Source organism: Styela clava, chromosome 11 (genome assembly GCF_964204865.1).
Source record: "Styela clava chromosome 11, kaStyClav1.hap1.2, whole genome shotgun sequence".
Taxonomy (NCBI): Eukaryota; Metazoa; Chordata; class Ascidiacea; order Stolidobranchia; family Styelidae; genus Styela; species Styela clava.
This window is the reverse complement of record NC_135260.1, coordinates 20,440,467-20,505,030: the sequence shown is the minus strand read 5'-3', so window position 1 is coordinate 20,505,030 and position 64,564 is coordinate 20,440,467. Positions and strand designations below refer to the sequence as shown.

The window sequence follows — 64,564 nt, the reverse complement described above, 5'->3', positions numbered from 1 at the left end:
ACTAAATGGTTTTAATGAATGATTAATTTTTGTTTTAAATTACTTTTATTGTTTTCACTGCCACCGATTTTATCTTAACCTGTAACATGATTTTCGTTGAAGCTGCCATGTAGTGAAGATGCTCAGCTCAATACATTGCTTATGAAAAATTAATTTGTCAAATATGAATACGACTAGCAAAATAATTATAGTTTGTCGGAATTTGCCCCCACTGATGGACTCAGAAAATCTTGCTATAAATATTGCGATTCCTATTTTGATTAATGGGTGCTCCCGTAGTATGTGAACCAAGATGGTGGACATCAGAACGTAGTATGTGTACCAGGTTAGGGTTAGACCAAAAATCTCGGGTACAAATACTACAGGAGTCACTTGTCTAGTCCCGAACTCGTGAAAGAAATAAAATAAGGAAAATCTGGAGAAAATTATGGCCTAACCTGGTACACATAATACGTTCCGGTGTCCGTCATCTTGGTTCGCATACTACAGTACTGATTAATGTATAGAAATACATACTGTGAGTAGTATTAGTATGAGTTTATTCAGATCCCATCTAGTCAGCAAGGTAATTGATAATAACTGAGAACTGTGATTAGAGAATCGGGTGGCCGGTTGCTGTGATATTACAACAGATTTCATTAAAGATTTATCAAGACTGACTAGAAACGCAATCATACCATATAAATTGTCCAATAAGATTGCTCTCGTCACAATCTCTGGAAAACGGAAAAAAGTAGATATGATTGGTCCAAAACTAGATATGTATCGGCCAATTTTTCGGCATTGGTAATGTACCGGTATCGGCTTGCGCGCGTAACTCAATGTAGGCGCGACAGTGTGGCTCATCGTGCTAAGCGTTAGGAATACGCTCGCCACCGCACCTCTAATTACTCTGCGTGGGTTCGCAGGTTCGAATCCTATGCGGAGTGGTTATGTGCGAGAGGATTGCTGGACTCCTCGCCGCCGTTGGGTGGTAGTCCATGCTTCGGAAAAACAAATCCTAACTAATCCCATACCCGACATGGAATGGTAACTGAACGAGAGGACGTGGTTCGCCATAGGGTTAAGCCGTCAAATCGGCTTTCCTCTCCCCCGGGATAAATATGTAAATCGTTCATTATCAATTTGATAGGATAAGTAGGCTAAACATTCATTTATTTCACAACCCTGGTAGCAAAACCTATGAGCAGGGATGGCCACACCCATCGACTATTTCGAATACATTTAAAAAAAATTTTCGGTACAAATCCCCCACATAAATACTGTCTACTTTCCTAAAATTCAGGAACATATAAATTAGGCTTTGATAATGTTATCATTGTAAAGCAGTCATAAGGCATGTGTGATATAAATGAGATTGCTCTAAGAAAGTAGACTTAATAAGCATTACGGTATTTATACTTATAAATTGTCGTGGTAACAAGCACAAAAATAAGAGCAACTAGGCTCCCAGTTTTAAATCATAGTGTAATAAACGTCTTTATTAACAGCATACGCACTTTTTGGCACGGTTATAAATTCTGACTGTTTATCGTTAAGCGCTAGTGTCAGTAATCAGTAATCAGTAGTTTATTTTCTCACCATACTAAATGCACACTTGATATATAAATTGCAATAAATAAATAAAAAGGCATTTCAGGGTGAGGGGAGCCGCGAGAAACCAAATTTGGTTATCGAGCAGCGGCACCCATAAGCAAGTCTAACAAGGAAATAATAACAAAAAAAAAAGTCGAACTGTGTATATACAGTATCATATATACGTTAATTTGAAAATAAATATAAATACGTCAAGGCATTCCAACCAGGTATGCCCAGTAATCTCGCGTTTCAACAACAACAAAACCAGAAACGACTCCGTGCACCAATTATCTAAGTAGCCATGACGATAGCTGCAAAGTAACAATGGTACCATTGTGAAGTGACTGTGGTCGTATGTAGAACATTGTATGGTGCAGGGCTACAGTTGTTTAGGTATCAATGGTAAAAATGAAGTTTCACGAACAGGAAGCCTACCAGTAGTATGGTATGCATGCAACTGTAGTACCGGTAGTCATAAATAATTTTACCTTTTATGGTAAGAAAATTGAACTTCAGTGTGTAACTGGAAGGCACATTATCAATGAATAAATGGTATTCTACAAGATCAAGGTAGGATTAAATTACATGTGGAACTAACCACTTCATACAGAACATGGAAAAAGCAAAGGTAGGTAGATTGATAAAAATCTAATGTCAGTCAGTTTATGACATAACGATGCCAAATGTACAAAGATAAAAAAAAAAAAAAATTACAATCGAATATGGTTGTAGATTATAAGCGACTTAACACTTATGATGAGGCTCTACAAGAAGCCTATAACATGTTGGGCGGTGACACTTCGCGCTATTAACTTCCCCTGATGTATATAACCTGCCAGGTTTCTCGATAATTAACAACTCCACAACTTTGAATATGAACGAAATGTAATGCAGTCGATAAAATACCAGTCTACATGCACAAGTACGATATAGACGAATAAATAAACGACGAAATTGTGTGATGATAAGAACAAATAATTCCAGTATTGTAGAGACACAAACGATCACAGTATTGTAGAATGTAGACGTCCAAATAAAGTTATGTTGAGGTTGAGGTTGAGGTTGAGGGTTGCTAAAGTTTACGACCAACCCAACAGGCAGGTTAATAACATACTTAATTCTAAAGATGCAAACAATAGCAACATTACAATATGAAAACAAATCAAACCCTATTATTTAACTTAAAGACAAGCGAATAAATCCGCTCATTACGGCATATGAATTAGCATTACTAACAGACTAACCGGCAAACTCTTAGCACAAATAAATTGTAAACAGCCGACTGGCAATGATTTGAAATAATAAACAAACACAAAAACGAGAGAAAAGAAAAATCGATAAAAGACTTTGTTCCCGCCGACAGGCCTATTCCTACCCACGAACAGATGGTGCAATCGCCTTGAAGGGAGTAGTTTATTAGCGGTCATTCGACAAAAGTGCAATGACCGATTTCTCTCGAAATAACCCCGGGTCAAATATATGCCAAATAAAACAAAGAAACTTTGTCTGTAACATTCCCGGCCTCAAAATAACGAATTGAACAAAAGTTATTTTCAAACATTTAAACAAATACAGACAAGTTTCTTTCCCATCACTAGTTAACATTTGGTGCAATTCGAAACGAAATGTGTAAATCAAAATATGTACAAATCAAGGGGATTCTAAGTAACATAGCTTCCTTATGTCCCGAATGTAAGTCGACTTTGCTGTTCTAACGCGAACTCGACGAACATTTCCATATTTATCTGGATAGACCTCTTCCACAAGAGCTTTAGGCCAAGACCCACGAGGAGAGTTCTCGTCCATAACCAGCACTAAATCTCCAACAGCAAAATTCCTCTTTTGTTGTTGCCATTTTTGACGAGTCTGTAGTATTTGCAAATACTCCTTCACCCAACGATTCCAAAATTGATCTGCCATCCACTGAACCATCTTCCATGATTTTCTGTATCCATCAGCCTTGAGAAATATATCAGATGGATATGAAGGATCTAGACGTCCAGTCAGTAACATTCCAGGTGTTAACGCTTTCAAATCCTTAGGGTCATCTCCAACGGCTGTGATTGGTCGGTTATTCAGTATCCTTTCTACTTGTGTCAGGAATGTGTAGAAAGATGCCTCCGTCAGCTGCCGTTCCCCAACAAGAGCAGTTAACACCTTTCTGACAGAGCGTATCATGCGTTCCCAACAACCGCCCCAATGACTGGCAGCAGGAGGGTTAAAATTCCACTTTATTTCCTTTCGGCTGAGACTCTGATGAACGGACTTGTTCCATCTTTCCACACCCTCCTTCAAATATTTGTTAGAGGCAGTGAAGTTTGTACCATTGTCAGAGAACACTTCCAGAGGTAAACCCCGTCTTGCAGTAAAACGATCAAAGGCCTCAAGAAATGCTGATGCGTCCAAAGAATTGACAACTTCAATATGGAGAGCTCTAGTAGCCATGCAGGTGAATATAGCAGCCCATCTTTTGACTTCACTCCGGCCAGACTTGATCAATACCGGTCCCATCAAATCTACTCCTGTACTTGCAAAAGGAGAATTTCCTGGTGTTACTCTAACTTCTGGTAATGGTGCCATAATTTGTGTTCCAGACTTAGAATGCATCATTTTACACTTTAGACATCTTCGTATTCGATTTCTGATTGCAGAATGCCCTTTGATTATCCAAAACTTTTCCCTGATCACAGACAAAATGTGCAATACACCACTGTGTCCTTCTTGATGATGATAATGGTCGATTATCAAGTCTGTAACATGATGATGATATGGTAAAATCAGTTGATGCTTCGATTCTCGAGATAAACTTGAGCGCTGAAGTCTTCCACCAACGCAAATTACTCCATCGATCAAGCATGGTGTCAAACTCTTCAAACTTGATGATTTAGTCAGTTTCACATCTTCACTAGAAAATGCTTCATCTTGTACAAGTCGAATGACATTAGTTGATGCCATCTTGAGTTCATCAACACTCAATCCAATTTGATGAAATTTAGGTTTATCCTTCTTACCATACTTCCACAGAAAACATTTCTTGAAGCGACACAACCAGGCAACACTTCTACATAGCTTCGTCCATGATGAATATCTTTCCAAGATTTTGAATAGAGCTGGCTTCGATTTTCCAGTTGTTGCACACACTTGACGTGTCGATTTTGTTTCTGGATCATTATCTGAAACCTGTGATAATATCTTTGGTCTTTCAGGCCAGTTTTCCTCCGAATCACAAAGAAAGTTTGGTCCCCGAAACCACATGTTGCACTTGTTCAATTTGCTAGGCATTACTCCCCTCGAAGCAACGTCAGCTGGATTATCCTTCGTTCCCACATGACGCCACTGCGATGGCTCTGAAAGTTCATGAATGGTTGCAATTCGATTTGCAACAAAAACTTTAAATCGGGTTGACACATTATTGATGTACTGTAAAACAGACATTGAATCTGTCCAGTAGACGATCCTTTCAAATTTATATTCCAATTCCGATTGAATCATAGCACTTAGTTTTGCTGCAACCACCGCTGCGCACAGTTCTAATCGAGGAATTGATACCGCCTTTAAAGGAGTTACTCTAGATTTTCCTGCGACAAATTCACATTGAACTGCTCCAGAAGTGCAGACAACTCTTACGTATGAAACTGCTCCAAGACCAGATTCACTGGCATCACAAAAGGTATGCAACTGCATCTTGCATGATTCATACCTAGTTCCATGCAGCCATCTTGGTACCCTCACTTTTGCCAATTCAGATAATTGTCCAATCCAATTCTCCCATAGTTTAATTGCATCCATAGGAAGGTCATCATCCCAGCCGAGATCCTGGGCACACAAACGTTGCAATAACTTCTTCATTGGCAACAGGAATGGGCCCAGCATACCCAACGGATCAAAGACTTGACTCAGCATTGAGAGCAATCCCCTCCGAGTATGTGGTTTCTGCTGAATATCGACTTCAAATACAAAGGAATCTAGTGGAATATTCCACGACAGTCCGAGTACTTTCTGCGATGACACTTTGTCAAGATTTAAATTCACTGATGAAACAGCTCTGTCAACTTCAGGTATAGAATTCATAACTTCAATGCTATTGCTAGAAAACTTCGAAAGATGGAAACCCCCATTTTCTAATAGACCGCAAACTTCTTTGATTCGTTTCAATGCAAGAGGAACAGTCGGCTCAGATCGTTCTAAGTCATCGACATAAAAACTCTTTCTAATAGCATTCAAGGTTTCTTCATCTTCATGGTTCGCATTATCTTCAGCTACTCGTCTTAAAGCGTAGCATGCAACACTTGGCGACCAATTTCCACCAAAAAGATGAACGTTCATTTGATACTCCGCTACTGGTTGTTTGAGATCACCACCTGGCCACCATAAAAATCTCAAAGCTTCGCGATCTTCAGGTGTAACCAGAACCTGGTGATACATACTTTTGATATCAGCAACCACAGCAATCTTCTCTTGTCGAAATCTTGACAGGACACCAATTAGCGAATTAGTTTGAGAAGGTCCACATAGAATATTGTCATTAAGAGACGTGTCTTGGTATCTAGCAGAAGCATCAAAAACAATCCGAAACTTTCCTCCTGTGCAGTGATGAGGAAGATACCACGTCTTTTTGGTGTGTTCCAGCTTGTTATCCGAAATTCTGCTTGCATGACCATTCGATATGTATTCTTCCATTTTCTTCTTATATTTATCATGCAATTCTGGATCACGAAGCAATCTTTTCTTCAAATTGTTGAGACGTGACTCAGCAATTTTTATGTTATTCGGCAATTCTGCGTCTTTACTTTTCCACGGAATGCTCACTTGATAATGACCATCCACTTTACAGATGGTATTTGCCATAATTGATAATGCAGCCTTATCTTCTATTGAAGGAGCAGTATCGTATGCATTGAAACCTGAAAACTCCGTTTCAAACGCTTTCTCCATTTGCTCATGTAGCCTCTCATTGTTCAAAGAAATCCATGAAACGTTGTCAACATGAGATTCATCACACTGATTGTAAGTATCATCAGGACCGAACAACGCCCAGCCTAGAGCCGTTCTTGCGGCATATGGTTGACCCTTTTTCCCGCGTCTCATTCCAGAAATTACATGCGCCTCTGGAGCATCCACGCCTACCAAAATCTCAACTTTGGCATTTTCCAGCGTTGGAAAATTCAAGTCCTGGATGTGATTGCATCTTAACGAATCAGCATTCGAAGGAATGTTAATCTCCAGATCGGATGGAAGTCTATCCAGAACTCTGACGCCTTTGATGTGAATTGAATGCACTTCACGCAATCCACGGATATTCAATGATACTCGAGCACTGTCAGTCTTAACGACACCACCCAAGGTTTTCAAAACAATTTCATCTTTGATACCTTTTATGCCAAGCCTCTTCATCAAATCATTTGTACATAGCGATACATCAGAACCATCATCTAGAAAGGCATACGTGTCGCAAGATCGGCCATCCGATCCCCAACATCTAACTGGTACTACCTTCCTACGAATATGTGATGCTGTCTCCCTTGATGAACAAAATGATGATGAAACATGAGCCCCAGTCTCTTCAGCTGGTTCAGACCCGGCCTCCTTCGATGATGAATAACTACTGACTTCATGTTTCTCAGACTGAGTGTCGTCAGTTGAGTTACGCAAGTCAACTTTAGAGTTTGTTTGTCCATTTTTTGAATGCTTAAAGTGTAACAGTGTATGATGTTTTAGATCACAGCCTTCCACTCTACAGTGAATTTTCGATTGACACCGGCTTGTCCAGTGACCAGGAATCAAACAATTAAAACAGATATTCTTCTGTCGCACAAACCTGTGTCTGAATGAAACTTCTTTTTCTTTGAATTTTGCACAATTCCACAATCGATGACTACCGTCACACATCATGCACTTCAACTCATGACTTTTACGTTTTGGAATGTCCTTACTAGAGTTTTCTTCGGATATGAGAAAGGATGACACCTTGCGATTACTACGAGTACCTCCCAAGTCGTCAACTCTCTTCTTCCTTTGTGATTCACGAGCAAGTTTGCCAAATCCTGATCGATTGACATTTGACACAGATTCCATAAATGATAACAGTGTATCGAAGTTTACCAAATCTCCAGCATTATAACGATCGTTGGCCAAATTTGCAAATTTCCACAATTGCTGAGATGGAAACCTTTTGACAATTTTCCTTAGTACAGTTAAGTCATCCAAATTGGATCTAATACCGAATTGTGAAAATGTTATAAATGTACTTCTTGCTTGAGTAAGCAATTTATCCCAAGCTTCAATGTCATTAACTTTTATTGCGGGTCCCTCACACAACAAATTAAGATGTGTGTCAATAATTAAATGAGTTTGACCATAATTTTTATGAAGAATATTACGAGCCAAATTGTATCCCTCTTCTGATGGTAAATTTCCACATGATTTTATAGCTTCCTTTGCTTCACCAGTGCAATGAGATATTAGATAATTTAATTTTGTAGCAGTGTCCAGTTTGCATGATCCAATATAGTTATTGAATTCACGAACGAATTCAGGATATTTTAGTACGTTCCCGTCAAATACAGAAAGCTTAATCTGAGGTAATGTGAATCCCTGCTTGATTATATTTGCCACATCAGTCATGCCCGCCATCATCGCCCTGGTCAATTGCGCTACAGCATTCAGTGTCATGTTAGGCATTTCAGTAGCAAAAGGCTTGGCCACATCTGGCGCCCTCATGCCTGCCCTAACATCATCATACACGATATCATGCTTGGCAGATTTGAAATCAGGCTTAATCTCTGGCTTGACGTAATTAGGCAACAATAATTGCTCCACACTAATCTGTGGATCTAGTGGTTGCTCGCAATTATCAGGTAAAATAGGACTCACCAATATCTTCTGAGTCACAGGCACCTCATGCTCCGGGCTTGAGTAATGGATAGGTATGCCTGGATCCAACATGCAAATAGGCCGCTGTACAATTTCTTCCGCAGTAGAATGTTTATCCTGATCCGTATTTACAATTTTGAAAATACTCCTGTTACAATCCTCATTAAAATCTAATATTTCCGATTTATCATCATGTTTATTTATTATTTGTGCATCATGACTTGGCACAGAAAACAGTCCCTTCCCCCCTGGTGTCTTCACGTATTCCATCAATCTCTTCGGTGATAAGGTAGTAAAGGATTCCACATCTTCTTCTTCATCATCCGGCGTTGAGCCTTTGCTTGATCTTGCCGCGACGCTTTCCAATTCTATCTTCGCTTGTTCTGCTTCCGTTTCGGCATCCAATATACTTCGTTTGATTTGAAGTCTATGTTGGACACGTTTGCGCTCAAGTTCAAGTTCATGTTCGACACGTTCGCTCTCAAGCGCAGCTTCCTTCTTCGCCCGCTCCAACTTTAATTGCACTAAACGTAGATTACGCTCGGACATGGTTTGATCAGACTTCAACGACGATGTTCTAGATGTCCGAGACGACGACATTTCGATAAATGCAGAGACGCTTAAATTTCCTTTCAATCGAAGATAGAGTTCACAGGATCGAAGTATCCACGAACGGCGAGTGTCACGAAGCCAATATTTTAGCAACAAATGTAGATTATAAGCGACTTAACACTTATGATGAGGCTCTACAAGAAGCCTATAACATGTTGGGCGGTGACACTTCGCGCTATTAACTTCCCCTGATGTATATAACCTGCCAGGTTTCTCGATAATTAACAACTCCACAACTTTGAATATGAACGAAATGTAATGCAGTCGATAAAATACCAGTCTACATGCACAAGTACGATATAGACGAATAAATAAACGACGAAATTGTGTGATGATAAGAACAAATAATTCCAGTATTGTAGAGACACAAACGATCACAGTATTGTAGAATGTAGACGTCCAAATAAAGTTATGTTGAGGTTGAGGTTGAGGGTTGCTAAAGTTTACGACCAACCCAACAGGCAGGTTAATAACATACTTAATTCTAAAGATGCAAACAATAGCAACATTACAATATGAAAACAAATCAAACCCTATTATTTAACTTAAAGACAAGCGAATAAATCCGCTCATTACGGCATATGAATTAGCATTACTAACAGACTAACCGGCAAACTCTTAGCACAAATAAATTGTAAACAGCCGACTGGCAATGATTTGAAATAATAAACAAACACAAAAACGAGAGAAAAGAAAAATCGATAAAAGACTTTGTTCCCGCCGACAGGCCTATTCCTACCCACGAACAGATGGTGCAATCGCCTTGAAGGGAGTAGTTTATTAGCGGTCATTCGACAAAAGTGCAATGACCGATTTCTCTCGAAATAACCCCGGGTCAAATATATGCCAAATAAAACAAAGAAACTTTGTCTGTAACAATGGTTTAACATTAAAATGATGTTATTAAGGGTGCCAGTGACCAAGATCTTAGTAACTTAGATCAGGCTCAAATATTACCAATATATAACTGACTATTTTACATGACATCACAGTGCATGAACTATGCATGGTTTCTTCTTACATGATATCCTCTCATTCACACAGTGGGTCAATCAGAGATGAATCAAATATGTAAAAAGAAACAATTCATAGTAGTAAATAGGTAATAAAGAAGTCATGGTCAGAAAAGACAATATGAGCTTTGCATTGGAAGCATGACTGATTGTAAATGCATATAGCAGGACAATTGTCATTTAATAAGAGAATGATACCTAAAATTTTTGATTTAGGTCAATATTTTAGCAAAAGCTCGCCCTTTGATATATTGGGTGAAATTAAAAATACAGTAAATACTTTTTGTAAGGCTGGGTCCATGTAAGATGTCCATGTCATTTAGTCCATCGACATCTTTAAGCTAAACTTCGACTCCATTATCTCTCTACACAGGTTTAAATATTGGGATTCCATTAATTTTAATTTTGTATAACCATACAATTTCGTCATATATTTATTGCCGTGGCCGCTCAGACAATCTCGAAATATACGATAATATCTGCGATATATTATGAAATAATAAAATCAGAAACATCCTCGACGTGTTATAGGTATTTCTCGCCAGCGTTGATTGAAATCCCCTCATGTCGACTGTAATATATTGTCGCGACGCACGATTACGATAAAACAAAACATATGTGAAATGTTTTCAAGTAAAACTTGGACGGCGGCGCTACAATGTGTGGGCGATATTCGATATTCTTATAATACGATGCGAATGCGAAGGTCGCGTTATTAATAATAAATTCGAATTGGACATCCCTGCCTATAAGTTTTCTAATTTCATATGATGTGATAATTATATCCCTTCAATCTGAAATAATGTGTAGTATGAATAATGCTCAAAGACAAGTGTTTTAACCCGTCTGCCCTGCACACGTGAGGTAATATTTACATAGTATCGGAATATCGGCGATATAGACATTTTGGAATATCGGCTTATCGGTATCGGCGTTTTTAGTTGGTATGCGCATCGGTATCGGCCACAAAAGTGGTATCGGTACATCTCTATCCAAAACTAGTCTTCCGCTTGCAAAATCTTCACCAGCGACGAATTGTCTCTTCAATTAGCTTATTTTATTTTATAACTAAGCTTGCGCCTAGTTTTTATCATTGTTCTTATCCCATGTCTCGTATTGAGCAGTGCCTGCTGATTGCTCTATTGCTGGGATGCGATAGCGCCCTTTGGCGCGTCAGTAATAGCTCTCTTTTATTATTATATTTTCAAGCGGAAATGAGTCTTGCTGTAAGAAAACTTGTATAATGAGGTTTGTCGTTTGTTCAATTTTCGTTTGAATTTGTCGGTATTGCCTAAGGCTAAGCCCCAACAAAGTCATGGCAAGGTTTGTCTATTCTCTCAGTTAAACGGTAAAGATTAAAGGCATGAACATCTGAAGGATTTTTTCAAATCTGGGCACCTCTTGATGATGCCGACATTGTCCATCCCAGAATTCAAATGTTTTACATTGAAATGTTGATGGTATAATTTAGCTTCTCGCCGTTACGAGGTCTGTTAGTGTGGCATACATCAGCAACCACAGGTGTATTGAAAATATGCACCCTACATGTCTCGCACTTCCCAGTTGTATGATTCTCACTCAGTATGACTATGAATGGTCTTATCTTTTGATAAAGTATTATATCTATCCTGACCCAGAATATAGCATAAATTCCACTTCATATATTCACTTTAAACCATTTTTCTACAATGTATATATAGTGGTACACGTCGCCGTTAGTCTACGACCTAATGGTCAAAGTCAAGAGGTCAAATTGGTTGGATGTTGTTATACCATGACCACACAATATTTTCGAGTTTCTCCGACCGCTTAGTTGACATCCTCCCTAATAAATCAGAAGAAAAAAAATTTTGCTTTTGTTCCAGTATATCCTTACCAAAAATAAAAGTTCCGGAAGGTATACAGAACATATTCTGTACGGCTGTGAGGTATTCAGCGCGGGAAATCCATTTATAATTGTACCACGAACTATACCACATTTACTTAACAGGAATATAGCGATTAGCTTCAATTTTTTGTCTTGTCACGTTGAATCGCTGCTCGTATTTATTCTATCACCCTCGGCTCCTCCAGTTCTAAATCACAACCGTGAAATAATAGAGATTTATCTAATATATTCCAGGACGTTAATGATTGCACTATATTCATTTATGTTAAATTCAAATAAAGTGAGGAAATATAAAAACAAATAAATACACGATAGTGTAATAAAGAAAGAGTATTGGAAGCGCAATTTGTAAACCATAATATTGGTAAAAATAAGTAGTGAAAACCTTCAGAAAATTGCATGTTCGAGCATGCTCGAGCTAAAATATGCGATTTTTATATGGCGTTTACAGCAGTGCGTGTGGGGCATTAAAGCATAAAACCTGCCCAACTGCAAGTTCTGTCAGAATGACCGCTTACGGTATCGTACCTTGTCATGAGTCATATTGATGGTGCCACGCATCATCAAAAACTGATACCCACAACTTTATCAAAGCGACGGTTTACACCAAAAGATAATTCGGGATGGAATGAAATATCTGCAATTCGGTGTCTTTGGTACCGCTGGGATCCAGGCTTCAACATCTCAAAAGGAACCCAGCCATTTTTAGCTTCAGGGGAATTGTTTAGATTGCAGACATGATGCTAAATAGCTGTTTCTAAAATAACCTGGGTTGAGGTGTTACTGGCACCACAATGAGTACAACAGTTAGGATGCTCCGCTGACGAGTCATGAAACTTCTGTCGTTCACCTCTTATCTCGGTATCTGACAGAGGTTTAAGAACGTCCACACCATCGAGAGTGACTCCAGGAAGTGTAGGCGACGCTTGCTGTCGGCGATTTGCACCGGGATTTGAATACAGTTTGGAAATGAAACTTTGCACCACATTTTCGTCTAGAGAATTTCTACGCGAACCATGAAGTAACTGTTGTTCAAGACCTTTCGCCCTCCCTCGGCAACCAAACCAAGACCCGATGAGAAATATTCCGAGAGCAAGCATGAAAACACCCATGGCCATAGGAGCTGCGCTAAGTTGTTGCAGTTTTTCTCGATCTTTGCCGTTGTTAGTGGTTGCACTGACTCCAATACATATGAACACTAAGCCCCCAAAAACCATTAAAGGAGCGAATCCACTCGATAGTTTTGAACATCGTCTTGCTCGTTCTGATTCCTGTTCTGTAATACACAAAATGAACGAAATATTACTTCGCAACTTAAATATAATTTGTATATATATATATATGAAAAAATTTAAGTTTTACATCACTCCACAGGTTCTGTTTGATCAATTTTAGACAAGCGATTTTTACGTAGGAAGGTACTTTTGACCAGTTGACGTAGGTCGTAGTTAGGCTATTGTTCATACCATGAAGTTGGTGACAAAAAATGTAAAAAACATAACATGTTTCAGCTGTTTTAACTTTTGCTGTCTTTTTTGGTTTCATTTAAGCAAGTTCGACAGGCCTCGAGTAACAAGAAAAAAAGACTACTCAAAAAGCTCGATTTCGATTTCAGATGCATTGTGGGCAAGTGGCGCAGCATCCACCCCCATTGGGGGGGTTCTGTAGCACAGCGAAAAGGGGCCCCAAGCGGTTAAAATTCAGAAATTTAAGCCGCAAACCAAAAGCTGCATTGCAAAAGCAGTAATGCACATCTTATAATGTTGATGTTAGTTCTGCTCAAATCGTTTTGTTATGTAACAATACCGGAGTCGTCGATTTTCGGTGTCGTGTGGTTTGATCCCACCGGCCACCGGCACAATTACGAAGGCTGTCAGATTGATGTCGAAAGCAAAACCTCTTAGTGGCGCACAAAAACGAAGAATGAAGGGCAGAAGAGGAAGAACGTATGAAAAAAATTAAAGTAACCAAGATAAACGAAATATTTAAACCAAAATTGAAACAATTAGACTTGGGAATACCGAACGTAACTGAGGAGGAATTATGCCTAGCACCGGTGGTATCGGTAGAAAACCAGATGCGTGTTCAATCTCCAAAAGTGATGGCGCCGGCGCGACTGAATTTTCTTCCAATACTTACACGACAATTATCACAGGTAAGTTACTGATTTTTGAAGCAAATTGAAAAAATTGATATGACGAAGATGGTGGATGAGTTTAGGGTAATCATAGCCTTTTTATAGCGACATGTTATGATTTTTGACGAAATGAAAAAAAACTTTGTTTTAGCTTATGTCCGAGAGTTTTTAGGGTCATTTCCACAAAATATTTTTGCGGGGGGCCCACGAGAGTCTTGCTACGCCACTGTTGTGGGCTATAGATAAGTCCTATCTTCACGACATATTGGATAAACATTTATCTTGTCGAATTCACCTGGTATCCATGGCAAGAAATATATTATTCAAAAGCAACCCCTGAGTTTCGCAATTCCATTTATCGTCGTATATTCACGCCAATGGGCCGCAGACGTGACAAAATTTACAGATTTTATTATCTTTCTTTTGTGAAAAATTATCAGCTTGAAGTTTTCAATTATTAGGTATTTTATCCTTCTGCGAATATTTAAATATTTTGGTATGGCTTGGAGCATTTTTTTTAATATTGGGAAAAATCACGGTTAGGCGATCGATAAGACAAAGAGACAAAATTGATTATGACGTCATGCAAAAGCACCGAATGTACGTAACCACACTTTAGGCAGGAAGTTCAATATATCCGCTCTGCTTTACTGACTGGGATTATCAAAAGTTTGGGTACTCCCGTAGTATGTGTTTCCAGGTTAAGGTTAGGGCGTTAGGCCATAATTTTATTCCTATTTTCAATATTTTAGTTCTATTACAAGTTCGGGGACTGTCTGTGTAAGCCAAGTAAATATACCCCCTGCCCATAGTAATCAGTTCATGTACACTACTTGATGTAAAGTAGGCGAACAAAATTAGTTACCTCCATATTGGTTCACACACTTCTGGAGCGCCAAAGTTTGTTTGTTGTTTGAAAGTTGACTACAGATTGGGAACATTATACTTTTATGTAATAATATCAGTCATAATTATCCTCACCAAGCGTGTCGTTAATGATTTCTAGTCAGGCTGGTTTTTCATATATATATGTCTGGGTCTTTAGTATCGATTTTCGAAACACGGAACCGAACAGAGTTTTCGGTCTCTTGGAAATTGATAGTACTGTATTTTTATATTTACTCATTATGCTCAGTTGTCACGTTTTATGACGACGCAAACATTTTCAGAATAATTTATTCGTATTGACAGAATTCGGAGTCGTCATGATGTCTAATTGATCGCAGAAAATATTTTTACCTCTCTCAAAATTAATATTCCGATAATTTCCTGGACATTTTTCGAATGCAAATTTTTTAATTTAAAAATTTTTTTTTATCAAAATTTGGGTTAGAGAAAAATAACCAAGATTGGGACAGTGCCCTGACAATAGGAGAGCTAAATTTGAATTATATTATGTTATATTATGATTATAATTCAAATTTAGCTCTCCTATTGTTCTGGCACTGTCCCAATCTTAGTTATTTTTCTCTAACCCAAATTTTGATACCATTATTTATGTGCATGCAATTGCATTTCTTGTCATAGTTGTAAAATGCTTGTCTGAAGAAGTCTGACCTTGGTCAGACGAAACGTTACAGAAATATATTTGTGTAAGTGTGCAGCAAGACTCTTGAATTGAATAGAAATGTAATTTTGTTGATGTTATTTCCATATCTTTCACTATTATTTGTAACATTCTTTTCACATAATCGAAACATTTCACCTTACAAATATAACTTACTAAAAAGGAATTATACTCTTTCATTCTCTGAATTTGCGTTCGCGGCTTTGCGCGACCATGTGCATGTATTTTGAATAGGGAATTATTGCTTTCATAGCTCAGTTTCAGCTTGGCTGATCATTAATTTAAAAATTTGGGAATTTTGCCCAATTGTCGACTTCGTGACTTGTTTCATGCCAATTATACTATAGAAAAATGTCACTATATTTGTTGACACATCAGGTATAAAACGTTTGACCGAAAATAAGTTTCCAGATCTATTCATCAAAAATTTTGACGAATGTAACATTTTACAGATATCCACACGTATATAATTAATATGCGTCAGCGACGTACAGGCCCGACAAAAATAACTTTCAGTTTTGCTACTTTTTTTTATATAAGTATTCGATTAGCTAGCACACGCCTTGTATGTATAGGATACCACTGCGCGCGTATCCAAACGCCCAATTCCCACGTACATCTGTGATGTAAATTGTCTGCATTTCCTAATTTCTCTAATGTGTAGGCGAGAAATGAGGTAATAACGAAACAATTAAATATCAATATCTAACACTCACCAAGATCTCTAACTTTTTCCCAGTGGCTACGTGTCCATTCACGACCAAAACTTCTCCGGGTAGAAGATCTGCTTACAATGGCTCCTGGTCTGATTTCACTTAAAATAGATGCAGTACGAAATATTCCCGACGATCCTGCGTCACTCATAGATGTATTGCGAACATGGTGGTGATGAGAATCTAGACGCACCGAAGTTGCAGTCTGGTATCGTCTATCATCTAATAAAATTATATAAGGAACAATCACAGATAAATAGATATATGTAGGTCACAATAACCTTCGGATACAAACGCAGATATCACCTTCGATTTGAGTCTGAATCGAGAACGTGGAAGTAAAGCCAAACAAATTGTTGGCTACGAATATTTATCGTAATTTACAAGGCTTATTAGCCAAATAAAGAAAATCGCGATTTTCGTAGATCAAAAAAATATAATTATGTATGATGGACAAAGCTTGAGCTTGTTCAAGCAAATATATTCAAAAGGACAACATTCATAAACAACTATAAGTGTGAAAAATATTATTTGATTTCTTGCAAAATCTAGCTAAATCCGCGAAAGGTTTTTTAGTTAATGTGTGCTACAAAAAATACACGGCTGAGTTCTAGTTTTACCAACCTGGTAAACTGCTTTCTGTAGGACTCCTTGTGGTGTTTTGCATAATAACCGACGATGATTTTGGAGGTCCGATGTCAGTAATATGTTTCCTATCGCGCTGCCAACGAGTATTTATTCCGACACCTTCAGAAACACTGCGAACAAGTTGAGGTGAAGAATTTGGAACTGGACTTGCTGATCGAGCATATATTCTTGGAGAATGAAATCGCCTTATTCCAGGTATCAAGTTTGTTACTGGTGAAGAAAAAAACCATTGCTCGACATCAGGATTGTGTGGTCGTTCGTGCACCCCGTTCGACACTAATCGTGTTCTATCTGTGGGGGAATTTGAATGACTGCTATCACTTCCTGGTGGGGACGTAGGAACAATATCATAATCTGCACTTGTTGCCATTGAATTCGTGAAGCCTTTTTATAGGATCTTAACACCTAATAATGAGCATATTTAAATACAGCTTTCTGTGACGTAAAATAACAATATGTTAACTTATGCTAATTTAGGTAAATGGCCATTTGCACGCGGAAAGCAATTGGAATAAAAATTCAAAAGTCTTGATGACAATATCTCACTGAAATTATTTTTTCTCTAAATCGTATACTTTATTGCAGTATATCTTCAATAAAATGCAAATACGATTGCAAACATTACATTGCTCACTTAGGAAATGTATAGCCATATGTGCACGTCAATTTTACCTATTATGTTTAACCTACCCGGCACTTAGATACATTTATAAATATATCATTGAATCACGTTTTATTTTATTGACTGTTCAAATTTCTATTTGTCTAAAGAGGTAGTTGTCAATATTCGGAGACGATATTTCCATACTTGGGTTAACATACCTATTGGAGGTGTTTAGAATTCAAAAGTGTTTCACTAAATTAAACTTTTTTCCCCTTCTTTTAACAATTCACTTTTCTAGAATTTCGAAATTTTTACAAAGTTCAATTTTCTAATACTGAATACTTGAACATATTGAAATGAAATTGTTTTGCATCAACAAAATATTTTCTTGCTTTTTAAAATCGAATATTAACGTAGAGGCACAACGAAACATATTTCAGAGGCAATGTTACAGTTCAGTTACAGTTGAACCACATGACCTTCCACGCATAAAGTCTTACTTCGAAAGGGAAATATCACGATGTATGGCATGTTCATGGTTGACGTCAAAAAGCTAAAGATCAATATAAAAATAGTATATATTGGCAAAAAGGAAAAAGAATTCGTCGGCGCGATGGACCGATCTCTTAGTTCCCGATGCTTGTGTTCATCGATATGCCCTGAACACGTTCACATGTATATATTGTCACTATATTATTTACAATTATATGATTTGCCCTATAGTGAACAACTCTCCGCTCGTAACTACTCACAATTTTAACTGCGTACCCGTAATATCATTATTGTCTGTGATATGTGTAGTTTTTGCGAAATAAAATACGCGTTTCCGCCTCATCCGATCATGTTAGATAATTTGTGTTTAAGAACAATAATCTGCTGCTGTAAAGGTAAAAGATTTCAATACTTTTCAAACTTCACTATTCTAGAAAGCGCAATAATTTATTCTGTGTTGTTGAGCTTGAAGTTATTTACTGCATTGCATTTGTAAATTGAATGCGCAATCGTACATGAACAATTTAACACCGTCTTTGCCTAAAAAATGACTGGTCCTGATAAACTTCTTCTGAACTTCCTGGCGTTTTGGCGATTTGTCAACTTCCGTCTGCGTTATCTTTTCCGAAAGTTTTAATATTTTAGATCCAATAAATTGATTGATTTTTTTTCACAGAGCTCCGTTTGAAGTCAAGTAGTGAAAACGCCTCATAAAAACATAATATTTGATGAGTATAACTGATCATGTGCACGATATTCAATAGTGTGAAACTATCCGACGGGGCCCGAAGATGTGCCCGATATTACTTTGTAATGAACATATTATATTAACGATGAAATGCATTCAACACTCAAAAAATGCAGCCCTCTTGCTAACAAATCATTACTACCGCTGGCTCATACCTTGATGCTCAAACTTAAAGAGTTTAAGTAAGACGCTAACAATCGCAATCCGTTATCTTACATCACTTAGTAATGCTTTTTTTAATCGATGTTCTGCTCGTGTAAGATGCAGTATGTTTAATAACGTACTGCATCGTCACACTAAAATATATCACGATGACACACACATGATTTGTTAGACTGAACTTTTGCATGTAGCAAAACCATGATATCATACAAGTTTTTGTATTAAATTGTAAAACATGTAGTTTAAAACTGAGTTTTAAAATTGATCAAGTCTAAACGTGCTGGAAGGCTGGACAAGTAGATTCATGAAAATAGATCATTTGATATTTTTGGGTATCAAGAATAAAGAATTGATTTATGATACATATACTTTTACATAGACTAAATATTTTACAATATTCTATTCTATCAGCCAACAAGAGTCGTTTCCCAAAAGACACACTCTGTCAGAAACATGTACTCCGCTACCAATTTCGTTTTTTGTTTCATTGATAGTTAAAAACTAAATCATTAAGTAAATAACAATAATCTAAGTTGTACATACCCTCACCTTCTACTGACTGATTCATGTTAAATTACAATGGACCTTAATTTAGCAAAAGTTTAGTTTGCTCGAGACAGTATGATATGGTATACAGTTCGTCGGCATATGCTGTTAGATTGTTTTCCATCATGTATAAGTGTCTCTATCGTGGAACTGTGTGGACTCGGAGTTAGTTTATTGTAAATAATCGAACTTTGAAAAATTTACTTTGAAAATCGCGTGAAAACCAAATACCAACATTACAATTTTTTTGCCTGCATGCTAACTTTTGAGTACTGCACTGGGTATTTACTCTTTTGCGTGTTTATAGAGAAAATGTAATACTTTTTGAATAATAAACATTATTCATTCCTGCACCCCCTGCAAACATATGAGAAAAATAGATCACCAGTCACCTATATTTCATGCGCCAATGATCATATTCCCTCAATTAGATATGATTAAGAGCAAATTTGCGAATTCTGAATAAATGCAGGTATGATGTACAATATGACACATAACGAATGACACTGTAATTTACCAATTGCATATAATAAAGGAATTATCAGCGGAGGTGCCACACTCTCTTACATTTACGATTTTCATTTCAAGATTTATTGCACCAAGAATTGAAACTTTCGTGGTAAGATTTATGCATATTTTCCACAATTTTTCTCATTATGAAAAAAGCTTTATTATGATATTCTCTCCCCGCTTAAGGAAAAGTCTGTTTGGGTATTTCGAATTGAATATTCGAATCGAATAGCAAATTATTTGAATCCTTTCAAATTTAAAATCGCCATCGTCTTGTTTATTTTTTGTCTGCCAGAAGTCGATGTGAATCCTTCAATTTTTAGAATGCAATTTTGACTCCTTTCTTCATAGTGAATTGTTGATGAAACATGTTTCTCATTGGATGTGACAACTCAGTGAACTGACTGAGTAATGAACTCCATGTTTTTAGCAATTAATTTGTCAGGAGGGCTTATTACAATGAAAAAAGTCACATACAACTACTTAGTTGTTGATAATTTATATATCTTCCGATATATAAATGTATTCAAGTATTCGATTTGAAAAAATATTCGATTCGATTCTGAAATTATCAGGTATTCTGACATACCCCGTCCTAATAATGAGTAGAGCATCAAATATTTGCAATAATAATAAAGTTCAACTCAAGTATTTAGTAGTGCATCCTATAGTCAATTTTTATTTACAATAGCTGAAGTTGGACTGCTAAATTGACACGTACCATTTCAACCAAATTGACCTTTTGATTATACATATTAAATACGCGTCACGTACTAGCAATAAGCAAGCGAATGGCAGAGTATCAACATATGTCACTAAAATAATTCGTCAGAGTTCCTGTGACAGCTTCTATATTTGAGTGTTGCACAATGTAATCAGTTGACAGAATGATTCCGCATTTGTGTTAATAACAGATAGGCGCGATAACTGATATTCTGTTTGTCTTATTATTATGTATAATCGATTGCACCAGTTCCGTGTTAGGTCAGAGAGACGTCACTCCAACTTGTATCCTCACAAATTGACCCGTGAAATGAATCAAGGTGACTCATACAGAATACAAAGGGTATATTGAGCGATTTGGTCCGATAATCATCGTGTATGGTATACCCTTGTGCTCATTTATGAAGGTTTTCTGCTTGAAATATGATTATGAATATGCAGAAGTATACAACAATCTTACAAAATACTCCTACTTAATGTGATACCATTACTGCGAGAACCTCGTGCACGAATCACCAATGTTGCCATCAATTCGACTTCATATGCTGATATGACCATTAATTTGTCTGGAGATTTATCCTAACCCATGCTTTAAATCAGCTGCTCTTGCACTGATTCTGTATACAACATACTGTCTTTACCTTTAGCGTTTCTGAGATATGTGTAGCAGTGCACCCGTCGTTCCATCTTTCTCAGATCAGTCGCGAACCTGGTTTAGATCTCCAATATCATTTTAGATTTCGATCACCAATATATAATATTAATCTTACAAGAGAGTATACTAACAATGTACTTACAGGTAATAATTTCGGCAATAAATGGTAGGTATGTAAGTCGCATTTTGGTTGGGGTCGTATAAAAAATACATCGAATCAACAACGCGCAAGAGATTTTCTATACCCGCAATGGTCATAAATATTTCTCGTATCTTGAGTTGATACTAAACCTCCCACTCAGAAATCAGACTTTGGACGTCACATTTCTTCACTATTTGAACGAATTCGTTGGTTGTTCTGCTCGTTGGAACAACGCCAGGATAATAACTCTCAAATTTATATAATTGCCTCATTGTCATTTTGAATCCCGTGAACATTTCTGAAGCTACAGCAAGCTACAAATGTACTAAAAGAAACCCTTGTAAAGAATTTCTTCGTTCCTAGTATTTGCTCTTTTGATGCATTTTTGTGTTCTTTTTGGTCATAATAAAATACAAATCATTGGAAAGAAACATACAAAGTCCTATCTGGTGAGAAGATGACCAAATAAGAAATTTCCTATGCCAAAATCATGCCATATCATTTACAGTCTTATAACAGAGATAACCATTCGGATAATTCGACACCTTTTTCTACCAACAAATGTTGATTTTCAAAACTTTTTGCCGACTTTGATAGAATAAAAACATAACAGGCGAAACGACAGACGAGATTTTGCGAGTAAATATGAATTGAGAGATTTCTGACATCCTAGACTAATATTAGTTATATTTGTCGTTTATGTGTGATATACATTGCATCCGTACATAAGGACAACTATAATTTTCTCTCCATCGATTCCTCTTCTATGCCGAGAACTACTTATATGCTTATCTACTAATAAAGATTATGATTTTGTGTTTTGTAAGTCTACGCTCGCAGGTTAAACCTTTTTCTCCTGGCTCAAATCAATCTGTTCTAATTGTCTGCTATCATATGCTTTGTTATAAGCTATTACTTCTTCCGTTTAATATCTGCTGAGCGTCATATTACGTCACTTCCGATTCAGCTGATGGGTGGATGATATCATCATTATTATTGATGCATTAATACATAGTATCATCGCTCGCCCACTGATGGTAATCTTAATCAATTTCCCGATAGGTTATATAATGAAATAAATAAAACTCAACTTGCATAAGTGTTTAATTTTAATAAATGAACACGCCTAGAAATTTTTAAAGACCACTGGAAGATGACCAGCATATTGAATAATCGCGATGCTTATCAATATGTCACGTTTATTGGGATATTTCATGAAGCGTTACGTATGCTATTTAAGTCTGTGCGTGAGAGGCTGCTGCTGTTGGACAACATGGACAGCAATTCTTGCGGCAAAAGAACGACACCGTTGTTGTTGAGAGTGCGATGAAGTCCCCGATAATTGACGTAACTTAGCGTTTTAAAAGATTTTCGCGGGTATCGACCATATTACTAGCATAGTACACCATGTCGATTTTATTATCCCTTTGTCTATGCCATGAAATCTGTAGTTCTATTCAGAATAAGAACCAAATTTGAGAAATTTACTATCGTATTATGTCGAAAGTAACTGAAACCTCGATAAAAATTTCGTCAATCGTTGCATTAAACAGTCACATTGAAGAAAAAAAATCAGTGTTCCTACTATTTAGCTCGTTGGCTTTCTTTGACCCTTGTTCGAACACGTGTATGTTTGGAAAGATTATTGAAACTTATCAATAAAGCTAACCAAGTAAATTTGTAAATGTCAGCAGTTAACGACAATACGATAGATAGATACACATATTTATTTTATTGTGTACTATACACTATACAGAATGCAAATCCAATCTTACTAAAAAGTAAGTAAAATTTAATTTATTTAAAAATATGTTGAGGCATTTTAGCGCCATGTAAAAAGCATTTAACATATCACATTCTCATAAAATCATCCATCAATAACACCCTTTCATCTTCTCTAGTATATGTTGCTGAAATACGTTCTGAAAAGGAAAATATATTGTGCTAATTGTACTGTTTATGGTTGTGCAGAATCAGGCACGAAGTTACGACGTTAAATATAAAGCACGGTACATTTTATAATTGGGGCCCTATTTTTCAAAAAACTATGAAATATAATAAAAAAGTAAGCCGTAAACCGAACAAAAGTCAAGATTTTGAAATGAAAAATGTTGAACAGAAACCCCAGAATTGTGTCATTGCTCAAATTGTGTATTTCGGAACCCCGAGCCAGGAGTAGAGTCGATGTCACAAGTTTTGGCAACCAGGTGTAAGTGTGTTGAATACAGAGTAGTCGAGAGTTCGGGCCAAATAGAGTTTTCCTTCTACTTGGAATTACTAGCAATAAGCAACGGAGTAAATTTACTTACATTTCAGTTAACATAAAGTGAGTGAAGACAAAGATATTATTAGGACAAATGCAAATAGAGCTAGCTAGAAGATATATTCAATTTATATTCACTTACCACGACCGTGGGTTGACTTGTCGGACTTAATTTTTCCTCTGTAAAAATTTAAAAAATAAATATATATCAGTTAAACAATATTATTATATGACTTATTATGACATATACACAAAAGGTTGTAAATTTATATATTCAATTTAACAAGAGAAACAGAGAAACACAAGAAAAAACTGAATAAAACAGGCGCGGATTCGGGTCGTAAGCGTTAGCTCATAATTTAGTAGAAACTATCGCAAAAGCTTCCATCTTAAATTAACGCTATTTTGAGTATTCTTTAAGACGTACTTCGAAGATAGATGAATAATATCGAATCAACTTGTTTCGTCGGATCAAATCAGATCTCGATTTACAAATTTTTCATCGACGCTGATAAAAGAAAAAACATTTAAGCAGAAACGAATGAACGAGAGCTTACGAATAAATATCAATTAATACTTCTCTTTATAATGTTCTTTCAATAGGCTATGTCACTAGATTAATTCACCCTTAATCGTCCATTTGTATTTGTGAGACATTTTTTACAAACATGGACTCGTGAATATAAAATACTTGCATGAATCTCAACTACTGCGACGTACACTTTACCGTGGAGGTTGTGGTTGGCTGTTTGCGAAGAAAATTTATCACCACTTCCACCGGTGGTTATATACGTTCACATTGTTTTCTTTGGGTCAGGCGCCCCTACACTATGTTGTTTTCGGCTCTGTCGAACGCTTGTGTTTTATTATAATTATGTAATTAAGTCAATCATTATAAGGTTTGTTATTGTCTGGAGATTAATGACTCAAATGTAAGAAGTACCTTTTTACGATTCAGTCAATTTGCATTGTGTTTCTTTTTTGGTATTGGTGCACGACTGCATGACACTTTTCGTGTTCGTTTGAAACTTCAATGAATATTATGTGATTTGCAGTTTTTAAAACCAAGTGTTGTAATTGTATTGCATATGCTGGTGTTCAATCGTGCTTCGAATCAAGCATGGATATTCCAATTGTTATAGTGATTATAAAGTATGCTTGAAATTGTAATAATCCTCTTCACTAGTAATACCAATCATATATATTATTGACGGCCAAATGACTCTTGAGAAATTGTTGCTCGGCTAAACTATACTTTTGTCATAAATACGTGCCTTATGGGCGTAGGTCAACAGATAAAGGATTTGGCAGTTTTGGAAAACGAATATGAAAAATTCTGTCGGTTGGGAATTCAACATGTAAATAGGTATACTTGTGCAATGCACAAAGCACTCAATGATATTTCGATAGCTGGTTAAACCAACTTGAAGTCTTAGTGTATGTGTGTCGTCTGCAAAAACAGTGAAACCCACACAGCAAAGTGAAGTGCGCACACAAGGTTTGTATTTCTAATTATAATTATATTTGAACAGATTGAAGGAAAGAAAACTAAAGAGAGAGAGAGAGTACCATTTTAAAAGAAAAAATAAGATAAATAAAAAAAAATTATTCAAACAAATTGCAATGAAAGTCAACGATAATGTTTGTGCTCCAGAATTGTTGAAATTAAATTGCTTCAAGCTGGCACATAATAAGCCTTGAATAGAATAAATTTTAGGACAAATACCCAGAATAGGAATTGTTTTCTCATTCTATTTCCATAAATTAGAATCTTACTGCTATTAAAATTGATCTATTGACATCTGAAAGTTATTCTGTTGTTGTTCATAAAATTGCCATCAACAGTATAGGAAAATCAATGACTTAATAATGAGTGGGGCACCACTTTCTAATGAAAATTTCTGATATAGAGAAGGCGAAATGCTATAAAGGTATCAAGCCACAAACCATGCTATCGAAAAAAATAGTAAATTTGAGCATTTTCTTATAGAATACCAGAAAAAAACAATCAGGTATATTACTACTGAACATGTGATTAGCTACACCTATCAAGTGAAATTTATTGGTTTGAATTGTTTTTGTTTAACAATAAAGTACAGAAAATATCCACTTCTCTTGACAGGAGAAAGAAATTACTGAAGAAAGTGAAAAAATTCTCTGTAAAATATAAGTGCTTGTGTTTGTGAATCCTTGTATTCATACATTCACAGAGTAGAAATTGTGTTCATTCACTATCTGATTTCCAAGGAAGATTTAAGATCTCATTCAAATATTAGGATTCCGGGGGAAAGGAAAGCCAATAAGGCATATTTATCATCTTCAGCATGAGCATAGGTTTGGAACTGAATAACGTATCATTTACTCTGTTATATAATTGGTTAAATAATTAGAAGAATGATTTGAATTTTCGTAATTTATAAGAATTTAAATTTCGCATATAATAAGTTAAATTCAAAATAAAAAGTGAAATCGACATAACCTTACTATAAAAACCTTGTATTGCAACACAATAGATTGTTACATAGTGACACGCTTATTTCCATAACGCTATGTATATATTGGATCACTACTATTTATGCTACTTTGCGAACTACGATGGCAGTGCACTTGAGAATAAACAGCTCAAAACCACAAGAACAACACATAAAAATGTGAAACGTGCTATGTCATCACAGGTGTTTCATACTTTTGTTGTCTTTGTCGTCTTTGATGGCTTTTGCCACTCGATCCATCAGCACTTGCTCGATCATGCTGACCCTTGAAACTAGGTTTTTTCTGATGATGAGGTGGAGACAGGGTCCTGTGCAGTCTGTCTGTTTTGTTGTGATTATTGTTCACAGCATTTGACTGAGCCAAAGATCTTTGTTTTCCAGAGAAGTCTGGATAAGTGTGCTGCCTTGAATGGGCTTGCTCTAATGTAGAGTCACGTCTATTCGGAGATTTAGGCAAGTTAGGGTAAGACGGATAGGTTGGGTGTGATGCATAACTCGGTGGATGAGTCTCAACTGTAAGAGAATTTGATCCCTGATAAGGTCTTTCTCCTCTTTCAACATCATTCCCTGATTTGTATGGTTGTGTCAGGGCATTGGATGTCTCAGAAGAAGATTGTAAAAAATGGGGTTTCTTCTGACCACCACCCCATGAAGATGTTGATGTTCTGTAAATTAACAATACCCAATCAATGCTGATTAAAAAAAAAATAGAAAGTGAAACTCAACATACAATTATAGTATTAACTTCAACTCTAAGAAGAAAAGAATATGAAATAAACCTGTTTATGTAAACAAGTATGATTGATCTTGTAAAAAAGCCAAAAAAAATATGTATTTGTACTCTCAAATGCAACAATTTTCAGCAATACAATCCAAGCAGCATGCTTGGTTAGAACAATACCCAAATCTCACAATAAATTGTTTATCAAAATATTAATATGCAGTACAGGAAGAAGCAGTTTTCATCTGAACTGCCAAAATTATCGCACAAGATTCACCAACCCTAAATAGTTTGCTCATATATATTATATGTATATATAGCAAGCAATTTATTTTCAGTTTAAAACCAAAAAGCTATCAATTGCAGATAACCTTATTGATATTTGTAAACATTCAAAATTGGTCTAAATAAAATATAGTAATCGGCACTGTTTTTGTGGAGCACATCTCCATTTACAATATATTTCATATACCATATTCAAAAAATTTTTTTTTGATTTTAATTTTTGAACTTTTCTGAATGATTCATATTGGAATTTGTTCAGCCTCTTATGATCTAATGATAAATTTTGTTTAATGTAATAAAATTGAGAAATATTAGAACATCTGCAACCAATCATTATTCATCTGTATATTTCAGAAATTGCCAAGTTAAATAAACCACATTCTTCAGAAATACTATGTACATGCTCTTTAGATACATAGATTCAGTCAAACAAAATTTAAACTGGAAAATGAGCTAGAGCTAGAATAAGTAATACAAAAGAAATCCATACAATAAAGATCACCAAAAACGAATACTGACCTATCTTGTGATTAGATGAAAAGAGGAAGATGAGAAATCGAAAAAAATTGAGAATGTGATGAAGAATGGAAAAGGAAAAAAGATGAGAGGAATTTTGTATTAGTCATGATGATTAGTAGAGTATATTTGGCATTGAAATATTTATGCCAGATTTGTCAATGAAATGTTGAGGTCCTAACTAAACTAAAAGTGGAAAGACCAAATAGAAGATTCAAACGTAACCATTGACTAATTTAGCTTTGTGACTGAGTACCAATTGACATGAAACAATGCCAGGAAAACAGTTATGTGAAAAAAATTCTAATATGTAGAAGTCTACAGGACAAATTTTTGTTGAAATTGAATTCTGGAACTCACAGAGTTTGAATAAGTCGAGTATAAAGTATTTAACAAAAATATTCACATCGAGACAGAAAAAGTTGAAAGATAAATGCGTAATACAAATACAAAGCATATAAAATTAATCAGAAGTTGTTGAAAAGTTTCTGGGTTTTCGTTCAGTCGCATTGAAATCCATAGTACGCTTATAACTTCTATGAAGTTTTTTTTGTTTATTAAGATCAACCGCCTCTTTGCTGGCGTTATGTGACCTCTTTTGCAAACTTTGTTTACCATTTGAGAATGCAGACAAGTCAGTCTTATTCAGCAAAGGTGTTGAAGAGCGTCGTTTGAAATTCGGAATAGGCAAAGAATCTTTATCATTAAATAAAGTGTATGTATCATTGACGGGTGGTGGAGTCATGCACTTTGAGTGATATGGTGGTGGGGTGCTGGACTGGGTGTAAATGGTTGGAGGTCTTTGTATTGATGATGGGGAGGTAGAAGCAGGATCTTTTACAAAGCGATCAAAACCAACAGAAGGCTGTTGCGAAGAACTGAAATAATAGAATGAAAATGAAATATGAACAGAATAAGTAAAGGATAAGTTTGAAATGATAAAAGATGTAAGATGAAGAAAGATGTGGAAATAGAAAATTTTTTTATAAATATCAGGGTCAGAGTTCAACGCAAGAAAACCTCGGCTTCGACTTGGGGAAGTTTGAAATATAAATGTAGTATATAGATAAGTTAGGTTCCACTGACTTCCATACCGGCAACAAAACTGACAAACTTTAGAAAAAAAATTAAGTTGGCAAGCAAGTTCAAGGCTAGTGTGAATCCAACAGTCTTGCTTTGACTAATAAATAATGTTGTCTAATTGGGAAAGAAAATCCCTACGCTCCAGTAAAAGCAAAATCTGGAGTTATGGATCTTTCGAAGCTGAAGAATAATTCCTTGACACATACTTCTCAGCTATCCTTAGTATAACTTGTCTAATATTAGTAGATGCTGGGCACCGATAACACCAAGATACTGTTGCTATGGACCCTATTGTTATCCACAACTTGGCAATGGTAAAAGAACTGATTTTATGTTATATTAGTTTCACATCCATTTTTATAGGTTAGTGCTTTCACTCAATTTATGACTTTACTCCAGGGAGTTATAATTATAAACCTAAAGACACAAACACCTAAAAATAAACTGAAAAATGTGAACAATTCAAGCCAATAAACTCAGTCCATACTGCAGGTCTGAGTAGTTAGTGCACCTTTAGTTTAAATCACATATATAAGCATGAGAAGCAGAATTTATATTCTCAACTTGATTTGATTCTCAACAATCAATGGTCCCTACTTTTAACATATTTAAAATTCGATGAAAGATCAATTTGTTGAGTAATTACTGATATAATATTATTGTAAGAGTACTCAATATTGAATATTTGTCTTATTTGAAAGTTTCAAATTCTTCAATGTGGTTGAATGAATGTGGCAAAGTTAAAGAAGCTTAGTTTATCGAAAGAGTGAATTTTTAAACTCGACCATTAGTGTAAAACAATTATTTGTTTGTATTACTTTGTATAGAAAAAGAGACTATAAACTACTTAAAGCTGTGTGGAATTTTCCAAATATATTAAACTAAAATTAAATCCAGAATATAATATTGTAAAAATTTCTATATTTTGGAAGACAGCGCCGTTACATAATAATTAATCATTTTTAATTGTAGTGAATTAAATCATTTCAATTAAAATTTTGTAATTAATAATATTTCTATATACCCAAAATTAAAACTAAATTAAGTACGAATTAATCGATTTAGCAACATATAATTATGATTTTAACATTGGGAAAACCATGCCTCACCCACCGCATTACAAACTTACAATAAGCCAATATCTTAGTCCGTTGAAGATAAAGATGGACCTTTCGGATATTCCGATGGTGTGGCAGACCTTGGGTAACTGCATTGAAATGGCACGAGTGTGCATTATACATCTATCCTAAAAGACTAAGGTATCAACAAAAAGCTACCCAGTGCTACAATGCGCAATCATATTGAACCGATTATCCCAAAGTCTTGTTGGAATTTATATTATCTTGGAGTATTCTTATGAGAAGTTTGTCACGACTTTTCTTGAAACACGGCTCTATACAAGCAATATAATAGTGGAAATTCATGAGGTGAACATATGAAAAGCATGAAATTCTTAATCCATATTCAGTTTGTAATGACCTTAAGTTTTTGTTGTCAAAGTAGAGTCCAGAACTGAAAGAGGTCACATTTGTTAATGAATTTAGCGAAATCAAAAATTGGATTCATAACACAAATGTGTTCATACAATGATACAGATAGTATCATAAAAATTGGTAACATTGTCTTATCAGCTTTTTTGTTTCCAGATAAATAAAATTATCTGGAAAGTAAACTCTTACCTTGTGGATAAAGGATTTCCACCACAATAATCAAACTGCATTAAGCAGAATATAAGATCAGATGGAACAAGTTTAAAATCATCTGGTGGACTTGTAATCACATATCGTTTTGATGTTAAACTTGCAACTGGATTATTGACATCACGAAACCTGTAAATACATTGAGATTATTGCTTATTTGCAAAATTAGCTTGAATTCCTGCAAATGAAATTGACTTGTTTCTCTCTGAAATAGCATTGATTCACAAAATTTTGACAGCAAAGTTTGAATTTGAAAACTGTCTATGGCAAATAAACCAATGCTGTAATTTGAAGTGATCATTTACCTGTATATTCCAAAACATAGTAGGTTGTATTTCTGTAAAGCTCTGACAAATAAATCTCCATAATTTCCACCATTCTGAAAATAAAAGATACGATATAATCAGAGAAATTTCTTTAAAATTCCAGGTATTGGTACAGTTACAGTTATACACATCCAAGCTACACTTATTCCAGTTGTAACAGTGACTATTTAAGCATAATAACCAAAGGCAAACAAAAAGGAAGGCCATATCGTTAGATACAATCCAAATTTTCCAGCAATGTATGAAAGGTTATTTGAGAAATTTATCATGAACTTGCTCTACGGTTGGCACATTATCATGCTTGGAAAAGAAACTTGTCTGCAATCGCACTCTTGATTATACCTTGGGGGTTTGCATGTTCAAGTTTCATACAGGATAACTGTGCGAAAAAGGATTACAAGACTTCTCACCATCTGCATGTACAGTTACAGATTCTTAAACATTCGGTTGCTTTCGTAAAAACTATTGCCAATAGCTGACTTGGACTGGTAACCAACTAAGAAATATTGTCCGCCCTGATATTAAGCCATCTTATTAGCATTATTGCCACCAGTTACATCTATGTTAAAAAAAATATGGAGCTAACTAGTGTAAGCAAAACGTAATGTACTGAAGTTTCGCATTAGTATACTGATAAATTTTGCTCCATACATATTTAAATTGTTGATCTATTGCATAGTTTTGCTTTCACTGGTTGTGCCCTAGATAACGTCAATATTAAACCATCTTATCATTTTTCCTGTTCCTAGAAAAAATACTCAACAATTCACTCACCCCAAGTCTTGCAAACGGGCCATCAAACAAAGCTAATTGTGCCACTCTGCATCTATCTCTGTTTGCTAAGGATTCAGCAGTAGAATATCCACCCCTCAAAGCATTACCTTCAGCGAGTATTGCTTCCAACTCTGGAGTAGCTCCCCCGGTTATTAAAGTTCTTATTAATGTGAGAGCATTGCTGTTGAAATAGGTCTGCATCATAAAACAAAATGATATTTTTATGCTGATATAAACATTTTATAACATCAGAGCTATTCCATCACCCACTGACATGTAAGAGATACTATTGTTTAAAAATGAAGTATTTCCCTGATTCGGCATTGCCGACTCAATTTAGTACACCATGAAGAGGTGGTAGGCATGATGTTTTAAACCTGATATCCTTGAACTGCAATACCAACATTGTTAAGTCGACTGCTTTAACTAGTAGATCTCTAAGTCACTTGACCCGCCAATCTAGTTGCTAAGTTAGCTCAGAATACAGCATATTTATTCACAATTGTTTATGTTGAGATTCCAGTCTTCCATGTGAAGATCGTACTCACCGCACTAACGAGAGAATCCAAAACACTGACAGCAAAAGCAGTTCCACAAGCAAAAGGTTGTGTAAGATACAATTCTGTATCAGGATCATCATCATCATCTTGATCCAAGAATTGAACATTTGTATCATTTACTAAAAAGACATAAAATCTCGATATTCCAAATGGGTAACAATGAATTTCATAAGTTTTTCTATATGAAAATATAGATACTAACCCAATTCAGTTATCATTGGAATATTTGATCCACTAGTTACACCCTGTGATGTATCATGAACATTTGTAGCAGGAGTTTCATGTGGTGGAAAACCTGAATAAAATAAATGCAGTTGCTCACTTTGGAGTCATACAATATACAGCGATAAAGTAGAAGTATATGCAAAGAGTGTTCAATGACTTTTGACCAAAAATGCTCAGAAAAAAAGTGAATTTTTTAATTGTTCCAACATAGACTATATCACGCTGACATCAAAGAAATACAACACATTTTACCCATTGTTTTTTCGAAGTATAATACAAATAATACGAGTATAGTACATACTGTTGAGTGGTTAGTCAAGACATTGCTACATATAATGGAGAATAACATAATATAGAATAATCACAATCTTTATTCTCGTTTGACATATCAGGACACATACATAACATACTAAAAATGCATATTTAGAGTCAGTGGTAAAACAATTTAAAGGCAGGATCTTCTGATTTTTATTGAACATGAAATAAACCTGAATATCAACTTACTAAATTGTTGCTATTAATATTATTTGTTTTAAAATTTTCTGCAGATGAAGATGGTAGTCTCTCTCAGAAATTTTTTTAATTTTTAAATGATGAACCAAGAGAACCAGGAGACTTGTGTTAAATGATTTTAGTTTGAAGTAATTGGGCCACCATGTAGATTTCCAGATCACCAATTGCATTGAGCTGAGTTAATGGACACCATATCTCGAGGTACAGTAAAGGTAGAGGTACTGATTATAATCATATATATCTACATATAAGCTTTCGTGTAATTTATTCGATTCTATTTTCAACTTTAATCAATATATATATATATACATACACTTTACCTCGCGAGCTAGCCTGCAGCAGACTGATGCTGTTATCAAATTGCATTGATTTAATATTAAGTGAAGCTAATATAGATTCTTTATCTTGCAATGATGGATCTTCAATCGCATTCTGATTAGCGGATAAGATAACACACATATCTGATAAATTTACATTAACAGCACGTAAATCGGCTCGGCTTAGTGGAGAACCCTGAAAAAATAAAGAAATTTAAAAATATTGTAGATATAATAACATATAAAGTAATGCCCAATTCGATTTACATCTAAACACTGTACGATATTAACTTAGTTCACCATTGGCACCACTAGCTGTGATATGCATTTGAAATAGGCTTAATGATAGTAGTATAGGATTACCAAATTTATCCTGGTTCGGGGCAGATAAGACGGCTTAATTATATAGCAAACCACAACCTCTATTCCTACATGGAAGACAGTTGTTTGTTACCATGAAATTGATTTGATGACTCAATTACTCCCAACCATTTTAGGATAGTTCACATATAAACATTGCATTATTCACTTAGCAAATTCATGAATGTGCACATATTAAACTGTCTAAATAATGTATGGAACAGTAGACCAGGTGTGTTGGCCAAAAATGTGGTTGGTCATGGCTCTCCATATGAATCTTATCAGGTTTTTTTTGCTAATGGAATAAATAAATAATTCTATTTTATAATGAAACTATCAAATGTGTACGCACTGGTAATATAGATATTTTTGGAAAGTTGCAAACAGTATCCCATTCTCTTCTGATAAAACCAAGATCTCCAAGAAGTACAATATGTTTTAGTTCATGATAATGAAAGTTTGATGCTCGCAAAGGCATTATAAAATTTCGCAATCCCAACAAAGGACTTTTTGCATCTCCGAATATACAATTGATGATATGTCCATTGAGAACTGTGTTCGCAGCTTTGTCTCGACTCTGTGAAGAAAACAAGTCATCATGGTTAAAAATCATGAGTATGTATGATAAGTAAAAACAGACTTAAATGGATGCCTTAAATTACCTGTCAACTGGTATCTGCTGTTATTTAAATAGTGACAGTGAAATTATATCTAGCCATTAGCGTATGTGCAGTGCTTACAACTCCTTCATCAGTAATTTATTCTATTTTAGTCGAGGGCTCGCAATTTTGCTCTGAGTAAACATTATCGAAGCCAAAGACAGTACTATTCCAAGTAAATTCTTACCAAAATACACTTTTCTATATCTTTAGCAGGACACCAATGAAACATTCCAGTAACATCATATTTCATTGCAGAATCGACATCCTGTGTACTTTGAACATTGGTCGCTGGTGATATTATGGATGACAAGAGTTGTGTATTGGAAGATTGGTCTTTTCTGCAATTCAAAAAAAAAATACAAAATGGTCAGCCAAGGTTTTCTCCAACAAGCAAGCATATGCACAATGATATCTGAACTAGTGAACTAAAGCCATCTACAAGGGAGACAATTCAAATAGTGATTGGAACGATATATCCTACTACTGTTCACACACTTTGGTTTGGCAACTGGGCAGTCGGTCACAGTTTTCCTTATGATGAGATGTTAGTGAATTTTCGGACTATTAGCAGAAATAGCAAATCATATAATTGTTAATAATGGTGATACTCAACTTTTTTTTATATGAATATACTAATATATAGTATAGCTTAATATCAAACCTGTGCCTGAGACTGTCTGAAGGCTGTCTCATAAGTTGTGTATTCGTAGTAGGTAGTGAGTCTTTTTGTGAAGGAACAGATGCTTGCTTTGTGTAAGGCGGAGGTGGTATTTCAGCTAAATATCAAAAAGCATTAGTATCGGCACACAATTGTTAAAATAAAACCTTGATGGAACAATCAACATATAATATGGCAAACTAGCACAAAAAACAAAACATTGAACTGATGTATATTATACTTCTATCCAATGCTGGTATTATTTTCAAGTGTGAGATAATAATTTCAATAATTATAATTCATTGGGCCTAATCTTTAATAACTTAGCAACAATCAAATGCAGAAATTATCAGAGTTCCAAACTCCCATATCATGGAATTAGCTTAAGTAAAGTCAATAAATAAAACGATAATTCAAACAATTATTTACAATAATAAACAATATACTTAATTTAACTATAAATAATGTCTATAGCTAATTTCCATGCAAATAACAGACATAGTTCAGTGAAACAATGCTGTCAGATGTAAGTATGATGCATTAAATGAAAATGATGAGTTAATGAGTGCCAATGAGCCATGCCTATTGTGTGCTTTCACAATTTAGACATGTTTCTCCCATACAATTTGATCATAACAAGTTTGAGCGAACGGCACTCAAATTGTATTGTAGAATGCCAGCTGCCAATAGACAAGCTGTGACTACAACTGGAGGTATCTTGCATGTATAGAAAAAATTATCAATTATATCATTTTTTCTAGCATGCCTATTTAGTTGACTTATTGGTTTTAGAATAGGTTGTTATATGTTTCGAATCTAAAATAAATCGGTAAAATTAGTGAATTATATTAGAAAAATGTACTTAATTTTTGTAAGTAACCATGCATTTTTTAATGATCGTACTTGATTATAATAAGAAACTGATTCGAAACACAACTCCACATGGGTGAAAGACATATCAACCTAATAATTGATAATTACTGTAACAATTAGTTAAGGTGTCTCTTAGAACTTTTGCTCTAGCAAGCTCAACCTATAGACCTCACTCATCTATTATATTATTCTTGTATGAAAGCTGTTAACGTGGTTGACATGCAACTACAATGAAAACTATAAATGAAGAGAAATTATAATAATGACAGCATAAAATTCAGAAGACAAAATCCAAGGAACAAAAATAGTGAATGTGACAAGTTCATGTTGTGCTAAAATAAAAATAAAATCTGGGATTGATAAATAATTCAACCATGATTTGAGCAGCTTTCTCCAGAGAGAGCTATTAGGCTGCAATAGAGACATATTGTGATATAAGTAGTGGGATTTCAAGATGATAAGAATTTACATACAATATTCTAAGCATATAATTGTAAGAAAAATTTTTTGAACAGCATAGCTAAATAATAAGTTTGTGTTGACAATGGCCGCAGGTTGTCAAATAAAATAAATATTTACAGCAATCATCATCTTGAACCCACTAAGTTCATTCTCTCATGTCCATAATGTTTATAGACATTTTTACTGCACTTACGGTAATTGAATCAGTATCCTATGCATTTAATAAAAGTTATCAAAGATGGTATAAGAAACTATTTTAGTTTTAATTATAGTAGTTTTTATCATAACAACATGGTTTAAAAGCCAAAGCTTCTTCATGATTTACAAGCAGGCAGGCAGTTGCAGCATTTTAATTGAACCTAGTTTTAATTAATGATAGTTATTAATGATTAATTCAAAACTGTGTGAATAGTTGTGTTCGAGGAGTCATTTACATAAATATTATTGTTGTAAGACTTGGCTTCTGAATTACACAATTTTTGTAAAACAAAAGTAATGATTTAATAAATTAGTCTTCCAGAAACAACAATTCATTTTAATAAACACTTGTACAAATAAAAACCGTACAAACATGTACCGGTAATAATAAAAAAAATTCTTGCAAAAGTAAAAATATCCATTCAGCAACTGAATTTAGTTTATGATGAAACAAAACAGAACAGAACAAATCATAAACGGGGACAGAGAACAGATGCATTCTGCATTCCCAATGTAAAATTTACCGCGATGCATTGGGGGAACCGAACAAATCTGTCTGTCTGAATTGGTGTGGTTGCCATCAAAAAGTAGACATGAACCTTCCGATACAACAAGGGTTTTTGCTTTCTTCCGATTGCCTATTTTATACAATTTTGAATCAAATTGTGTTTATTATTTAATGTTGTCGAATCGCTCAACTGGGGTTAGAATGAATTCTCTAGCATAAACAGAATCCATTTTTAGCCACAAGATAGTAAGTTTTTATACAGAGTTGCTTGAAAATAAACATATTCACTGGACAAACCATACATAACAAATAATAGATGGCATATACACACATAACGCATTAACAGAATAACATACATGAAGCACAAACAGCAGCAAAATAAATATAATTATAGAAGCATCATTAATTATACAACAGTCATAATATTTTAAATAAGCTTGATATGGAATTACATTCATGATATAACAAGATTCAAATAAGCTGTCCCTTGGTTAAATTATGGTTAAACATGTCACAGCCATGGTTTACTAGCTATGTTAAAGCAAAACTGCCTGAAAATTTTTATTCAAATTTCAATGTTTAAAATTAATCTTCAAGTTGAAAAAAAATTGTTGACAGTGGAATAGAATTAATTGAACCACCAAAACGAAACATACAATTAGTAGGAATTAATTAATCTTTATTTATTTGAGAAGCAAATTAAATATAGCCACCATTGAACAATGACTTACCGTGTACTGGTTTGCTGCTCGGAAATACAAACAGGTGCGACTTGCGCTTGCCTGCAGTATCGAAAAACAGTCAACTAATAACACAAAATTGACTGATATTTCACAGTTTTAGTTTAATAAGAGAACGAAAACAACAGAATATATTCACATTAACATTTATCATATACAAAAACATACAGCTCACATATCAATATGCTTGGTAGAATAATATAAAGTATCTCATTACAGAATAAACGATTACACAAGTACAGAAAGACATGGCATTATTTTGGAATTATTAATTCTCTCAAATAATAATTGACATTTTGAATCTTTTATAAAATTCCTTTGGTGAAAGAGCACTTTCTGCTTGAGTACAAAATTTATAAATTAACTTAAATTCTTTATATTACTCTCATCGAGTAGTTCAAAAAATTAATATTCACAAATTCTTCTCATTTTACGAGATACCAATAATCAAACTATTAATTAACAAAGAATTTCATGCATTCTCCCATTACATGCAGCCATGCATTACATAAAACATAAGCAAAGATATTTAAAGGGAATTCAAAAGAATTTGAGTCAAATTAAAAGGTGTAAATGAGTGAAAGAGATTCAATTTGAAGTTTTAGGAAAGATAAATCATCAGTACCGTATATTTTGAAACAAGTAAAGTTGAATAATCACCACTATCTTCAATGAAATATTATAGTTTGACCATTTTTTGATGCCACTGTATAAATATGCCATTTTGATATCGGCATTTTTTGAAAGTACAATTGAATGAATGCAAACGTTTGTATATAAAGCACGCACATAACAATACAAAAGCGCCACCATCATGCGACAACCACTTTTCTTACTTGACAATTCTTTTTTTCGTCGGCATTCGCATGATTTTATAAGATCTGGGTATGCGATATCCTCATGACATGATTTGCAGTATAACAGTGCCCTATGGTGATAATTAAATAATATAGACGCCTTACTCCATAACACATGGGTATACAGCGCACTGTGTGATATTTGGTAAACTAGACATTTCAATATTCAATTTGTTGAATCTTTTCAAAATAGAATTTGCAAGGAATATTAGTTTCAAAAATTGTGTGAAAATCATGTTTTTTAGTCAAATTTAGTATATTTAATTTTTACAGTGAATACTGTTATTCCAATACTTTCTTTTCATGCACGGCAATTGTTTTCAATTATATTAAAACTTGTAATTACTTGTAAATTCTCAATTTAGAGGAATCTAAAATATGATTGGAATTCCAATGATTTCATATAGACAAGCAAAGAAATGAATTAAAAAAAAAAAAATTAAAAAATACATTCAAAATTTCTTTAAATTAATTAAACATATATGCAATCTGTTAATGATTAACAGACGATGGGCTGAAAATTTAAAAGTAAAAAAATTGAAGCAAAGTATAGTATACTGAGTTAGAATAGAAATAGAAAAACTAAGCATATGTGTAATTATAAAGAAAAAACAAAAGATCAAATCTTCAACAACTAAACATGCGCAATAATTCCAGAATTATTCAAAGTGCATCAATTTTTGACTTCGCTTACTTTTGAAATGTTCGCAAACCTGGAGTTTTTTCTCATCATCTACATTACCATGACAGTCTTTGCAATAATAGAATGCTCTAGTAATTGGAAAAAATGTTTCGTAAACTGACTCAATATTTGTTTGTTTTATATTTAAAATTTGCCCTAATCAGAATTGCAATACAGTAATGAATGTTGGAATGAGACTTTTTTGCTGCTATAAAACACACAAATCAAGAAGTAACAATAATATGAAATACGGGATAGGTACTTCGTCGAAAAACCCTGCAACACATCTATTAAAAAATTGATTTACCCTTTTTTGCAGGGAAGAAAATTGATCATTCAAACCTCAAAACATTTTGTTGCACAATTCTCAACTCACCTCTTTACTTCCTTAGCAGATTGTGCGACAAAAAATCCAAGTGTTCCCTCCTGAATTTTAACGTGATTACCTGGGTTGATCATAATTCTGAAACATTAAAACAATATTATCATTGTCACTCAATCATTACCACAATCAAATTTGTTCCTCCTATGCAACGTAATAAAAGGGGTAACACATAAACACTTGTTTAGAGTGAAGTCATGAAAACGCTGTATAGAAAAAATAAATGTTATGAGTTAAGATTTTATTTTTCACCAAAATATTATTGATAATGAAAACAATTTTCTCAAAACTTTCAAAAAAACCATTTAAGCATATTTTACGCAATGAATATTTAGTCCTATATTGCCAAAACAGGATTACCGGTACTTTCATTTCCAAATACACGGATGCTGAAAAGCCAACCCTTGGGAACTGTCAGGGTCATGGTTTAGAATAAGTCTTCATTATTAATGGACGTGACCTTTCACTGAGGATCAATTTTGAAAAGCGCGAATGTAAACTTGTCATTCAATTAATTTTCATGAGCATGGCCAAAGTCACAATCCTCCAAATATTTAAATTCTTTCTCTTTTTTTTTTCGTGTGTGATGTAAATAAACAAAAGTAGTGACATCTTGGTGTAAGACTGGCAAAGAGTAATCACTTTTGAATTGCATCTTTTTGAGCTAATATGTTTTTGGGAAGGTTGATAATTTTTTAGCTACAGTGAATTTTATTATACCAAACTCGAAATGCGAACTCGAAATATTCATCCTGTGATACTAATCTAGCACAGAATTAATTTATAACAAGTAACAAAAGAACTATAAGACAAGCATGCTCGCTGAACAAAGATTGTCAACTACACGTTAGTGATAATGTGATATTATTCTATAATTATTTCTTGAGCATCAAGTGTATTTCACACTTCTGTGTTATAAAAAGCAATGAACATTTTTGTTATTTTGTGTTTGAATGTGTCTGTTTTACTAATTTTATTACTTAAAACCAAGCACTTTTTAGTGAGTCATTACCAACTAGTTTTGTGAGATTGTCAGATGTCTTGTTTGTATTACAGTAAAATTTAAGACTGGTGTTTATGTTAAAGTTTCAATTTTTATGTGATTGTACTGTAGATAATTTGTATGTATGGTGCAATGTGATTTGTTTACACAGTTTAAACAGTATCCATAAATTTCCTTCCACAAAAATTAGGAAGTATTTATTTTTCACTCCACGCTCTCATGTTCACTTCAATTCAACTTCAATTATATTTACAAATCAGGAGTAAGTAATTGATGTTTAATGAGGTGAATTTTGCAATATTAATTTGTGGATAAAATGCTGTATATTTTTGAATTATTTCATCAGTCCCCAAAAATTCCTGATTACAAATCTTGATAAATATGCCATTTTTCGAAAACGAACAAAAAATCCAACAAAGCCAGCAAATGATAATTTAAATTTTTTTCCAAGTATATACTCGTTTTACATGATAGCAAAGCCACACCTTTCATTAGATAAAATATCTACCAGAAAACACAAAAATGTATGCTTTGTTATTAAAATGCAGCAATTATATGAGATCATTCAGCCATGCAATATACTAATCATGTGTTATCTTTTAGACAAATATACCAGTACTGTAGGTTGTCAGTGAAATTTCAGAAGATTGTATTATAACAGATCAGTGGTTTTCAACATTTTTGGTTGAGAGGAACCCCAATGAAATATTCTAGAATAGCGAATAGCAGTTGTAATGTGGGTGTTTTAGATGATTTTAAAGCATTAATTTAGTGTTTTCTAAATGTTTTCCTTTCTTATAACATGTTTTAAATGTGGAATATTGACTTGGCAAAGAAGCAGAAGCTTGGTGCTATGTGTTGGACATACCGCTTAAAATGGTGGTGTTGTCTACTGGAATACCGTACACTGTAGTAAAAAAAATTAAAGCTCAAAAACAAAGCAGTCCTGTTCATGGGAAAGGAACCAACTTTGTTTGGCCAACAAATATCATGAAAATATCCTTGAGCTAAATAAACCAGTTGAGCAAATTGCATTCAGATACAATTTGATAATAGTTCTCTATCACTTTGGATCACTTGGCAATGTCAATTTAAAAGCCAATTCGAGTTTGGAGGATTACTTTAGAAAATAGGAAGTGATTTGCATAAGCAATTACTCTAATATAAACAATATTGAAATAACACTCCTAACACTTTTTGAATGTATCACGATATGCGAATTACCAACTTCAATTTTCTCTTCAAATTAGAAGCACTTGTTTATCTAAAATAATTATTTATAACTCTAAATGATATCTTATATTAACTAATACTTACTTCGTTTCATCATTCTCATATTTGACTTCAATTGCAAGCAGTAATAACTTCAACTTCTTGTAACAAATTCTATAATGAAATTTAAAAAAATATTAAACTGTATACTCAGAAATCATATTTCTTCTTTGACTTAGTTATAATTCGATAGAACATTTTATACAATTTTCATTTTTCTTGTATATACTCATATGGATTCAGAATCAGTGCACTAAGTATTGCATTCAACATTACAGGTTTAGTGTTTAGGTAGCTAAGAGACTCACTCGCAAACTTTTGGAAACGAATATCCAACAAACGAGCTTGACATATATTCAGTGTACATCTCTGATCCAACTCCAGCTAAGTAATGTTTTTGCCATGAATCTTCTTCAATCTAATTTAAAATAAAATTTATACAACATTATATAAAGAAATTCAACATAAACATAATAAATCAATAGCCAATTTAGCATTTATAAGTATTCCTAAGAAAAAGACTCTAACATAAAATCACCTTAATATAAGATCTCATAGAAAATAAATTTGCCATCAAACTTGAAAATCCTGGTGCAAGGCATGATTGTGCAATGAAGCCTAGTTTGAGTTCAGCAAGACAGATAACGTCATCTCCATCCTGTGATAAAAACAAAATATATCGTACTCTTGATATAAAAGCTTTGAAATTATATGATGAAAGGTGTGGCAATGAGGATGCCATATATTATAGAAAGTATTATTGCCAGGATATAGTAAGTAATTAGGTAATCAATGCCAAACTGGGAAAATTCCTGTTCTTCGAAGAATAGATATAAGTATCTGCTTGTAAAAAATTCTTTCTACTTTTGGTAGTTGTAAGATAGATATTGACGATTAGATAAATTGGTCAAGTTTTGAAAATTCATATTAATCAAATCTGTCAAAGCATTTTACATAGAATAAAACTCGAAGAAAAATTTATAACAGCTTGCCTCCATATATCGCCCACTTATTAACATAACATATAAATTTACCCACCTCTATACTCCAGCTTGGAATATTGAGTAAATGTGCTTTATTGTGATATTGCATTATCTGTATGATGATTCTCACTTTGGGGTGATAATTCTTAATTGAAATTACTCTAAAATGAAAAATAAATAATTTGAAATTTTGATTGACTCAAGTTTCTGTCTTATATTTGGACAAACTTCACAGAAATACTGTGTTCTAGCTGTATTGTTTGTTAATATATAGCACCTCATCTCACATAGAGTAACTTGAAGGTGGACAAAAAGAGATTATTTACTTTTTGGAAAATTGAATCTGCGTACAGATCAATTCGGAAAAGATTTATTGTTATTCTCGAGGTATGAAAAATATAATTTCTAATGGACAAATTGATTTGCAAGTTTCAGTATTTAAAGATGGAATAAGTCACTATAAGGGTATTACTTTTATATTTTTTTTTATACATTCTCTGCGAACGAAGGGATGCAATATGCCAATATTTAAGCCCAACTTTTCCTTTTCCTACTCTTATTTTCTTATATGAACTTATAAAGTAGTTAGATCATACTCAGCATCCATTTTTGATAATTATCTTACCGCATTATATTAGATGCATCTTCTGCATCTGCATCTTGACAATATTTATTTGCGAGTATTACGCACGAGTCAGCATCTTCCATCTTTACACGAGACAAATCATTTGAATTTAGAACAGAACCTTCAAAAAATTCGACCTGAGTGAAATGTCGTTTGAATAAAGCCTCAAGTTCTAAATTAGGTGGAATCCTGTAAAGTATGAACATAAATAGAAAAGGTCAAAATGCTGACATTTTCGAAAGATAAATAAATGTCAACCGCACAGTGAAAATTCAGACACATTTGCTTATAAGTTCGGCACAAACAGCGAATAGGATAATATTAGAAGCTTACATCATCATATACTGAAATCCAGAATTTAAAACTTTGGTATTTTTATGATTGTGATAAATGTATATCTTCTTACAGATTTCACTCATAAGGGTTGGGATATTCAGTGAGTTTAGTTCTAGCAAAATTCAATATTACTGTCTTCTTCAACCAAAGATGAATTTTAGAAATTGCGACTTGGAAATGGGTGAATTTACTGTTGCTTTACTTGAAAATCGCTTTCTTGCTGCATGATCATAATTTAAATTAAATTTAGAATGAAACATAAAAATTAGCCATTCAAAATATTGAAAATTGAAATTGAAGAATATAATAAATATAATTTGAATGAATCTGGATCATATAAATGGATCGAAACCTAACAAAATAAATAAATAAATCCAATATCCATGTTGTAATTGGCACTCTATAAGTCTAAGGTATGGTATATCAATATTATTTCTTGTGAGGATAATTTTATAATCTATAGTTGACTTTGTTTAGATTACTTAAATGAAAAACTTATATTGAACACTTCGGACTTAAATAATGAAATGATAATAATAATTATAGCGCCATATAATACTCTATAACGTTTGCTTGTCTAAAAATCTTCCATAAAGTATATTTGATTAATCACGATCAGTGATTGATTTGCACACTTAAAGTAAGCCCATACATGATTAAAGTATTGTCAATCATTTGAGGCAAGTAATTCAATTTAAGAGTTATAATAGAAATACAGTGATAATAATAAAAAAATAAGAAAAAGGTATATTCATAGGCATCCATTTCACAATATGGATGACTGGTCACAAAAGGCACCATACAAAAAGCTACAAACCCATGTAAAAATAGGACTTCCACATTGACATCGTCTCTATCTTTGTGTAAGAAGTCTTTTAGAAAATAGGAAACACTTTCCAGAGTGATATGTCCACATACGACAATATGCCTGTAATAAAAATAACAGGTATTCATTCAACATTTTTCATAATTAATTATTCATATCAACATAGAATATAAAATCTAAAACAATTTCATTTCGATAACGTGTGTTATGGGTACATCAGTACCAAAATAAAAGACAACAGTGGCATAAAATCACATATTTTAAGCAAAGGTAATTTCAAATAGGCCATGGGCCAGGTTCAATTACACTTATATAATTGAATTTTAAATATCTTTGCATAATCTATCTGTGTATCCTTACTCAATTATTTAAAGAAAGTCAAGACTCAATCAATTGAAATATGAAATATCATTTCTTACTGATAATAACATACTACGTGACACAAAAAAAAAATTTAAATTTAAAATTACGTCTTCGAAATAAAAAAATTTATTTAACACTTAAACTTCTGTTTGTTCATGATTGTATCCAAAGGTTTCAGTAATCTAGGACGCTTCACACAGAAGTTAGGTTTTTTCTAGAGGACCTGACTTTTTTGGGTCACACTGTAATATGTAATTTTCTTTTACAAAAGTGTTACTTATCAAGTTACTTGATAAAGAAATATAGCCCCAAAAAATTTTCAAATTCCCCTTAAAAATTAAACATCACTATAAAGATGTTCATTAATGACAGGCTTGGTCATGGCAGTTGGATCCAAAGCGGAACAATTTCCTATTTTGGTTTTGGGAGCTGCAACATTTCATTTGCCACAAAAACTAAGCATTGTATATACAAAAATGCTATAGAAAGTAGTATCTTAAGTAACTTGACTCATTATGCAATAGAACAATTTTCCCCAACCAGACAAGAATTTTTCCCCAGGAAGAAATTTTATTTTTGGCAGGGGGAGGGGGGGGATTTTACTTTTTGTTTGAGAGTAGTTTAGGTAATATTATTTCTTATTTAGTATTATTGTAATGCATATTTATGAATACATTATAACTATTCAAAATGTATTGGAAAAGGGTGGGAACCATTACAATAGGGTATTGTTTAAATGATGTGAACGTCAAATTTTTTTTGTTATTTGAATGGATAAATACCATAAAATTTTTACATAATTGCTATGTAAATTTGTTACGTCCATCGTAGTTCATTGCAAGTACTTTATGCAAGAACCAACTTGAACTGTTCCATTGGCAAGCATGAAATTGTGAAACAAGACCTCATGGGAAACTTTAAATAAGATTAAAGATAAGTAAAAGAATGTGGCTTATTGTGAACTACAATTCAGGGCAATCCAAAGAGCATGATAATTGCATTTTCCACACTTTTTAACAAAACTGATTTTGGAAAAACAATTTCATGCAAGCACTGTTTCTCCCAATTAACAGTTCATGTCGTGTCATAATTGAATGATTTGTTCTCTCCATTTCCGATTACGAAGAATTTTGTTACAATAACAAAAACAAGAATCTTCTTAGACCAGAGTTTCATACAGGGTGATCTAAAAAATCATAACCCAGGTCATTTGGAAGTATTGTAGTGGGAACATATCTTATCCTATCTCCTATCCTAACATAACTTTTATACATAGTGTCCTAGATTAGGGAAACTTTTGAGTCAATAATATACAAATAGAGTACTTTATGTGTTAAAAATTTTCTAAATTTTTGTAAAAGAATTTGTTTGCTTCTGTTTTTTGAGGCCACCCTATTTCATGATCTCTGCTCTATGAGTTTTTTTCACTAGGTTAACTAGTATTCAGCTTAAAAAGCCCAAGTTTGACAGGTTGCTGAAGAAGAGACTATATTAGATTCTGAAATGATATTAAGTTATTTTAATGTAACGATTGTATGCTGAATTACACCATGTAAACGATTTCGTTATACAATGTTTATGATATGTTATATGATGATGACATGTAAGGATTACAATTAATTGGCATTGCGGACCAAATTTCATACACCTTGGGTGAATTGTGATTTAAATCCAAATTGTGTAATTTGCAATGCCAACTCAGTAAAGTCTAATGCTCTAACTGCTAGGCCAGTGATTTTCAACCTTTTTTGTTTCCAGAACACTTATTATATCATAAAGTTCTTGCAGAACACCAAATGAAATTTTCAGATTTTTCGAAACTATACAATGAGATTACCCAATATTTTTCTCACTACAGGTCTACAAAATATTTTATAAAGTTATTATTAACTTATATTTTCTATACAATCAGTTAAAACATTCTTGATTGTAAGCATCTTTTAAATGCTGTAATTATATATTAGAAGTAGAGTGTGCGAAGATGCACATCATTTTCTTTTTATGTCCGGAAGGATTCACCTTAGTTATAAATAGAATTGGTAACTGCATATAGCCACACCAAATTTATTTTTGTGACGTAACTACCGTAATTGAATTAATCCGCTGCAATGCCGCATTAATTGATAATTTCGTGCCAAAAGAAAAAGTCATTCTAAAGTTGGTGATGCCTTGATACCTGAATTTATTAAAGACTCTTCGATGACAGAGATGGATGGGTAATTAATTAGCTCCCGATTTAACCTTGACCAATGTTAATGATCTGGAGGACGCTAAAGTGATGACATAAGAATTATATTAAAGAATATCAATGTTTTTTATCAAGTTTTGAGAGTTACATAAGAGAGTTTACTTAAAGTAGGTTTTTCAAAATTTTATCATTGTAAAAATAGCAAAAACCTTAATTTTCACTGAAATTTGGAAAGTTATCAATGAACGTACATCTGTGATCCAAAAGAGTTCTACAAATATATAAAAAAATAAAAACATTAATTTTGGAAAGTATGACACATCTTTTTCATAGCATTTCTAGTAGATGAATATGAACATGGGATACTATTGAAAATTTCAATAGGTTCAATGAATAGGCTGAAGGGAGTGTCATATCATCATATCCAACACTAGCAGTAATAGTCATCAAATGGTGCATATCGGGCGATGTACACTATACTTTACTGTCAGTAACAACTTATATTAAACACAGACAAAGTATAATTTGTCAAACAAGAGCAGTAATTGAATTTTCAAATAATTTTTCTCAAAACAAGATTGTGACAGGCAGTGTGGTTAGCATAAGTATGGCAATAATGAAATATTGATAAAGATTATTATTCTGTATTCTGAAAAACATAAAAAAATAATTATAAAGCATGTTTATTTAAATCCTATTTTCAAAATATGTCTCATTAAATATTTATAACTCTTATTTAAAATAAAATGATATTTTGTGGCAAAACATAAAATTTATAACTCAAGTACAGTATCCTTTAAGATCTTCATTTTGTTTGAGTTCATTTTTCATGCATTCAGGAGGAAATAGATATTTATAAGAGGAAAGAATTCATACATCTCACTGTAATAAATTACAGTTACAAAAGACTTTCTTGTAGAGATGGGCCGGGATTCGGATCCGACTCGGATTCGAGTCGAACCCACGCATCATTTTTTCCAAGTCTTTAATCAATTCTGTTTTTACTAATTTACGCCTATATTTGTACTTTTGCCTCTATAAATCTCACAACATACCTTAACGAGTTAAAGTTCAAGGTCAAATCTGTAACAATATCCCTCGTGTGTACTATAAACACTCCTAATAAAAGCGACAACAGATATCCAGATAATATGACGCATGTTAAAAACTATTGATCGCTTATAACAATGATGTTGCGCCAGTCGCCTTCAAACTATCTATTCTTTTTGGTATACATGTGGTACACAATAAAATATGTGTCAGCGCAATATTTTTGAGTTTTTGATTCGCGGAAAAATGAAACATCAACACCGATGTGACACGATCACCTCAATGGGGAATCTCATCAATACCTCTTTTAAATCGAGTTTATTACGTGCAATCCTTTCTCTAAAAAGGGAGCAATGGAAAGCATGGAGAGTTTTTGAACGTTTACATGAACTACTAAATTGCAAGCAAATGTACCACATTGTATTGACGACGAGTGGCATTTCTCCACCATTTGCGCACGGGACATAGTAAATTTAGGGCTAGAAATATCTGGAATTATGGGGAAGCATTGCAGTCAAAAGCTTTTTGTTTTTCATATTGACATGTATAAATTTCTGGATAGCTGCCCAGAATTGACGCAAGGTGGTGGGCTGGAAATCCAGTTCACAGCCAAGGCGCACATTCACCCACGTTTACGTTTGTATTATGGCCGCCATAAAAGGGGGAAAATATATTTTTAAAATGATTCAACAGTCATCTGCGGAACCATTAGGCAAAAATATGAGCTACAACGTAAGTGTGTATTGTGAGCACACGATGCTGTAGCATCGCCAAAAGCGTGTTTTTCTGCGTTTACATTGTGACGTCGCGGACTCGGTGAATTCGATTCGAGTCCTTGACCTATTACTCGAATTCGTCGAATCTCTGTAATGCCGGACTCATCCCATCCCTACTTTCTTGCCATTCTATGATCAAATTTTTGCAGCATTCATTTACATTTTGTCGAAACAAAATATGGATTGTAAATTAATTTATAAGACTCCACAGAACAAATTTTCGAACTTATTGTCAACATCTATCAAGTGTCTATATATCTTTATCTTTCTGTTTTAGTTTAGTGTATTTGAATAATCACACATTATAACACATGTGGGACGCAATCTTTTGAAATTTAGTATTATATTTAATTTTCCCTCAAAATGAGTTTGATAAAACTTATCCATATTATATTCCACAATCAAAAGCTTTAAACGTTTTATATTTTTTGATCCTAGCACCCAATGTTATACAGATTTCTGGAAGATTATAGTTGATTGATTTGTATTGTGTCCGTAGCCTTGTGTATAAATGAAATCACGAAATTCCCTCTAAGCCAAATATTTAAACGTTTCCTCTTATTAAATAAACGACGTATGTTTTTCCACATTAAAGTAATTTAAGTTGACCATTATCCTAGCACCCAATGTTATACAGATTTCTGGAAGATTATAGTTGATTGATTTGTATTGCGTCCGTAGCCTTGTGTATAAATGAAATCACGAAATTCCCTATAAGCCAAATATTTAAACGTTTCCTCTTATTAAATAAACGACGTATGTTTTTCCACATTAAAGTAATTTAAGTTGACCATTCTCATTACCTGAATAAACAAGCTGTTACAATGCATTCCATGGTGTTACAATCATGTCCGAGAAAAATTTCAACCGCTTAATTAATATCAACGTGCGGAGTAGTCATTTGTATGTCAGCGGTTTCAAATATCCATCGGTCTATAAGTAGCAAGGTAGCCTGCTTTTATCGCCCCATAGGGACCTAGGTGGCAGACAAGCCACCGCAATTAAACTGCTGAACGTACAGGGTATGATATGATTCATCGATAACATTGTGTTTTCATGATGGCAATATAAACATTATATACATTGACTGATGCAAACCATAATCCAGGGATGGTGAACCTTTTTCAATGAATGGGTCAAAAATTATATTTTTATCGCGGAACAGAAGAGAGTGGGTCACAGATATATGATCAATGTTTGTGTCTATAAAAAACTTCTGAAACAAATCTTTTAGGCTTCTGTTGGTGTAGTTTCAGGCTTTACTTATGAAGCACTTCTATCAGGGACTTTTTATGGCTCTCGATTTTATGAAATTAGAGTGCAAAAACACGCATATGAATTACCATAAACGTTTAGGATGATGCGGTAAATTTTTTTACGATTCCAAAGAGTTTGGAGGGAATCCCACCTGACAGTGTCCTATTTTTCGATCAACTTTCAACCTCATTAAGGCACTTCTACACTGCCCCATTGTTATTTCAGATTTCTAGGCTTTTATTTCAAGTCTGAAAGATTTTGTTCTCTTAACGGTATTGTGGGCGAGAAACTAATAAAATACAAAGTAGCATCTAGTTCTCGCATAACCCCTAAATCAGTATGCAGATAAACTTCCGAAAGAGACCAGACGTAGCGACAAATTAACATATCAGTTGCATTGTTATGTCATAAACGATGTCAGAGCCAATAGCTGAATAATGGTTCACAGCGGTGCAGACATGCGTCCAAGATTAGGAGTTTTGAAAATTACCATACCGGCCCGAAATTAACAATTTGAATATGAGCCCTCGCGGCCCTGACTGCCCAACTGACGGTAGATTCTAATAGTTTAGGTATTGTTAAATTAATTTAAGGCCGGTTTTATCAATTTTTATCACTGATATGTTAGCATTTTTTTATTATTTTATTCGTGCCTTGGCAGGTCACAAATAAAACGTGGTGGGTCACTTTGTGACCCGCAGGTCAGTGGTTCGCCATCCCCACCATAATCAATTCACCTAAACTGTTTTCAAGTTGATGTCAAGTTGATTAAAAAATTTTGTCTAACATTTAGCATACAAGTGAATCTTCTATATTTATGTTGTGAAATGTTCACTTGTGTTAGATAGTTGAAACAATATATCTTCTCTATGAATTGTATTAAAATATCCATTGCAAATTTGAATTTTTACACTAAAATTTGTTATAATTGCTCTTTAAAATATGGTCATTACGTAAGGCGGTATGCTGAAAATCATCAAAATTGGTAAATAACAACATGGAAACAAATTGGGTTTGAAGACCTTGGAGAAAATTTGATGGATCTTTGAGTGATCAACAAGTGCAATAAAAGTAGCTGTAATGGCAGAAAGTAAACAGGGAAGAAACTTCATCAGGCTCGAAACTTTCACTGACAATCTTGGGAAGATGGGAAGGTTGAGTTATGACAGATAGCATGAATCAGCATTTTTAATGTCTGTGTTATACTTTTTACACTATCAATAGTTATCAACATTTGGTATTCCTGAAGTATGTGAACCAAGATGGCGGACACTGGAACGTAGTATGTGTACCAGGTTGATGTTGGGCCATAATTCAGGTACAAATAAACTGGTACACATACTACGATCCGGTGCCCCCCCCCCATCTTGGTTCACATTCTTCGATGTACCCATTATTTTGGAGAAATAAAAATTTCTCCTATTTTTTATAATAATGATTAGTTTGAGTTATCACCAAAACGGTAATAAGATTTGAAAATGATTACATTTTATTAACAGTCTGTCAACACTATGTTGCTATGTTGTAATTAAAAGAATTATCACAGATGATTGATGCCTAATCTGATTTTTGGACCTGAAATCGTTTTGCTGCATTGTTTTTTACTAGAACAGAAAATTGTTTTTGTCCCAAAAGAAAGAAAACAAGATGGCTTCATCATATAAACAATGACAGCTACTTGTCCAATTAGTCTTCCATGTTGGGTATGCGATAAGATAGCTAGTTGTATTAATTTCAATATAGAAGATGATGGATGGGCTCTGTGATTGACCAACAACTATTCAAACCCTGGTCATATACAAATGATCATCTCTAACAAAAAATCCCTTACGAGATAACTAGCAAGTGATCAAGATAATATCACAATTCACAATGCGTCAATCTTTGAACATGACTTCATCAGCAATAAATGATGAGGGAAAATTGACAAGAAGACAACTTACCGTAATCCTATGACAACCCTTGGCTTTTGAACTAGCCAGGCCGGAAATAAGATTAGCCATTTAGTTCTTTTGGTTCCGATGTATTGACACAGCATATTTTAGTATACAACATTTGGTAATGCGACCCATTGAGCACAATTCCTACATCCATATGACCATATATATGAGAATGAAACACTTACTTTCTTCCGCTTACTGAGGTATAAGCTCCTCCATATTTTTTTCTGTTTCCAATGAGATCCATTATCTCTGGTACAGAACCGGCAAACATAGCGAGTCCCACAAATATGAATAGCACCATTGAAAATCGACCAATCGTCGTCTCAGCATACAGGTCTCCATACCCGACTGTAGACATGGTGACCTAGATCATAAAATAAGTATATTTACTTACGACTGATTCAAGCTCAACTTTTTCGCAAGCAGTTAAACCATTTCATCAAAGTATAAAAAAATTTCTATGGGAAATGTGAATTTAAAAGCAAATAGCGATGATTACAAGAAAGAGGATTGCTGAGTTCCTCAAGATAATTCATATAACAACTGGTCATGGACGTATCCAATCATCGAAACTGTAAGCTCGAAAATGCTCATTATTATCTTTTTCAAAAGACTGCTGAATAAAAGACCTTGCAATTCTATTTACTCACCATGCAGAGATATACACACTCCCAATAAGTTAGCTTTTGAGCATTTGAAAAGTCGAGCCATGGATCACCTGTGTTTTCAACCTGCATATTTAAGAAAAAATCAAGTAATAAAATAATTCATAATGGACAGATTTCATCATCTCTAACCAAAAATTTGCTTCAACAAACCACTTTACATTTGCATCATGATAGCATATGCAAAGTTGATGTGATATATAGTCATTGAATACTAATATATCACAATTTATTTTATCGAGTTCATCCACAACTTTCAGATATTTTACTTTATTTGCAATTTCTAGTTTCTGAACTTACAAACAACATTATCAAATTTGAAACATATGTTGCAGTTATCAATAAATAAATTTGAAACATGTATAAATTATATTTGTAATGAAACACTTACTGGCTTACTAGACTGGAAAAAATAATGAAAAAAAGAGAAAAAATACAACCATATTTCATTATCAAAATTGTTGAATTTAGCAGGAAAAGTTAGCACACAATCCATAATAAATCTTACCAAGTGAATAAATCCGGCTCCTGTTAACCACGTACTCAAGAAAATTGACAGTACATTCACAAGTTTTATGCTATTGCTTGTCTTCAGTATATTAACAAATTGCAGAATCTCAGAAAACTGCAGTAAGCGAAGGGCGCGAAGAAATCGAAGCCCTAAAAGAAAGAAAAGTTTATACAATTTTTCTTCTTCTGAGTGAATAGTGTTAATGATATGACATTTTACTTTCCATAATGTATGAAATGGGACATAATACATCAATTGCTTCTGTGCTTTGCTTTGACACAACGTCAAAAATACCTGAACCAAAATAGTCTGACTAAACATTCAAGTATGAATAATCAGTAATCAGTAGTTTATTTTTTTCACCATACTGAAAATACACTTTGTATAAACAATATAACGATGAAGGGTGATAATTGCATTTCAGGATGAAGGGAGGTGCGCAAAACAATACTGGTTAAAGAGCAGTGGCACCCATGATTAAGTCTAACAGTAATTTATATAGAAGAGAAAAAAAGTTATATCATTATATTAAAATTTTTCACTGTAAAAAAACAACTCCAAAAAAATAACAAGATAAGTGTATTTGATTCAAAAAACCTACTGTAAAATTACATTATTATTAACATGAAGGCCTTAAAATTTGAAGGAAAAAAAGTTGGTTACATTTAGTAAATAATACGTCAAATTGTATTCTCTCATCACATGATTATTTTATCAAAATAGGGCAGATTGACTGTATAATTGTTAGGATAAAATTTATTTGTAGACTCAAGCAAAACAAAAAGTTAAGGAGACTTAACAATAATATGACCCATCCATGGCCTTTTGTCCAGTTACCAGTTTAGGTTGGGCATGGGAATAGTTAGTTAGACCAGGGGTTTTCAAACAGGGGTAAACAAAAGTTGGGAACCTCTACGTTAGACACATTTCAAGAGATAGACAAGATTTGCAGAAGAAGTTGAAAATGGTCACAAAAATCACCAGTGATGATGAATAATCCAAGAATTTTCTCTGTATAATCATCACTATAAGCTTCAAGCCAGCATCTCAAAGGCAAGATAATCAGTAATCATCTTTCTAAGAATTAGCATAATATGCTAACCTCTATAATGAATTAATATCACTGGGTGTTTTTTTCTTTGTGCAAAATTTTATTTTTGTCTAATGAATTAGCAAACATACTCACCTAACCATGTTCTATTAAGATAAACAGAAACAAAAACAGGTGGAACAGTGAAAAAATCGACAATGGAATTGACCTCTAGCCAGAATAACAACTTGTCGTTGGCAGCAATGAACTAAATAGGAAAAACAAACAATATTATATGTTGTGGGAATAATATTTTTGAGGCTTCTGATCATCTGCTATAGTCATGTAATGAATTGTGTTCGATCAGTTCCTTTGTTGTTAATTTGACTTTATATTGTCTCAATGTCTAGTAAACAATTTAGTTTAATTACTCATGTCATATTCATACAAATGGACACTTTCTTCATCTGAATGATCGCAAATTTCTCGATGACTTTAATTTTGCAGGTACTAGTGGTCACTGGTCTTGCCACACCCATGGATTGTTTTAGTATGCCATAATGGTTCACTCATAAATCATTCCACGTTCCAAAACAAAAAATGCCTCATTACTCATACTTATTTTTTTCATATTTATTTTATTTCTTTTTTTTATCCCAACAGGCAATTGATTAGTCATGATATAATATATAAAATGAATGATTTATGATCTGCTGCTCCCTTTGCAAAAAGGTAATTTCCACAACATTCGGTTCAAATGAGGTCAAATGTAAATGAATGGAACTGCTGAAAATCTGAGCAAGTACAAAAAAAAAGAATTTGCACTACATAAATATTAATAATTAGTATTAAAAAAATAATTTTTGGATCATAAATTTCATGGATGATTTAAAAAAAAATATCAGTATATATAATTCTCTATGTACTATCAGTAGGCAGAAAATCGAAAATAATATTTCTAACAGAATTTTCACTTTCATCAAAGCCCTCAAGCAAATTGGATCAAACAGATATAAAATACTATATACACATGTTTTAATGGTTTCAAAGGTCATGGGAGAATTCATGCAATATACATTAATACATCAAATTTTTTACTTATTATATGGATAGACAGAATTGTGGGTTTACAAACAATTTTCAGATTTCAATTTAGATTTTTTGAGGCATTATTATGGTTTGTGGTATCGAGGATTCCAACAATAGACTGGATAGAGTTCAAACCCGCATGGCTAAGTGTATCTGACCTGTTACAATAATCAGCAGGTGGCGATCAAACCACAGCCTCCTGGTTCTGTAATTTTGCAATCATGATTTATTTTATATGATTATTAACTTAAGTTGACTGGTGAAAACATTTCTTTCGGTCATTCTAGCATTCCAATTTTTTTTAAATGATATTATTTGTCGATATAGTGCTAACTAATTTCCACTTACCCGAAGGCCAAAGTAAAGAAGAAAAAATAGGTTGAATGCCATATCAATCTGCAGTGTTGTGTCAGTGTAAAAATTTTTGCAGGTTTCTATAGGACTGAAAAAAGTTGAAATTTTTAGGAACAAAAAGACACAAAATAAACTTAATCTTATGATAAGAAGAAACTGATTTATATTAGAGGTTGATATGGTTTGAGTTGGATGTCAAAAATTGATCTGAGTTCTATGAAACTTTTCAAGCATTCCAACTTACTCTGATGAATCAATGAAATATATAACAAGAGCACCAATGCTGAGCATAAAAACGAGGACGACCTGAAAAATTAGAAAAAAAAACATTGAGTAAAAGGAAAAAAGAAAAAAGAAATTTGATATAGATAATTAGGTTGCATATTAGAAGAAATATTACAGCAATAGCTCAAAACAGGCCAACACAAATGTTTTCAATACATTATTAAATCAAAATTTGCTTTCTATATGAATTTTGGTTTAATTTCCAATGGAATCTCACTTATATGTATCCATTTCATGATTTTTTATAAAAACTATTATGACTCGCCCTCAACTTGAGACCCGGTAGAACAGCGGCTTGACTTGAGACTCAAATTTAAAAATTTGATGGAAATGGGACTTAACCGGAGAATCATTTATCATGTTCGTTCATGATTAATCTTTCAAACACAAATTAGGTAGTTATAATAACCTACAGTTGTAAACGATTTCATATCCATAGAATCTAACAAAAATTGTTATTCAAATTATAACCAAGGCATAAACTAATCAGATAATGAATTTTGATAAAACATTTTACCAGTATCCTTCCAATTAAAGTCTGTGCAGATATCATAACACCAGCCCAATCTTTTACAACAGTCATCCATTCCACTTCTAATGGTCCGGCAGATTTTGTTGAGTCTGCATCAGAATTATCTTTATCGCTTGATGTGCCTTTGCTTGAATTTCCATCTTTGGGGATTTGACTAAACAGATTAATAAGGAAATCAATAGGAAATTTGGACATTATTCTAACATATTTCGATGCACAATGAAAAAGAAAATATATACCTGTAAGCAGCACAGCACATGTAATTGAAAACTCTCCATATTAATATGATGAGAAGTCCACCAAAAAATGTGATTAATGATGAACTGAGGAAAACATACCACATGCGAGTTTGTTCACATGGTGTGTGTGTGGCATTTGTTGTCAAATACTCAGTTGTTACCTAGAAAAAGATTTTTAAACAAATTCTAAATAAGCATTCTTCGTGCATAATTTTGTAATGATTTGAAAAAGATTTTATGGCATGATTTATGTAAACATACGAGTATACTATATATCAATAAGTATAATATTTGAATTGAGGACAAACTACAAAACCTACTATTTTCATAAAATCAATGAAGAAAAATCAAGTTGTAGTTAAATTCACTATACAAGGTGGTAAGCTGGAACCTTAAAGCCTTAACTGAGATGTAAATTAACACAAATAATCAATATTGCACTTTGCATATTAAGCTTTTACATATGTATGTGCCATATGCCATTCTTGTGATTAAACTTTCTCTGAGAACTGATCAATTCATATTGTTTGAAACACATTATGACTCAGTATGGCAGGAATTTTGTTTGTAAACACAAGATGAACTTTATTCCCATGTGTATCATGTCTATTTTCCAAAAGAAGGCACTAATTCAAATTTTGTAGATTCTCTTTAGTTGTTATCGATTCACAGTGAATTCTTTTTGTGATTGCTCTCGCATTAAGTGGTTTAAATTTTTAGATATTGTTTATACTTTAATTGACAGCAAATCTGAATATTTAGTATCTAATATTATTCAATATTGAATAAACATTTGCTCTGTAGTGCACCACACCGGGACCCAAGTCACAGTTTATGACAGAAGACTTCCGAAATAAGTGCGATATTACAGTAAACTTCAAAGTGTTTTTTTCATTACATGTAAAAGCTCCACAGATCACATAGTGGCAATAATCAATCATCATTAAACCAAAAGTAATTTGTTCTCATAAATAATAAATTATTTTTTAGTAAAGCGGCTTTATCTATCCTTGTTGCAGCATTCAATTTAGTTAAAAGTAGATTCATTATTTAGTGTTCATAATAGAGCAAAAATGGGCCAGAAAATGTATGCAAGATGATTCCAACAACCGTGGTAGTTCAATTATACTGCCCTTTATTAATTTGAAGATTTTAATGTTTTTTGCTGAATTGAAATAATCTTACTGTTACCATATCAAGTATCAACAAAAATAGTTGGAATTACCAATATAATACATTGAGATAACACATTTTTTGGATAAAATAAGTTTTTGCTATCAGATTAGAATGTTCAGGCACTATTTGAAACAAAGCAATTTGTTTTCTAATATTGAGAAGCTTGAATCTGGCAATTTTACATGCGCCTACATCTAAGTTATATGACATCCCATCAATTTCCCAAGTAATTTTTCTTTGAACTAGACTACACAATATCAAATTATTGATTGGAATCAAAAAAAAAAGAAAATAATGTTGTGAAATTGATTATCACATTCTCATACTACATTTACTATCTTATTCAATTACTTGTGTGATTGAAAGGTAAAGCTGGACAAAACCCCTGACAAACAAATAGTCAGTCTAATTGATATTACAACATTGAGATTATGTATACTGCATACCCTGAATGTGGAAATCTGAACAGAAAGTAGTGGATCACAATGCTTATAATGCAAGTATGCTATCGCAAGAACAAACATGAATATTCTGTTTGATTCAAGAGTCGAGCTGTACCCTAACACATTAGTCTTGAATTAAATAGAAAACTTTAAAATTTTTATAAAAATGACAAAAAATAAAATTAAACTGAAATATGGTACTCACGGATACATCCACAACAGCTGTGTCTGATTGTGTACAATTACATGTGGGTGCTGCTGCAGGAGTAGAATCTGTCATTCTTTTTCAATATAGTTCTGAGTTTCCTTTTGTCGGATCTTAGTTTTACGTTCTTCTAATTCCGCGATGAATGCATCTACTTGCTTCCTCACATTAAATCTCTCTGGGCAAATATTCCAAAAAAACGTTGACCATCTGCTAGTGGTCACAATGAACACATGTAGTCCACATATATTTTTATCATTTCTTGACGTAAAAGGTCTCTTTATTGAATGGAATATGTCAAACAAATATCCTGTGTTCAATTTGTAGTTCTATTCATCAATTTAAACACAAAACTTCTAAAGGTAAAATCAAACAAATAAAATTCTTCGTCCAGATATGATTGCAACTTTTGGTTAGTGTATAGTGAATATAATAGGGTTTTCTATCTAACAAACGTTGAATTCCATAAACAATAAGACAGATAGTCTGAGGGAATTTCTAAACTTTCTTGAAAGTGCCGAGTTTATATGATGCTCCATTGAATCACTATGCCTCTCAATATAACACATTGGATGAATGGGGGAGTGTTTTGAAATGACCTAAATACCTCTATTGTATACAGTTCCAGTCACTAATGCCTTGAACTAATTTCAATTGGCAAAATTTCCTATGCAATGTTATAATACTATTCAAAGAATCTGACTTTGAAATAAACAGCAAAACGCATCAAATTCAATCGCACTTTCACTGTAATCAAATTATGTCATTTCAAGTTACCACAGCTAACTAACGAACGTCTAACTTCAAATGAAAGATGACAGCATATATTTCTTTCAAAAACCCATGTGTCTTCATAACCGATGCCGTGCTACATACCGTACCTTACTTTAAAACAAAACGTCCAATCAATTCGTGTCGACATAATAATGAGAAACGGTGCATGTGTTCTACTCCATATTGACCCGTTTACTTGAAGTGGCAATCTGCACTTGGTTTAATTATAATCGTAATATTCCACGACCCATACAGCCATCTCGAAATGCAATAAATTATTTAGGCAGCAATCAATGCGCTGATCTCACATTGCAAATGAAAGCGCGTCTCTAACGATAACGCCGTATGAAATCCTAACAAAAATCCTGGCATAATCGATTTGAGCTCGTTACCCGGGAGAAACCCTTCAACCATGCAAAGCAACACACTGTTCTCTTATCACCCCGCGGAACACAAATCCCGTCACGCTTTCGGCTGATAAAATGGCGACGCCATGTTCGTAGCGGTCACGCTGATAACAAGGTTAACTGACTCGACTAAAAATAATCGAAAATGGCTGATTTATCTAAAGATATAACGCCGGGTGTCTCTTAGGTAATAAAACATCAGGGGTTCTCATCATCCTCCGAAAATAAACACCAGAACCAAATTTTATACATTATCATCCAATCATGTACGGCCGCTTAAATCGCCTCTCTGGTACAGAGATTTAGCGTCATTAAATACGAATGTGCAAAAAATTAAATAGGTCGATCAAGATTTCTCTATGAAGTACAATCAGTCGATAAGAGCCTAGAACACTTCCCTTTTCAACGTAAGTAATTTAAAATCGATAGCACTTAATTTAGTGATATATACTATGGAAATTGCCCTGATAAAGCCAAATGAATTCATCTTGATGTAAATGCGTCAAATAGAAAAGTTCTTTTTAGAAGCGTATGTCGCACGATGGGTTCATATAGTGGGTCTACGTATTATTTCAAGTTAACATATCATATGCGATTTTGGTGGAATTAACTGACTTTTCTGATTAGTGCAGGTACTGTCAAGTGTTAGTGTCTACTAACCTGAGTCGACAACTAATCCAAGTAACAAACTTCCTCCTTGTTCGAAATTTAAATCTAAACTAATGAGCTAAGAAACTTTTTTTAGTGCGGAGAGATGCTCAATTTGAATATTTTGCTTCATAGTTGAGACTAATACAGAAAAGTGACTAACATTTCACCGTGATTGTGACTATTTCTTATACACTTACGTATGTAATTCTGCGAGAAAAGAACTTTCAGGTACGATTTTTAAAGGCACATAACATGTAAAAACAGCCGCTAACAAAATAAAGCAAGATAATGAGACATTTTTGCATATAATAATATAGCACAGTAAAATTTACTGACTATTTAAAACTGCATAGAAAATATACTTTTAATTTTCGGTGGTCGACATTGAATTTGAGTTTTTTGTTTGCGACCGTTTTTCTTGCGTCAGTCATACAAATTGCAGAAAATGAATCATGGTGTTTACAAATATGCAAATTCGATATTAATTCGGTAACATTTTGTATTTATATTGCGCGAGGTTTATGCCCTTTTTAAAAACAAAAAAAAAATTTCTTTCTCATTTTTAGTACTGATAGCTGCCTTTTTTGTTACAAACAAAAAATTCGCCAAATAAACCTGAACACAGGATATATATATAAATGTAAAAAAAAAAAAAATTTCATGTTGATATTCCACTTCACTGTCGTAAAAAGATTGTGCCCCATTTCATACAAGAAGACATAGTACTAAGCGTATTGTAGCAAATAGCGACATTCTGTTTTAAACGAGTTATTGTGATATACTCGTAAAACTGATAACGATCAATAAATATGAATTTACTTAAAAGCATATAAGTGCAAACACTAATATTCCCTAATATCCTATTCCTTACGAAGATGTTTCCATGCGATCTAATCTATGTATGATGATTCCAACAACTGGGGGTAGTTTAATTATACGGTGCTCCCGAAGTATGCGAACCAAGATGGCGGACATCGGAACGTAACATGGGTAACAGGTTAGGGTTAGGCGATAATTTTTTTCCAATTTTCCTTATTTTTGTCCTATTATCATGTCGAAGACTAGCCAAGAGCCTCCCGTAGTATTTATACCTAAAATTATGGCCTAACCCCAACCTAGTACACATATTACATTCCGATGTCCGCCATCTTGGTTCGCATACTTCAGGAGCCCCTCAATTATCAACAAAAAAAGTTGGAATTACCGATATAATACATTGCAAATATCAATGCGTCCTATCAAAACATACATAATGAATTCTGACAAAGAAATTTCTAATATTCAAGCATATATCAGCGTATCTGATTATACAGTTTTATGTACCTTTTCCAAGCGAAACTCAATCGAAACTACAATTCAAACAGAATGCGAGCGTCAAAATATAGAATATGGCTTGATAACAAAGCACACAAATATTATCAACCCGGTTAAAGTGTAACTAATAATTTTCGAACGATATATATATATAGGGCCCAATATTTAGAGGTCTTCAAGCCTATATTGAGACCTATTTATCGCTTGAAATAGTCGTTAATATTTCTATAATGTAAAAAACGCGAAAAAGATGAGAATTTTTTTATTTATATCCACGGCCCATACACGAGCAATCACATTAAATAAATGAAAGGAGACCCACTTAATTCCAAACGATTAAATTTACAATTTCACGGATACAATCTGTCGTCTGTAGAAAAGCGACCGTTAATCCCGAGTTCGAATGTATTTCTTTCATTTGATCACGTATACACCAGAAGGTGTAAGTAATAATTTGAACACCAGGAAAAACGGATTAACAAAAATGCTAGTTAAACGTTTATTACGACTGTTATGAGTATGAATACTGAAAGGAATAAACGAATTAGGAACACGACCATACATGCTTATAATTTTGATGGATACAATATTTCAGCCTTCCCTATAAACTACTGTATATGCAAATAGTGCTGTCAAGTAGGTTTGGATAACTCAATGCTCTGTATCGACCGACATCAGGAAATTTTGACATCGATAATTAACAATGAATGAAGCGACGCCTGCAAGTACATTTTTAAAGCAGATGGCAACAAATGTACAGATTAGCAATGTCATTGGACTAAATCATAAAACAAGCGCGCTGAAACTGTCATTGCTGTTTTTTTATTAACACCTTCTGACACAGAAATTGATACACCAGAACGCATTCCAAACGAATTTTTCCTTCATTGATTTTCAGTCCTACAAGAAAACGTTGTGGATTTTCGTTGGTGCTCCTCAATCAAAGGGGAAAAACACAACAAGTGCTCTGATAATGCTCTTCGATAATTAATAGATATCTTCGCGAAATAAAATGAATTTACCTTTCAGGTATTCTTGTGGTGTACACATGGAGGTTGTTAACCTATCATAACCCCGGCTATATAATTAAACTTTTGACTCTTCACCTTGACGTTACCCATGAGACTTCTACATTCCAGTCCGCGAAGAATCCACGCTACTCATCTTTATTTAGCTTAGGAAGAATTTGTTACTAATTTTTATCAGCGAAATCTCTACCCTGAAACAGTAGAGGTACTCTCTATATGGGGCCCTAGCGTGAATTCGTTACAATATCCATGCCTTCTATGTCTTACTTTGTCTCAGTATTCCAATGCCTATAAGGAACACGTTCGGCTCATAAATAATACTATTGTTGGATTTTCATTCTCTGAAATACAAACATTATGCTTTTTAACATGGTTTATTGGTTATATTTCGCACAAAAAAATTATGTCTCGGCTATACGAAGCTCGTTCAGACTCAAACTTGCACAGAAGATGACTCTATACGAGAAAAATATTCACCAACTCAAAGCTTTAAACTCGGAACGGCAAAATCCAGTTGGGGCTCACGATGTGCTAGGCTGCGACTAAGGACGACTGAAAGCCCTTTATAACTACCGGGAACTCTACTTGACAACGTTGAGGAAATGTGCGCGATTTTAATTTGTTCGAACTGATAGCGTCCCGCTTTAAGCTCATGACATAAACTCTTGTGGAAATCCTGTACTGCATCACTAACAAAAACAAATTCCTCTTTCGTTAACATCATGAAAACCCACCAAATAGCATGTAAAACAAAGATAACGACGTTAGGTACACACTATCATAATGAATCCAATGTAGAGTAAACATTAACTATTACAAACATATCTTATAGTTAATGAATTACTAGTTTAAGTAGGTTGATAAAACCCAGTAAAATGAATCGCCCGCCAAAGAGGCTGTTAATAAACGGCAAAGAATCAACCAACGCGAACTTTCACTGCGGAATGAAATATATCGTTCCTGATTAGCGGTGAAGAATTCAAATTGCTCAGGTGTGCCCCGAAGTAAACATAACAAACCAATTGATAAATTGACTTTGTTCAGACGCTTGCACGTATGTATTGAAACATTATAATGTATTTAAATGAGCATTCACAAATTTTTCAGCCGTTAATTTGCCAGTATGATATTATGTGTTTATATTCCAACCCGAATAAAACTCTCCATCGTATTCATTCAGAAGTCGCAATGTTCGGACAGGGTGGAATAAACAGTGCCTTGTCCATTAATACCAGTTGAGGCTTTGATTAAAATTGTTGTCCAAGCAAATCAGTTGGAACGAAATTTCAAATTATTTATATTTAAGCGTTTTAGCAGGGTTAAGGAAGATCGAAATCTAAAAATAGCGATTTTATCATTTTAAAAAGTAATTTTTTTTTATATATAATGGTTTTTCTATTGCATGAATTCATTCTCAAAATTCGAAACGTACAAACGCAAAACTTTTCATCGCCTGGCTTTACCTATTTGC

At 33.8% G+C, this 64,564-nt stretch overlaps 3 protein-coding genes across 4 annotated transcripts; all 3 read right to left on the bottom strand.

Moving 5' to 3' along the window:
• Positions 1-2,374: 2,374 nt before the first annotated feature.
• Positions 2,375-10,495, bottom strand: LOC120329661 (uncharacterized). Its single transcript, XM_039396383.2, has one exon. The coding sequence runs from the start codon at positions 9,049-9,051 to the stop codon at positions 3,229-3,231; it is 5,823 nt and encodes a 1,940-aa protein (XP_039252317.2). The 5' UTR covers positions 9,052-10,495; the 3' UTR covers positions 2,375-3,228.
• A 1,675-nt stretch (positions 10,496-12,170) lies between these two features.
• Positions 12,171-17,481, bottom strand: LOC120347850 (uncharacterized). The gene is made up of 3 exons (XM_078118078.1): positions 17,006-17,481; positions 16,385-16,603; positions 12,171-13,240 (listed from the first exon to the last, which is right to left on the bottom strand). The coding sequence occupies exons 1-3, from the start codon at positions 17,397-17,399 to the stop codon at positions 12,708-12,710; spliced, it is 1,146 nt and encodes a 381-aa protein (XP_077974204.1). The 5' UTR covers positions 17,400-17,481; the 3' UTR covers positions 12,171-12,707.
• A 5,842-nt stretch (positions 17,482-23,323) lies between these two features.
• LOC120347008 (calcium-activated potassium channel subunit alpha-1-like) lies at positions 23,324-59,293 on the bottom strand. Of its 2 annotated transcripts, XM_078117607.1 has the most exons (32): positions 58,920-59,293; positions 57,096-57,256; positions 56,842-57,010; positions 56,284-56,345; positions 56,034-56,127; positions 54,753-54,864; positions 53,564-53,715; positions 53,041-53,121; positions 52,573-52,754; positions 44,805-44,915; positions 43,652-43,840; positions 43,082-43,187; positions 42,582-42,701; positions 42,352-42,461; positions 42,089-42,157; positions 41,640-41,678; positions 39,763-39,849; positions 38,684-38,775; positions 37,839-37,889; positions 37,124-37,237; positions 35,070-35,184; positions 34,593-34,746; positions 34,099-34,323; positions 33,390-33,582; positions 32,534-32,626; positions 32,320-32,450; positions 31,772-31,966; positions 30,977-31,050; positions 30,651-30,800; positions 26,561-27,031; positions 24,017-24,054; positions 23,324-23,533 (listed from the first exon to the last, which is right to left on the bottom strand). In XM_078117607.1, the coding sequence occupies exons 1-32, from the start codon at positions 58,992-58,994 to the stop codon at positions 23,463-23,465; spliced, it is 4,086 nt and encodes a 1,361-aa protein (XP_077973733.1). In that variant the 5' UTR covers positions 58,995-59,293; the 3' UTR covers positions 23,324-23,462. The 2 variants fall into 2 exon arrangements, with proteins under 2 accessions (XP_077973733.1, XP_039272746.2); XM_039416812.2 differs by lacking the exon at positions 41,640-41,678.
• Positions 59,294-64,564: the final 5,271 nt, after the last annotated feature.

What these genes read in the sequence shown, in the direction of transcription:
- LOC120347008 (XM_078117607.1), bottom strand. Translation starts at nt 58,994, where the DNA reads ATGACAGATTCTACTCCTGCAGCAGCACCCACATGTAATTGTACACAA. An exon ending in GAGCCGGATTTATTCACTTG is followed by an intron (nt 53,122 to 53,563) that starts GTAAGATTTATT and finishes TTAAATATGCAG; the next exon opens with GTTGAAAACACAGGTGATCC. An exon ending in TGGATTCTCTCGTTAGTGCG is followed by an intron (nt 31,967 to 32,319) that starts GTGAGTACGATC and finishes TTTATGATGCAG; the next exon opens with ACCTATTTCAACAGCAATGC.
- LOC120347850 (XM_078118078.1), bottom strand. Translation starts at nt 17,399, where the DNA reads ATGGCAACAAGTGCAGATTATGATATTGTTCCTACGTCCCCACCAGGA. An exon ending in TACAGAAAGCAGTTTACCAG is followed by an intron (nt 16,604 to 17,005) that starts GTTGGTAAAACT and finishes TAATTTTATTAG; the next exon opens with ATGATAGACGATACCAGACT. An exon ending in GGAAAAAGTTAGAGATCTTG is followed by an intron (nt 13,241 to 16,384) that starts GTGAGTGTTAGA and finishes TGTGTATTACAG; the next exon opens with AACAGGAATCAGAACGAGCA.
- LOC120329661 (XM_039396383.2), bottom strand. Translation starts at nt 9,051, where the DNA reads ATGTCGTCGTCTCGGACATCTAGAACATCGTCGTTGAAGTCTGATCAA.